The sequence below is a fragment of the Coptis chinensis genome, chromosome 3 (assembly GCF_015680905.1).
Source record: "Coptis chinensis isolate HL-2020 chromosome 3, ASM1568090v1, whole genome shotgun sequence".
Classification (NCBI taxonomy): Eukaryota; Viridiplantae; Streptophyta; class Magnoliopsida; order Ranunculales; family Ranunculaceae; genus Coptis; species Coptis chinensis.
The window spans coordinates 31782257-31854345 of NC_141458.1; the positions used below are offsets into that span (position 1 = coordinate 31782257).

Genomic DNA, 72089 nt, shown 5'->3' on the forward strand with positions numbered 1-72089 from the left:
ACACATGAGTCACTTGTGTTTCATATATTAATTTTGGATTTAACTAAACTTGAATCCTCGATTGGTACTGGACTCATAGATTGCCTATAAATCTTTTCTTTTCAGCCATTCTCTTTCAAGCATTCTTCACTATACTTCCCTCCGTAATACTTCCAAAATGGATCAACCAAGAAAAATAATGCCCGAGAAAAACTACCGATTTTTTTTAAGATGGCGGTTTTCTATTTTATTTTGACACCGAAATTGTTGAGGATGGACGCCTTTTTCTATATCATTCGAAGCTAGTTATTCCCAAAATTGGATTTATGATGTTCTACCAATTTAGCGGAACTGAAAATGGAAAATGTTATTTCAATGCCTATGAACGACGATTGGAATTGACTAGGGAAATTATCTCCGACATACTTCAAATCCCAATGAATACCCAGGTGTTCCTTTTTCCAGAGTCATCATTTGATTTTGTCAAAACTTTACTACGAGCTACCGTATCTCATAGCGAAGTCGGAAATAGACATCACGTTGTTCTTCAACGCTCTTTGAAACAGAATCAACGAGTTGTGCTCCACTGGTTTGGACACAATGTGGTAGGTACATCACACCAATCAGAAGTCACAAAGTCTCAACTTCACCTACTTTGGGTTTTGCAGACTCAAAGGGATGATTTTTGTCTAATCCAACACCTCTGGAACGCGATCACTAGGAAAACAAAAAGGTCAGCACCTCTACCTACTTTAGTCACGCAGATTATGATGCGTTGGGGTTATCCAATAATTTCTCCAAAGACACCCCTTCAAAGAGCAAATATTAGTGTACTCCAAACAGACTACTCCGTTGGTTTTGGACTCTCGATACTCGACGGATGAATAGAAACGATCCAAGCTTAAACTCGAACTTTACTTTGATGAAAATGCCTTGCTAAACATTTTAATCCCATGGAAGGCATTGATTTCTTCATCATGGCATCGCGGGGAACTTCGTCATTTAATATCATCATTACAACTCTTAAGGATTTCCAAGTCGCCAAGCAATGCATGATGTTGAGCGAGGAGGAAATCTTGGAAAATCATTCTCAATCCTTGCAAAATCACACTCTCCTAATGGAGAATCAAACTACACTCTCTCTGCCCGACCGAGGGACATTCGGATCACCTCGGACAACAAATTGAAGAACTAAACCGTGCAACGATATCGTCTCGGTAGCATCATACTAATCCATGATTTTCTTATTAAATAAAAATGGAATAATAATACTAAGTTAATAAATAAATAATCGTGATATATTATTACGTTTTTTTCGTCAGATATGAATTTTGTTGCTATCTTTTTATGTATTCTTTTGAAATGCTTGTTAGAATTGTCATCATTTACATTGTGACTAAAATAATTTTAACATGTGATTTTCAATGTCATTCTGAGGGTTTATTTTCTTCCATACTCATTTATCCATCCGTTTGCCTTTCTTATTGCCCATTTCTTTACTTCATCCACCATGGCATTTTCATCAAACATGACATCTTCATCAAACATGACACCTCAAAAACTCATTTCGAAAGCAATTTTTTTCAGTTTATGATGGATTCCAATACTTATGGTCATCTCTTCGGGTGGAATACATCACTAACATTGGGTGGTCTTCCCTAGTTCTTCAACCTGACCAAACTTATTCTCCGAGTTTGGCCGCATACTTTTATGCTAATATGGAGGACACACCAGCATTCAATCATGCACATGGCTTCTACTTAGACGGGTTCACAATCCTAGTTGGTGACACACATCATATTTTTTCTGAACAACATCTTGCCCTAATTTTGGATCTTCCATATCACGAACCGGCCGCATCATGACATTACATCTATCTTAATTCTTACCGTTCCTTTCAGTGGCAAGTTTTTCGCGAAACTTACGGTGATGGTCTTGAGATTAAACGAGAAGGAGATGTCCATGTACCATGGCGCGACATCACCATTCCTTTAGCAAGCATGACCATGAACATAGGGGAACGTGATGATGTTTTTATGCCCCGAACATCATGGAGATTGGCATTTTTCTATCGCCAATGAGGCTGCACAGAGTATTATTCAAGCACTTGGCTCAAAGTCATACATTATTTAACATCTTAGGTTGTGTTATCTTCAACTCAAACGAGCTCGCACTTTTCGGGACCGGTATATTCTTTTACCCAAGAAACGCTTGCGAATCATGAAGACATTTCCCCACGGTTTGCGGCTACTTTTCATGAAATTTGGGTCAAGGTAGATTCTATGTGCCCAGTGATAAGAGCCCAAAAATGTAGTTTTAACCCCTTAACCATCATACTTTTAGACCCGATTATGTGAGTAATAAGAAGTTAATATCGATTCGTGTTTTATGCATTTCGTGCTTCAAAGTCCATTATGTGCGTAAATGTGCCACTTTAGCGAGATAAAGGAGCAAAGGTCGGTCTAAGGAGTTCTGTGAACAAAGGCCAAGATTCAAGGAGACAAAGCCTTTGTAAAGCCTGGTCAAAAGCTGAAAAGTCAACACGAAAGCGGTAAAACATTGCACAAGTCGTGAGAACTTCCGCGTCGATCTTTGGACTCGGACTCTGGGGAGTATCTTATGTCAAAACGACCGGATCGAAAGAGATTTCCAATGGTTCAAGCCTTTAACCCAATCAGAGCAGCAGAAGTGGACGAAAAGTCTGTTGAAGCCAACTGCAGCTGAAGAGGCCTTTTGGATCGAAGAATTGGGTTTTGGGCTTGATTCTTCGCCCAAAACATGTGGCTCCAAGCCCATGCACGATTTTGGATCCTAAACATATAAAACAAAAGCTTAGCTCTTTGTTAATGGTAGATAGTTAGGTTAGAAAATAAATTAGGTTAGGATAAGAAAAGTAGCCATTAAACCTTAGTTCTAGATCTAGTTTTACATTATTTAGTTTTACATTAATTAATTAGTTTATTTCTTGAGTATTGAATCATTGTTTTTATTGTTCATTAGATTAATAAGTAGTTGTTATTCATTCAAATCATATATTGTTCTTATTGTTCTATTAGATTTATAAAGTTAATTACTTATTCCATAATGACATGTTCTTATTATTGTTTTTGTTTGGGAATGGTAGTATAGAAATTTTACATCAAATCATTACTCTCACCATTGTTCCTTTTGGGTTTGATTAGTTGAATTCAATTTAAGTCTAGACAGGTTAAGAGCCGGAACTAATCCTTACTCATTATATTGCATGATTATGTTTTGAGAGTAAGAAGAATTGATTTAAACGTAAGAACGGTAGGATTACGATTAGTGTTGTTAACATTAATATTTGGGATATCTACTATTTTTACGGTTATCACCCAAAGAAAACAAAATCATTCACTCATTAAGGTTTAGGCAATGGAAACGTCCCGCTAGGTAAACGAGGCATGTTAAGATTTGTTACTCGAAGGATGAAAATATATAAAGAAACATTTGAACAAATCCGAGACAAAGAATGGGCAGAAATTTGGTAGACTATTATCTTTTAGCATGCTAAGGAAATGCATTTCCTTATTGAGGGGGCCTTGACCTACACATCCACGCTAGATGGTAAATTTGAGCTTTCCATTGTGCATATATCTAGCTAAAAATTATGTTTAGGTGTTATTGTCTTTCATTATTTAGTGTGCTATGTTTTCGGTGTGCTATTATACATTTCATTGTTCCTTTCTGTATAATATATTATGTTCTCCAACCTTTCCGCTCCACCAATCTAGCTTTAATTTTGCTCCACGGTTCTCGTAATTTCTCTCTTCATTTATTGATACTTCAGGACTAAGCATCATTATGTTTGGGGGTGCTTTTAACTTGTAGCAAAAATTAGGCAACTTGTAGCTTGTATATATAGTTTTATTTTTCGGATTAATAATTGTACTTAGTGACAAAGTCTTGTTTCCTTTTCAATGATGAAAATTGTTTAGAAATCTCACATTAATTATCTGAATTAGGATTCGTTTTTAAGAAACTTAAGATAATCATTATGCAATAGCTTATCATCTTTTCATGAACATTCATGTCGCGAAAGTATCATCAGAATGTACATAGCAAGAAGTTTCGGAACCAACGGTTAGTTACTTAAACGATCAATCACGTGAGAATCTAACAAAAAACACCGATATGTGTGATATGTGAGTAATGACATAGAGGAGTAGTTTTCCCGACAGAGAAAATCACGATCTACTTACTTGATCACCACCCAAACCCTAAAGAGAATTTAGGCCTTCTTTGGATCGACATAGCTAAAAAAATTCTTACATGTTACAAATTTTCTTTGCTAGTCACTCCATCGAACCTTTCATCAAACCTTTCACTTTTACCAAAATTCTCTTTACCCATCTATTAAACAAAATAAAAGAACCTACCTGAGTGATAAGTATAAAAAATAGGTTGAAATGTGGAAAAATAAAGAGAAAGACTTGTCTCCAAAATAAAAGTCAGTTACTTGCTTCGGGGAAGAAAAAATAGAATCATGTTCTTAAGTTAAAAAAAAAAAAAAAAAAAATCAATATCCAAGACTTAAGAACAAGGTTGGAAAACGTATAGTTAAGAAGAAAGAAAACAAGGATTTCTCTAGTATAAATATCTTGAAGACCTATTCTCTCATACTCATAAATTTTGATTATCCATTTCCATTTTCTTCTACACCATCACCTAATCCCACAATACCTAATAAAGACTCTAGCTCATTTAGGAGTAGGAAGGTGTGATAATAAGTAGTAGGCGTGATTGATCAACCTGAAGCTTCCGTCATTGAGATGTGAGGAGGCGTGTGCCCACTACACATTGGAGTTAATGAAACTTGAGTGGAAAATTTTTGAGTGAATTTGTGTTTCGACTGCGGACACTGTGAGAACCCATTTAGGTATTTCTCCAAAGAATCGAAAGCGACCCTACTAGTACATTTTAATGAAAAGTTCACTGCATGCATGATCATATGTAGATGTTTTAATTATTGAAGCATATTAATCCTGAGTTTCAAAGAAATCAATCTCGCGTCCCTACTAAGGAGATGTATGGATATCCGAGATTAATTTAGGAAAGCGAGTTTTTGTTACCGAAGTCGTTGTATTATAAATGAAGTTTGTGAGTATCTTCTAGGAAAACTCTCAATGAAGCTATAACTCGTCCACTAGGGAATTCCTAGTGGTTTAAGAATGCTGTTGTATATAGATACAACGCTCTCGCTAAACAGAATTAGTTAGGACTACACATTTTGGCCACTTATCTATTTTAATGTCTCTTCTTTGGCTTAAGGAACGAACAAAGTCTTTTTGGGGGTAGTGTGATAAAGCACCCAAAATATTAAACCCTATCGGAGACATATAAATTTGGTTAATTATGTGTTTAATAATCATGAAATAAGTATATTTTTGTACTTTTGCGGTATTCGCATGAAACATGAAAATATAAAGCACGAAGAACGATGTATATATGAATTCTTCCAAATCAGCCATGTGAAACCCAACAAATCCCGAAGCATCAAGACTTCCGGAGCTCCTACCGCTTTGAACTAGGACTCGAATGAAACAAGCGAGCTGCTTTCGACAATCGGGGCGATGAACTCTACGTATAGGGGAAAAGTTGTAAAATTGTCGTTAATCGACCGCCACTAGATCGCAGACGTGGACCCACTATCACAGCCCGCAAGATTTGACGAGTCATCAATCATGGAGCATCTCAAGACAAAAATGCCAAATTATTGGTGCAAAGTTGACACCTTGCATTTAAATTAATTGTATTGGGTGTTAATAGTGAAAAAAAAAAAAAACAAGGTGTCACTTTGCTTTAATGTGGTGGATAAAAATGAGGTAAAATGAGGTTTGGTGTTTGAGGTGGGATGAGGGAAGAATTGAAAAAGGAAGGAAGAAAACAAACAAGGGGGGGAGACACTCCATTTACCCATGACTTCTTTTCCTTTACCATGCATTATTTTAGTTCCTTATCTCTTAGTTTTTATCGAAGTTTTTAGTTTTGTAGAAAGCTTGTAATAGTTTAATGGAGGAAACCTTGTGTTCTTCTAGTTAAAAACAAATCTAAAATGCAAGTGAGTTTATATAGATAGTTTCTTTTTGTTCTCTTTTATACCTACACTATTGTTGTATGATATAAGAAATTGTACAAATTTAGTAAGTTTCATTGTGGAGTACACTTTAAACTTAATTTTGACTAGTTTATGTTAAGTTGTATGGGTTGAGAGAAAACACAAAGATGGATTAAATTTTAAATGAAGTTTTACGGATTCTAAAATTGAATCCGTGTTCTATTTTATGAAAAACTCATTTGACTCAATTCTATCGGTTCATTATTTTAGTTTATTGAAGTTGAGCTAAATTGTATTGAGAGATCTGAGTTTTATTTTGCTCTCTTTACTTATTGTTTAAGATTTTTCTTTTAAATGACTACAATGGTTTTATGTTTACAATCACATAAAATTAATTTTAAATTGTCATATTTAATATTTATTTTATTTTTTATTTGATATATCTTTTTTTTTATTACTACGCCCTTCGATGAGGCTACTTTCAAGCCTTCCGCCCTAAGGCACAGGGAAGGTGTTGCGCCTTAGGTGCGCTTTAACGCCTTTCCTACACTGGTATTAACTAATACCAAGACTTGTATAATGCTGGATTAGATAAAATAAAACACGCACACGTACTCTGACAAAATACTACGGCACAACATCAAATGCTGTATTGAGTTATAGTTTGACTGGTCTTATTTGATGTAGTTCAATTATTTTAAATGTTCTGTAAACCTGTTTTTTAGTTCACTCTATCATTCGCGGTTACTGGATTCAACGAGACTCAAACTAAAATCTTAGGAAGAATATGCCGAGTTTTAGGTTTGAACTATCCATTGAGAAAATGTACTATAATTGAAGTACCATCTCTTTCACTATTGATGCTCCATAAATTATTCATGATTATAAATTCCGAACAAAAGCTGAGCCAATTGTTTGTTGTAGCTTCCTCTTAGTACTTTTTGTTTTACATAGTGAAAGTGTTCTAATCACAATCATACTCTTTGGTCAAATTCACAGGCGGTACCTCTATTTCTTTCGGAGATGGCTCCTTGCCAACACCGCGGTAAACTCAACAATATCTTCCAACTGATGATCACAATTGGGATTTGTTTAGCTAATTTAGTAAACTATGAAACCAACACGATTAAAGGAGGTTGGGGATGGCGTTTGAGCTTGGGTCTTGCTGTTGTCCCTGCTTGCGCTATGATCATTGGATCCATTTTCGTTCCTGACACACCGAGATCCATGATCGACCGTGGTAAGAATGATGAGGCCAAAGAAACTCTTAGACGCATTCGTGGAACTGTCGATGTTGATGCAGAATACAAGGATATGGTGGTACAATCAAAGTTTAAGGACAATGAGCAGTCCTGGAAAGCAATCTTTTCCAGGAAGTACAGGCCACAACTTGTGATGGCTTTGGCCATCCCATTCTTCCAACAATTTACAGGAATCAATGTTATTATGTTTTACGCCCCAGTCCTTTTCAGGACAATTGGTCTTGGAAAGAACGCTTCTCTCATGTCTGCTATGATTACTGGAGCTGTCAATGTTGCTGCCACATTCGTTGCAATTTTCACAGTTGATAAGTTTGGAAGAAAGCTTCTATTCAACATAGGTGGAGTCGTAATGCTCATTTGCGAGGTAACTATTCTTACCCTTGTCCTATATATTTATTCTCCTCTTTTCGTTAATGGTTATTTATTCTCTCTGTCCAAAGGTAAATTAAGTTGATAGTCGATCAGTGTATCACCATCAGTTGGTTGAAGTTTGTGTTTCCTAACTAATTCTGTGCATTTGCATTATGCAGATTGTGATCGGATCTGTAATTGCATACAAGTTTGGCTGGAATGGACTTGGAAAAATTTCAGGATGGTATTCCACCATTTTGCTATTTTTTATTTGCGTCTATGTCGGGGGCTTTGCTTTCTCATGGGGCCCTCTTGGATGGTTGGTGCCTAGTGAAATATTCCCCATTGAAGTCCGTTCGACTCTACAATGTGTTACTGTTGCTATGAATATGTTGATTACTTTCATCATCGGTCAAGCTTTCCTCTGGGCATTGTGTCACGCAAGGTTTGGATTGTTCTTCGTATTTGCGGTTTTTGTGATCGCCATGACGCTCTTTATCAACTTATTTTTGCCCGAGACAAAGGGTATTCCTATTGATTGTAGGGGAGCGATACCCTCATAGGGCATCGCACTCGCGTGGAGCATAAGCGAACTGAAGATAGCGAACTCCAAGACAGACCTGAGAACAGCGCCTCTAGCAGGCACTCATAGATTAATCCAAGGCGACCTCCAAGACCGACCTGCGAGTAGCTCGGTAGGTGGTGCGAACGAAGACATCTCGGTCGCGAACACTTCATCGAATATAGAACGCCGGATAGAAACACATCCCACAGGGGTAATGATTGCCAATATCTTAGTGGTAATCTCAACACCGGAAATAGGGACTACCGCGATCTACCCCCAATCATAACAGATCCAACCCAACACTCATCCGCGATCTCCCCCTACATTTGTACAAAAGAATACACGCGTCGAAGGATCTCCTCTCTCAAAACTCTATAAATACCACCCCATTGGAACTACGCCGGACCTGATTCTTCTCTCCCGGAAAAAGAAAAACGAGAAGAGATCGTGGGCAGATTAAGCTCCGCGGCGACCTCTGGTCACATCAAAAATCCTAACCCTTCCCGTTCATCCTAGTAGTAATTAGGAGAAAACCAAAACGCTCCTTTACATTGGCGGCCATCGGGGCCGACATTGGAGAACCACTTGAGATCATCTCTAATTCTCCACTTACGAAGCATGGTTAGCATAGAAGCACAAGTTGAACCTTGCTCACGGTTAACGAATGAGAGCATTTCCTTGCTTTCGGGGAGGAAAATGCTACCTTACGCCAAAGGTGGGTAGTTATCACTTAACAACAAGTCGGAACGAGTGAACACAAGATCAATGACGTTAATCGGCCAGCCTTAACGAAGTTGTCCCAAAGAATTGGCGGACCTCTGCGAAGAAAGACTCGTCCACAGATTGTACACAAGATGCTTAAGGCGTGATCGGCGATCTCGATTCACCGCAGAGGTCCTCCCCAAATCCTCTCCACACGACTTTATCCCCCACGCTTTCCCATGTAACGACGGCAAAGACACCGCCTCGGTCAACATGTGGCTCGCTATATTCAAAGTCCGGCACTTTACGGTTCACCCGAAGTTCGATTATCTCCCACTGCAGATTATTTCCGGCCGGCCTCGAGGATGGCCTCGATCGGTGGTTCTTTCAATCGAGGTCGATTCTATCAACAACTTCGAGCAGCTTCATCGATTTGTTCGCCCACCCCGACGCATTAACAAAGCGGAAGAAAGCGCAGATCTTGATTCTCTGTTTCAATTATCTTTCAAGGAGGGCTTAAACTATTCGTGAATTCCTAGGGCGATTCAAGGCCGAGCTGGCGGGCATGGAAAGTGGCTTGAAAGAATCTTTTCGCCATTAACGGCTTTTTCTAATGCTTGCCGAAGGAGTCTAAATGGCGACCTTGCTAGGTCGATTGATGAACGCGCCAGAGACATTTGTCCGAAGCTCTACGCTCGGCGTCGACAAGTACATCAAGTTGCGAGGAAACCTTAAAACTCCGTGGTTTAGCGAGAGCCCGCGAGGTCGCCCGAAGTCTCGATCGTTCCCGGCAAGAAGAAGCGCCAGTCAGCTTGCACCACCCAGTGCCGATCGGATAACGATGAGAGAGTTTACTGTCCTCACTCGCTCCCCCAGTCACATACTGGATAAGATCAAGCGCGCCTCATTTTTCCGGCCAACCATCAGCAACCCGCGATCGACTGGCAAAACTTTTTGTGCATTTCATAAAGCAAAGTGCCATGAAACCGATGCATCTTTGGGGCTCAAGCATTATCTCCAAGACCGGTGGAAGGCTGTTAATTCCAAAAATTCACTTGCCATTCGATGGCGCCTGCGTCATCATGCGGAGAGCTCGTCGTGTGTGCGTAGTCGATCTCCACCTCACCGTTACGCGCGGAGTAGGCACCGCTCGTCCTCCGATAGAAGGGCGTTCGCTGATCGATCTCGTCCACGAGAAGGCAAAGACTCGTCCGATCGTGACAATGCTCGCGACTATTCATGTGATTACTTTTCCGGACGATTCGCGTGACCTCATCCAGAGAAAAGACGGGTTGGCTCTTCGGAAGTCTATCATTTTACTTCCGCTCCTCCGCTCAAGCGGTTCTGGTCCAGTCGCGGCCACAGCGATATCACTTTCGGAGGCCGACTTAAGCAAAGTTTGCCTTCCTCATAATAACGCGTTATCGGGTCGTTCATGTCAAAATCGCCGACCGAACCGATCAAAGCCCGATCGACCCCGGCAGTTCTTGTGACATCCTATTTTACCACACTATGCAAGAGATGAACCTCCCCAAGTCACTTTCGTAGACCTAATCGCCCCTTTACGGGTTCAATGGCTCCGAGCCGACCCATTGGTGACATTATCTTACGATGTCGGTGGGATCTCGCGAAGATAAAATTACGTAATACTCGGTTCTGCGTTTCGACCGACAAAGAAGTCGCCATACAATGCCATCCTAGAGGCGGCTTATTTGGATTCATCGGATGCAGCCGTACCATCTACTTTACATCAAGTTCTCCGGCTTCCGGGACCTCGAGGCATGATGGAACTTGGGCAATCAACTTGAAGCGGCGTACCATTGCAACCAGTCCAATCACCGGATGCACTGCTTTCGTGAATTGCTTCCCACCATACAGAGCCCTCCGGTTTACAATGGCACGGGACTTAGTCGCAGTAAATCCAACCCAGCGCCAAGCGCGAACGGGGGCTCCTCCAGCAGAAGTTCTCTCCGCTGCCGATACCGCACTCGCACCCGAAGTCATCATCGATGCGCCGATCTGGACCTCCCACTTCAACCAACGCGTCGATACGCGGTCGATTACCTTTGTCGGTTAAAGTTTCGAGACCGCCCGGCTCATATCAAGCCGCCCACATTAATTCACCGCAGTCGCTTCCATCAATGTGCTTGCGGCCGGGGCCCCCCCGTGTCGTGGATACCCCCGGGCGGCGTTGCAGAAGAAGCTTCCACATTCGGTGACGGTCCGTCGCCCCACCGTGTGCTCGATCTCCTACGATGGCGAGTTGTTAAGCAATGTTTAAGCCATCACCGTAAAGCCTCAAATGCGAGAAAAGAAAGAGTGAATCTTGGCACCGAAGGCGACCCCAAGTTTGTGTATGTAGGGGCTAACCTCGACCCCACACTCGATCACAACTTGTAAATTTCTTATCTATGAATAAAGATGTTTTGCTTGGTCGTGATATCGATGTGTCGGAATCGATCCTAACTTCGCATGCCACAAATTAAATGTGAACCCCAATGCCGACCGGTTCGACAACGACCTCGCCGACTATCCCCGCGCTTTCAAAAGCCATCAATGACGCAGGTGAAAAACTCAAGCAAGTCGGTTTCATCGAAAGGTAGACTACCCCGAGTGGATTGCCAACATTGTCGCCGTCCCCAAAAAAATGGGTTAAACTTTTATGTGTCGATTTCACAAATGTCAATCAAAGCACTTTAAAGATAGCTTTCCTTGCCTCGCGATTGACCAACCGGGTCGTGCGACCAAACCGTGGTCACTTAACTCCTCTCCTTTATGGATGCGTACAGTGGGTACAACCAAATCCCACTCGCCGAGGAAGATCAAGAGAAAACTTCGTTCATCACGGAACAAGGGATCTATTGTTACAACGTCCTCCCGTTCGGTCTGAAGAACGCTGGAGCCACGTACCAACGCCTAGTCACGGACATGTTCAAAGACATGTTAGGCGACACCATGGAGGTCTACATTGACGACATGGTGGTCAAAAGCAAAAAAGCTGGTGATCACCTCACCCACTTAGAACAAGCGTTCTCCAGACTACGCCGTACGGGCATGAAGTTGAACCCCGAAAAATGCCTCTTTGGGGCGTCCTCCGGCAAGTTTTTAGGGTATCAGGTGTCGCAGCGTGGGATCGAAGCCAATCCTGACCAGATCCGAGCGTTCTTGGATATGCCCGATCCACGCACAAAGAAACAGATACAGAAGTTGTCAGGAATGGTCGCGGCGCTTAACCGGTTCATATCAAGGGCCTCAGATAAGTGCAGACCGTTCCTACAGCTCCTCAAAAAAGGCGAGCCGTTCTCCTGGAGCGATCAATGTCATCATGCATTCGCTACTCTCAAAGAGTATCTCACCACGCCTCCCGTCTTAGCCAAGCCAGTACATGGAGAGACACTGGGGCTTTATCTGGCCATATCCGATTTCGCCCATCAGCCTCGATTCTTTAAAAGAGAACAATTCAGAGAAGCCGATCTACTTCACGAGTAAGACACTCACGCCAGCCGAAAAGAACTACTCCTTCCTGGAACGAGCCGTACTCGCTTTGTTGTATTCCGCACGGAAATTCAGACCGTACTTTCAGGCACATCCAATCAAGGTTCTCACCGACCTTCCATTGAAGAAAGTCCTTCATAAAGAAAACAAGACTACTCGAATGGCAGTTTGGGCCGAAGAACTCGGAGAACACCACATCGAGTTCGTCCCCGCGACTTCTCGGAGAAAGGTCGTCGTTCTTTGATTTCCTCGCAGATTTCCGGTCGAAGACCCTAATTGGGAGCAAAACCGAGCTCCCAAAACACGCAATCGCGAGTCAAATCACCCGGTCTCTCTTTGTGGATGGTTCGGTAACCTCGGTGGAAGCGCATCGAGTCGTCTTAGTTTCCCCGACGGAAATATGATTGAAAAGTCGGTTAAGATTGACTTTGCCACTTCCAACAATGAAGCCGAGTAACGGAAGCACTAATTGGGGACTAAGGATGGCGGCATACCGCGGCCGGTGTCGAAGAGCTCCAAGTCTTTAGTGACTCATGAATGGTGTCGTCGCGGGGTTGCAAAAGAGTACACTACCCACGGAAGGTAACCTTTCAAAGTACCTTCAGTCGTTCATCGCTTATTGCCTTCTTTTAGCGGTACACATACATCATTTCTTGCGTGAGGAGAATCGCCCTTTGACGGTTTAGCTTTTTGGCTACCCGGACTCGAAGTTGCGTTCCGACAAGTTCTCATTGAGGTAGTCGATCGACCGCATACCAAGTCGACCATACCTTGATGATAAGCGACCTATTTCCTCTCTCCCGCCAGTCAGTTGAGCCAAACATGGATGCAACCCATCATTGATTATATCCAAAGACGCAAGACGCCCCCGAGAACGCGTACCAGGCCCGGCAGGTCTCTTATCAAGCTCGGCGTTATTGTTTAGTCCAAAACAAGCTATTCAGGAAATCCGCTGGTGGTCCGCACTTACGATGCATTACCCCGCAAGGGGTCAATTGATTTTTTGCCAAATTCACGGCGCGCTAATGTGGAAATCACGCCGCCGTGCCATTAGCCCACAAGGCCATCTCCGAGGATATTTCGCCCGGATGCGATCGATGCTAAAGCATCGTCCTCAAATGTCTCAAATGCCAAACGTTCGCCACAATATCATCCAACCCGCCATTAATCGACAAAGATAGCGAGCCCGCGGGCCATTTCACATGTGGGGCATGGACATCATGGGACCATTCATTCCACGAGAAGAAGATCGGCTTCCGCTTTGTCCTAGCCGCCACCGACTACTTCACCAAGTGGGTCGAGGCCATTCCCTCAAGACACGTCAAAGAGTCCCATGTCCGCGAACTTCATCCGGACTCATATTATCACCAGATTTGGGTTACCACATACACCGGTAATGGACAATGGGCCTCAATTCAAAGGCGAGCAGTCCAAAAAGAGTTCCTAGCCAAGTGGAAGATCATTCATCGCGTTTTCTACTCCGCGAAGCGCTTTCAGAGTAATGGTCAAGCGGAAGCCGAACAAAGCTATCTTGGAAAATTTGAAGAAAAAGATTGAGAAGAATAAGAGCCAATGGCCAAATCGGTTGAAAACATTCTATGGGCTCACCGACATTTCGCTCAAGATCGCATGAAGTCGCCATTCTCCTTATGTTATGGCGCGAAGCCGTAATTCCCAACCGAATCGACCGTCACTACAACTCGACGGAACTTGTCGAGTCGGGGCATAACGACTCCGTGTTATCACGAGGACGCCGACCTGGAAGAAAAGCGGGACTTAGCCGCCGCCGAGTCGCCTCTTTATCGACAAACTCGAAGAACTCCTACAACAAGCGAAGTTCATCCCTAGGTCTTTTCAACCCGGTGACCTAGTGCTCAAAAAAGACGCAGGGCGACTCCAAGTTAGCACCCACATGGGAAGGCCCCTACATAGTGGAACGGCGTCGTTGGCAATGGAGCATCTTTGGATAAGAACCCAAGAGGGGAAGATGTTGCCTCGACCTTGGAATACTTATCTATTGAAAAAAATTTTATCGATGGCGCCTTTCATGTTGTAAATCTTTTGTTTTCATTAATGAAAGACAAGTTTTGCGGTCGACCGATACTATCTACTCCGCTTAGTTGTATTGGTAATACCTCGCGGGCTACATAGCCTCTCCATTCTTGTAACGTCGAGGACCTATATTTCTAGGATCGACTACACGAGAACGCCTCTCAATTTTGAAAGCGCGACCTCGGGGAGCTCACAGGGCTACATAGCCTCTCCAATTCTTGTTACGCCGAGGACCTATATTTCTAGGATCGACTACACGAGAACGCCTCACCGAAAGCGATACTACCGGGGAGCTCACGGGCTACATAGCCTCTCCAATTCTTTGTTACGCCGAGGACCTATATTTCTAGGATCGACTACACGAGAACGCTCTGAAAGCACAAAATTCTCGGAGCTCACAGCTACATAGCCTCTCCAATTCTTGTTACGCCGAGGACCTATATTTCTAGGATCGACTACACGAGAACGCTCTCAGCGAGCACACAGCTCTACGGCTCTCGCTACATAGCCTCTACAATTCTTGTTACGCCGAGGGCCTATATTTTTTAGGATCGACCACACGAGAACGCCTCTATCGGCCAAGAACGCCTCCCGCTCCTCCACAGCACCATAACCCATCCGGTTCTGTCACATCAACGACCTATATTTCTAGGGTTGACTACTTAACGGGGACGATATTTCTAAGATCAAGATATTAGTTACACACAAACACACGGCAAAGATGCATACACATCCAAAACAACGTTATATGACAATACGTCATCATTAACTACGCCCACTCTTTGGGATTACCAGAAATCCGGATCGATGATCATTACAAAAATTCAACAAGTCTTGAACCGCCACTTTCGTGGAAACCGGGCCCCGAATGAAAATGTCGAATCGCAAGGGCAAGCGAAAAACGCGGCTATTGTTTGCCCCAGATAAGAGAGAGAAATGTAAACTACAATCACAACTTCAGCTTAACAGAGACAGACGATGATCACCTTATCAATTTTCAGTAATGACATGCTTGTCTTCCGGGGCTGCGCTAGTCGGCAGCGGTATGTCGAATGACCTCGACCGATGTCATACTTTTCGTCCAGGCGGCATAGCGCATCTGTGCGATATCGCCTTCTTCGCTTTCGCGCCACCGCCGACATTTCTTCGCGATAAGCCGTCACAACCGCCGGTTCCCTTTCGGCTTCGGTCACATCCGACACCAATCTGGCGTTCTCGGCCGATTCACGTTACGGTACTTGGTGGACATATCATCGATTTCTTCTTGTCCACCCCCACGCAGCATTTCAAGATCAACCCGGCCTCCACGCGGGTTACCACTAGTCTCGAGAACGCTGCCAAAGATCTTTCGACTTATCATACCTGCGGAGAAACTGGCGTGAACATAGTTAGAACACCGGACTCCCCGAAGTCGAGACTGGCAACTTTTAAGCTATCAAGAACTCACCAAACAAGCGGCCATATCCATCGTCCCGATGAGTGTCCCCATGTCCTCGTCCCTCAACTTCGCTTTATCACCATCTAGCACAATCCCGCCCGAGCGGTCGCTATGGGGCCGAGTGAAAGCTTCTGAACCGAAGCGCTTCACCATCCGCTTCTTCCCGTCTTTCCCGTGATAGTAGAATTCGCATCCCCATCGCCCTTACATGGCGGGGCGAACCCTCACCAGAATCGGGCGCTTGACTTTGTTCTTCGATTCGGCGACCGATCATTTATTTCGCTCGGCGTGGCGACATTGAAGACAATTCAAGCGTGAGGCGACTATCTCTCCTTGCTCGCTTATGACCCTTCGTTTCTCCATCAAGAACCTTCCTCTTCCCTCGACGCCATGAACATGAGGCTCAAACTCCATTTCCTCCATTGATAGGGGCGTTTCTCTCACAAACGCATACGACATCTAGCCATCTTTACCCTACAAAAAGTTGCAGCGGCAAAGTTAATACTTTACTCTAGGTATTTCTCAAACCGAATAACACGCAGAGAAGAAGTTCGACATACCCGATGAACAAGCGGCGGAAAAACAAAAAAAGAGCAGAGCAACGATGAGGAAGGAAAGCTTAGGCAAAACAATGACAAAACCTCTTGATGATACGCGGAGAAGCGGTTTATATTCCTTAGGAAACGTCTTTTCCTAAGTGCCTCATTATCACCTTGAGGCCTTAAACGCCATCGCCCCGCCATCATTATGTCCCATGAACCGCTTCGTCTCCTACACCGCGTGTCATGCACGAACGGAACATCGCGGTTGGCGCGACCGAATCCGAAAGCAATTCGACCGCATCTCGAGCGGACTCCAAAATGATCGATCTTTCACGTTGCGTCGCCTTCGCAATCTCAAGCACTCCAACAACGGGACGCCCCCATTTTACCAATCATAAGTAAGGAGGTCGTCACCCAATGGGCCTACCACGTTCTATTCTAAAGCGTATCATCCTACATCACTATGGTGGGCGACGACTTCGAACATACACAACACAACTATTTACCATCGCGATATAAACAAGGGAAGTTACGGTTTAATAGCTTTATCAGATAGCTTCGGTGTTGAGCCGAGTTCTTCGAGATTACTCGAAATCCAACCCGCCCCACACGAGTTAGCCACATTCGCTACCCGAATCGCCAAGAAACACCTACTTGTTGAATTACAAGACACCAAACATAAGAAAGGCGAAGCGCCGGGTTACCCCAGAAACCCGGTTATTGTATCCACAAAGACATAAAGGCGATAAACGGACAAAGAACAAATTTTACAACTCGTCATCCCGGCCACATTCACTACTCCTCCACGCTCAAACGCTTCATCGACCTTTCTCTCTCCCGCCCACAATGATCGCTATGCCATCCAACTCTAAGCTCATCATCGATCGGGTGCTGGCGGCCATTTCGAGCCACCCGGCACCGCGCGCACGCTTCATAGAAGAAGGCAATCGCCCAACGGCATCCCGCGAACCTCCACCGAGGGGCCGGGGCAGCGGCAAGGCGTGTTCCTCCTTCAAGAGTATTGTAGTCGATCTCGGTTCAACGGAAGTTGCGTCAGTGTCATGTCATAGGCGATTAAGCGTCCGAGCAACCTTCTTGCGGTGCAAAGGCGTAATCGTCAAACCTCCCCATTTCCGCGGTGGCGGCTCGCACATTATCTTCAACTCCTTCTAGCTTTTGCCTCGGCTTCTTCCGCTCAGGTATCTTTCAACATCTTGGCGGATTCAACGCTTCATGAGTTCTCTTCAAATCTTCCGGTTCCTCGCCCTCCATGAGGCGTCTGGACATTTTCAGCTCCTCACCCTTTTCAAAGACCATTTCCCTATCGATTACGCGAGCAGGCGATCTCTTTCAACCGGAATCCGCCACGCGGTACCGCGACGAACATACACATGGTTAGCACAACAACAATTTGCATAAGCAAGCAAAGTACCTCGGATGAAGTTATAGGCATACCACGCGATTGCGCTTTAATTTCCATTCGTTTCAAGTTGTCGGCTAACCCCCTTCTCATCTAGCTCTCTGCGGTTGCCATCGAGCTATTTGTTCTAGCAAACAACCCGCTATCTTCATGGATCCGGCGGCGCTAGCCGTTTCCGCGGTAATGCGCGCCATTCTCGTCGGATAGACAAAATGTCCTTCGGATCGTCCCGAGCGCCACCGCTTTCTGGGCCGCTTTACGTGGGGCCTTGGCCTTCTTTCACGGTGGGATCGCCCCGATCGCGTACTGCTGGACCCCACTCAAAAGTGGCCAAGTCCATGACTTTGCTGAGTCGGGCTCCACTCTGGCGTAGATACCGTGGCCCGGCCGCGCCACCATCGATCCGCCCCCGTGCTAGCACCATCTTCACGAGCATGTCGAGCTACTTTCGCTTCGCCCACCCGATCTTTTCGGAGGCATCGCGTGGCCTCCTCTCCCGACCTGCCCCTAGCACGCGGCGGTCAAAACCATCGGGCTCCAACTCTACGGGAGCCTCGATCGAACCCATTCGGGCCGACCGCCCGATCCTCCGGCTCTGCGGTTCCCCTAACAACGAGCCTTTGCCTTGCGCTCCCCTCGCCCCTCTGCCTCTCTCGTGTTATCGGATCACTTATGCGGCTTCTCCATCACCCCTCGCCGTTCGACTTAGAGCCCGCTCCTTTTGTACCTTCCTCTTCTCGGGATCGCGGCCCCTCCCCTTTTCCTCAAAGAAATGAGCAACCTCGGGCAACTTCGCTTTGTTTTTCAAAGACGAGTCACCGAGCGAATCTTTCTATCTCCCCACGATCGTTAAGCGGCTTCACGCGAGAAAACTCTGCCAAAAGCAAAACAAAGACCTGTTAGAGCGGCTATCAAACGTTCCGAAAAATAACAACGAGAAAAGTATTCCTACCCACCGGATATGTTACAAATCTAGTTTTGCGGTATACACCCGCTCACACAAGAATTGCCAACTAGCAACAACGGTCTCTTAGTCCAGGGCCTCATTGCTTACTCCATCGATCAGCTGCGAGCAGCGTCGTCATGGTTTGCAAGCTAAAGTTCATGTTCCCCGATCGACGTATCACATAGTGCTCCACTATATCGGATACACCTATGTCATATTCCCACTCGCGTTCAGCAGTCGAACACCTTAAATAATCGCGGTGTTACCCACGAACCCGACAGGGCGACTTCCAACAAAGCGCCAAGAAGTCGATACCCGGAAGCGGTATGTGCATCCAAGGCTCAACCGCCCTCACAGATTATAACTCCACCGTTCGCCGGGTTATACTCCTCACTACGAACATTTTCTTTCGACCGTGGCTCGTGATATCTCGTGTCGGGGACATTAATCCCATATTACCATTTCGGGGAAAGAGTTAGCAAAGCACGACGGTTCACTCTTCTAGGGGGCACATCGCTTGATGCCGACCTCTCCCCTCGACCTGACGTACTAGCCACGTCATCTCCTGACCGAGATCGGGCGTTACCCCCGCCCATCCTATCTTCTTCTTCTAACTCAACCCCCACGCCGACACTTGCGATTCTTCTTCCTCGTACTCTCCACAACTCAAAGATATCTCGGACCTCCTCCGGCCGAGTGTCATCGAGAATCGGACATTATAACAACCCTTTTCTATCAAAGATCCGGTTCTAAAACCTATATAGCCTTACAATAACCTACTTACTTAAAATAACGAAACCGGATGAGAGAGGAAAGCAAATGGAAATGGGAAAGAAAACGGACGGGGAGCACACCCTGAAAACCCTAGTCGGGCGTTTTTGCGGAAGAAAACAAAAGTAACTTTTTTCGTATTCCAAATCTGATTTTGTATAAACCGCCGTTCGGTTACCAAGGAGTAATCATTACATCCTACGCTATATAGCCCGACTGCGTGTTCCAAGGCTCGCCCTTGTCCTTTCCAGAGATCCCATGATAACGTTGACATCGTTTCGCTTCAATCGCTACGATTACGTCATCGCGTGCACGTAAAAGATACAACTACCTTTTTCCGCCGATTCACCGGGCCACAATATTCAAAAGTGGCGCTCCACCGGTCGGTTCATCCCTCTTTGTTCGCTCCACGCTCCCAACGCCTTCGTCCGACTCTTTTCTCAAGAAATAGCGTTTCCCTTTACACCAACACCCTACCGGTAGGGGGGGGAGGCGATACCCTCATGGGGCATCGCTTTCGCGTGGCATAAGCATTAACCGAAGATAGCGAACTCAAAGACATTCGAAGCGGCCTCTAGGGGCACTCATAGATTAATCCAAGGCGACCTCCAAGACCGACTGCGAGTAGCTCGAGTAGGTGGTGCGAACGAAACATCTCGTCATTTAACACTTCATCGAATATAGAACGCGGCGGATAGAAACACATCCCACTTTGGGGTAATGATTGCCAATATCTTAGTGGTAATCTCAACACGGAAATAGGGACTACCGCATCTACCCCCAATCATAACAGATCCAACCCAACACTCATCCGCGATCTCCACCCTACATTTGTACAAAAGAATACACGTGTCGGAAGGATCTCCTCTCTCAAAACTCTATAAATACCACCCTCTTTGGAACTACGTCGGACTGATTCTTCTCTCCCGTAAAAAGGAAAAACGAGAAGATACGTAGGCCAGATTCAGCTCCGCGGCGACCTCGGTCACATCAAAAATCCTAACCCTTCCCGTTCATCCTAGTAGTAATTAGGAGAAAACCAAAACGCTCCTTTACATTGATGAAATGTCCAAGGTGTGGAAAAATCATTGGTTCTGGAAAAGATATTTCCCTCGTGACAGAGTTGATGGGATTTGAGTGGTATTGGCAGCTTTCTGGTTATAATACTCGTAGGGGTTCTATTAGTTAGTTAAGAATACAATGTCTATGACTTGTATAGTAGCATGGACTTAGATAGCTAGGTTAAGTGGATATATATTGAGAGTCATTGTAACTGAGATATTGGTATACAGTGTCTATGGTTTTCAAGTTTTTGAACTTTAGTTTGAAGCAAACTATCTTCGTGCGAATATATCTTATGGTCAACTATGAATTAGTGTGGTGTTATTATTTGCATATTGACCTTGCGGAGTTTGCTCCTCATGGTTTAAAAAAGAGAAGTGCTTTGTTTAGCACAGTTGTTATGCCTTCGGCCCAAAAGAAGTTTTGGCAGATAACACACTTAGAAGACAGTTTAGACTTAAAAGAAAAGAAGATGAGTACCTCACTTCAGATATGTTTCTTTGATTTAATGCGTAAGATTAACTTTCTAGCAGTAATCTTCTGTGCATTCTTTAATGTTAAGTTATAACTACTTTGATTTGGAACAGATCGAGCAATTGTACACAGATTCAAGTAAGAAGATCAAACAAAGACAAACAGGTCTAAAACTGCATGAAACTCAAAAGCTAATTTTATTGGCCTTTCAAGAATGGTAATTACATACCGTATTTACAGGCAAACACCGTTATCCTCACATTTCAGATAAAATATTACTGATTTTCCTAAGCTCTTTGAGAGCTGCAACGGCTTTTACTTGCCCTTTGCCAACCAGAACGCTTTTTGACAAGTTCTCCACTGATCCAACTTGATTTCGCTCTTGCTGAAGAACAGATTCAATCACCTGTTGAGAAAAACATATCATTAATATAAGCTTCTGGATCTTCATAAGAATACCTGAATGAAAAATAGGGTAACTTAAACTAGCGGAAATCTTCGACCAGCAATAGCGAGTCAAAAACACTAAAAGGATTCAAATTGTATTTTCACTTTCTGATTCATTTTTTATCTTCCCCGAGGACAAAATATAATGAGCTGTTATGAAATGTAAAGGCAACTACAACTTAAGTGGTCCTGAAAAGTCAATACCCTAAGATAAGTGTTATTGTCTATGAACAACAAACTCTACCTGAATATTCTCGAGCATCGACTGCCCAATGTTCTTCAAAGTACCCATCACATTTCTGTCCGCTGTGTCCCCAGGCAATGTACCACAGCCATCAAGAGTTGATGAGACTGGAACAATTTTCTGACTGTTGCCTATGGATGAAGATCGTGATGCCTCTGTGTTTCCTCCTCTCTCAAAAGTCCCTTCACCACCCTTTCCAAACTTCCAAAGCCACTGAAATTTGCCCGACAGAAGCTTTCTTTCTTTTGTTCCAACTAACTGTTTCCCAATTGTATCTGCACTGCTTTTATCTGAGGTGTCACTGATGGTATCAGAGACTGGAAGATCTGGGTCTTTGTGCATCCCCACACATAGCTCCTCCTTATCGGGTTCCACATCATTTTCATCAGCAGACGAACTTGATGCAACACTACTTCTTTCCAAGTCATTCTCAAGATCATTGGCTCTACTACTAAGCATAGTTGAGGAAGATGAAGAAGTACGTGAGTTCTCTTCGCTGCCAGTATGTGCGCTAAGAGATGTCTCCCCTTACAACAGCACTAAAGTCCCTGACATTATTTTCTTTGCTTGTTTCCTCAAGTGAACCTTCTTGCACCTTAACCTCTTCACAGAAAGGATCCTTCTGAGTACCAGCCCGTAATACTCTTCCTTCTCGAAATCATCCTCTGAACCAAGCTGTCTGGATAAATCTTTTAATAGACTTAGCCTAACAGACAATCTAGAGTGTGTATCCCCACTCTTGAGCTTCAGAGGAGATGGATCTGACTCAGCTCGGCCTAGGTTCAATCTTACTCTCTCTGACAGTGTCTTTTTCCTGGGTGACGACGAGCTTTTCCTGTGCTTCCCCGCTGAACTTCTTCCTCCTTGTGCAACACTCTCCACTTCTTTTCCCAGTAACTCTCTGGTATCAAATTCAGTGGGGTTGTAGGCGAAATTGAACCAGAAGAAAGGCTATGACCTCTGGCAGTCTTGGACTTACTCCTATCAAATGCCCCAACTGGAGAAGGATCGGGACAACAGACACTTGTCTCCAGAGCAAGAGACTGCAAAGACTTAGCTTTTTCTATCAACTTCTTCACATCTGCATTTTCTGGAAAGTTCAGCAACCTCTGGAGACAAGAGGTGGCATTCTCAGTAGCCAGGAGGGATGATCTCAAATGAAGCAGCATAGAGACTGCCATTGCAGAGATGAAAGCCCCTCTGGGAGACTGCAGGACCCCAACGTTGGACTCTTCATCTTCAGCACCCAAGCTCAATTTACAATTATCCGAAGCAAATATTTCATCCCAGATAGATAAGAGGTCCTCTAGTAGGAACTCCCGTCCAAATAAGACACGAAACCAACGGAGTGCAAAGTACTGTGGTTCAACCCCAAGCTCAACAAGGTGGCTGTGGAGAGACGAATCAACAAGAGAAAGCAAATGGTACAGCGCAGATGATGCTTCAATTACAGGTGGTAATCCTGTATGGGATCCAATAGAGGGGGACGGAGTAAAAAATTCAGCCATGGCCACAGCACCAGAGGCACCACCCATTAATGCATCAAACATGCAATAAGCATCATGTTCTATAAATCTCTCAGATGGTAGGATTCCAAGTTCTCCTTCTGCTCCATAAGCATCAGTTAGCAATACAATGGTCTGTATTTCAGGACCAAGCTCATTGAGACTGCTGATTTTGGCTTCATTTCTCTGGAAACTGTTACCATCTTCAATCTCCGTAGCCACCTTCAGTGATTTGTAGTTAAGCACCAGGTCACTTTCTGGAAAGGACAAGTCATCAAAGTTGTCGTTATAATGGTGTTCATAGACCTTTCTTACTTCAGAAAGACGCCGCACGTCTACATGAAGAACATATAAAAGAGGAGCCAATAGTTCGTGCATCCCTATTAAAGAAGACAAAGAAAGATATAATTAAACTTCTTTTCATTTGGAACAATAAATACGAAATATGCACGATTTACACACATCCTAGTAAGTAAATTAAAAAGAATCCTTTAATACGAATATTCAGAGAGTAAATATATTCACAGATTAGATAGTAAAGTGAAACATTCATGGCTTTGCATATTTATAATATACTTGCCTTGTCTGTAACCATACTCTGGATGTCTAAGGCACCACAATAACAAAATTCTTCTTAAAATGCCCTGGCAAGCTGGTGTCTGAAAGTAACTGCCATGTTCCGGATATAAACGTGATAAGTCCTGGTCCACCATTTTTTCCAGTTCAGCATTGCGAAAAAACCGGCCCCACATACTATCTGAAACCGTAACAATGAGGGTAAGATAAAAGATTCCCTTGAGTGTGACTACTATAAAGGAACTCAAAACTGACTACTTTCTGCGCTTAAGAGATAGAGAGAGATGTAGCTAAACTGTCTCAATTACACCGTTCACATAATTCAAGGTCGTTCAATGCATAAAAAATAAAATGAATATTAAATAATAAAAATTAAATTATACACCCCACTTTTTCTTAATCGTAAGTAGCAACTCGAGAAGATGGTTTCGCATGAATGGCATATGGATATTAGCTATAGAGGATTTTGAAATATCCGAGCCCAGAGACGGAAAGTTTTAAACTCAAGCCATGCACGTACCTGGATTTTGTGATAGAGGATTGTCCATGACACGATCAGGAGAGTTATTTTCATCCTTCAAAAATTGGGGATCAACTAGAAGACGCCTTCTCACGCCAGCATATCTGCGGATAAATTCAAATTAGTTCCAAAAGAAATGAGAATCAACATGACACAATTAGACACATGCAAATTAATTGGCTCTTAAAATCTTAGCAAGATCTTATACGTAAAGTATCCTGGCCTCGTTTAAGACGGTAATTCCCAACTCCATCACAAAATTTTAACCAACTAGGCAACAAGCACTCAACCGTAAGTAAAGCACACTCAAACCTAAAGCAGCATGTTCACCATTAATCCCCACAAAACTACACTCTGGTCAAAGCATAATTTCATGGATGACACAATCTAGTCCAAATGTTTAACATTAAAGAAGAAAAGACTGTCTCTAGTCTCTACCAATGAATGATAAACACAACAATTCTTTAAGATCGGGCGATCAGCAATAAAACATGTTGTCAGCTTTGGTAACATAACCAAATAATTAAAATTAACAATCCTAATCAAAATAGTCACATTCACAATATGTAAACTACCTTATTCATAGTCCTAAGTCTGAACAGTGATACTACTCCAAAAATAAAATATGATCACCTCATTCATACTTAACACCAAAACAACTAAAAAGGTTCATAGCTGAAATAAAAGCAATATGAAACTCACCTTCTTCTAGCATCAGCAGTTACACGACGAAGCTCATCAACTGAAGCAGAACAAGGCAAAATCCCAAGATGAATACGCCATTGAACACCTCTAAGTTCAATAAACCTAGAATCTCCTTCTCCTTCAACCTTTAAAACCTCAACTGGAGCTGGAGAAATCATTTCTCAAACACCCAAATCCTCAAAATAATAAAAATCAAAACTTTGCAGTGTTTTGAAGTAAGATGGAAAAAATAAGGAATGGGATTTGTTTGCAGTGCAAAAAGATTGAAAGAGTGTATAGATTTATGCCAAAATGTATAAGAAAAGATATCTAATTTGGCAAAATTTGTGGGCAAATTAGAGGGAGGAAAAATGGGTAGTTTTTGGAAATTGGACAAGGAAAAGATAGAGAAATGAGAGAGAGAGATTCATGGCTCAAAAGGAAGAAGAAGAAAATATGAAATTTGTTTTTCTTTCTATGTATATCAAGTCTTTTTTAAGAGGAGAATGGTGAGCTGTCTACTTCTTTTTAGACCACAGACCAAATACAAAATTGTACCTTCGATTGGATGTGCATCATTTAGTCATCTACTGAATAAAATGAGCATATTCTATATGGAACCAAATACACACTATTCCTTTGGTCAAAAATCAGAAATGTTTGGAGTTTTGTCGTTTGCACAAACTAATATAACGAATTCTAGTGATGAGGCAGTAACTTTTTTTCCGAACTTTCCTTTCGCATTTGTGGATCATTCTTGTTGTTGTTGCTTGCATTAGGTCTTGATGTGGACAAGTGCACCTTTGGGATATACAGTGCAGGTCTTGAACTCAGTCACCTACACCAATATTGTAGGGGAGCAATATCCCCATTAAGTAACATTGCATAAGAAACGTAAACGATCTCAATACAACGACCTCCAGGACCGATCTATGAACCAGTTCTCTAAGAAACATTGCATACGCGACTTCAATGCATCGACCTCCAAGAACGACCTCCAGAATTGCATACGAACAAAGATATCTCGGTACGAGCACTTGGCTAAAGGCAGAACGCCTCGGGTAATGATCACCACCAAGGGTAATCATTACCAAAATCTTGATTGTATTTCCCACCACCGGGAAATAGGGGTAACCTCGCCAACACCCAATCAACACACGACTTATAATATAACTAGCTCAACACTCATTCGCGATCTCCACCTTACACGTGTACCATAGACACACGTGCCTTCTAGATTGACATTTCTCTAAGCCTATAAATACCACCTGATTGAACTACGTCGGGCCTAATTCCTCTCTCCCAAAAAAGAATAAAGAAAACCAACAAGAGGATCGTAGGCGGTTAAATTTTAACTTCTTCGTCCCAACAGAAAATCCAAAACACCCTTTACATTGGCGCCGCCCGTGGTTTCGATTACTTGAGAACCACCTTAAATCGGTTCATACATCACCAATTCTCAAGCCCACGAAGCATGGTCACCTCGAAGCTCAAGTCCAAAGACCTTGCCCCGGTTGGGAATAGCGAGCGAGAGCATTTCCTTGCTTTCGGGGAGGAAAATGCTACTTTACGAGCTCAAGTGGATAGTTACCGGCAACAACAAGTTGGTAATGGAGCGTAGAACGCGGCGTCAACGGCGCCAATCAACGTGATTAACGAATTATCACAAAGGATTGGTCGAAGCGCCGTAAAGAAGGATTCGACACAGTTGTGCACAAGATGCTTAAGACATATCGCGTCTCCATTCGGTAAGCAGAGGTCCTCAATAAACCCTCTCCACAAGACTTTATCCAACCACGCTTTCCCATGTATGATGGCAAAGACGCGTGCCGGTCGAGATGTGGCTCGCTACATTCGAGTTTGGCACTTTTGGCTCACCCGAAGTTTGATCATCTCCGCTGCAGATTATTTCGCCCGGTCAACCGAGGATGGCGCTCTTGATTGGTTCTTTTCATGGAACGATTCTATCAAAACCTTCGAGCGACTTCATCGATTTGTTTCGCCCACCAAGACGTCCACAACAGCGGAAGAAGGCATATCTTGATTCTTTGTTTCAATTATCATTCAAGGAAGACAAAAACTATTCGTGAGTTCCTAGGGCGGTTCAAGGTCGAATCGGTATGCATGGAAAGCGGCTTGAAAGAATCTTTTCGCCACACCTGGCCTTTTCAATGCTTGCCGAGTCGCGTAACACCAACCCTCTAGGAGTCGTTGATGAAGGAACGCCCGAGACACCGGTCCGAACTCTACGCCACAGCGTGGACAAAGTACATCAAGTTGCAGGAATCTTTGAAACTCCACGGCTTAGACGAGAACCAGGAGATGGCAACATTTTCAGATCGTACTCCACGAGCTAAGAAGCTTCATAGGCCGCTTGTACCAAAAGCCAGTACCCGGTCAGACAACAGCAGAGAGTTCGCTATCCTGACCCACTCCCCCAGTTACATTTTGGGTAAGATTAAGCGAGCCCCATTCTTCCGACCCGATGTGAGGCAACCCATGTAGATCGACTGACAAGCCATTTTGGCGATTTCTGGCGAAAATGCCATGAAACTGATGCATGCTGGGGGCTTAAACATTATCTCCAGGATCTAGTGGAAGCTGGCCATATAAAACAATACACTAGCATTCCTGACGGCGACTTGCGTCACAAACTGATGGCTCGCCGAGTCCGAAGTCGATCTCCACCTCCCCATCGCTACCAAGAGGTTCAAGCTCGTCCTCGCAGCAGAGGACACCCACGAGATCGTTCGCACCACGAGCGAAGGCAGCACTCATCCGATCGTGACAATGATCGAACTATTCACGTGATTACTTTCCCGGACGACTCCGTCACCTCATCCAGAGAGAAAAGACGTCGTGTCGGCGCTCTTCAGGAAGTCTATCATTTCACTTCACAGTAACAACTCCGCTGGCGTGGTTCAAAGTTCCGGGATTCTTGGCAAGCAGCGATATCACTTTCACGGAGGCCGACTTAAGCAAAGTCTGCCTTCCTCATAATGATGCATTGGTAGTCCATGTCAAAATTAGCGACTGGACAGTCAAGCGCGTCCTGATCGACCCCGGCAGTTCCTGTGACATCTTGTTCTACCACACCATGCAAGAGATGAATCTTCCCAAGTCCGTCCTCGTAGACCCGATCGCCCCCTTTATGGGTTCAATGGTTCGGGCGATCCCATTGGTGATATTATACTTCCGATTAATCGGTGGGATCTAGAGAGGACAAGATCACCCGCAATACCGCGGTTCTGCGTTCTCTAGACGTAGAAGTCGCCATACAATGCCATACTTTCGGGACGGCGTTGGATCCATCGGATGAAGGTGATGCGGTTAACTTTGCATCAAGTTCTCCGTTTCCCAGGACCTCGAGGAATGATGGAACTTAGAAGCAATCAACTTGAAGCGTACCATTGTAACCAGATCATGTCAACAAGTGAGACTGCCCGTGAACCGACCCCCGCCACACATGAACCCACCAGTTACACAATGGCACATGACTTAGTTGCCGAAGTCCAGCCCCGAACTGCCAAGAAGAACGCTGGGGGCTCTAGCAAGCAGATTTTCTCTCCAATGCAGATACCCGCACTCGCTCCCCGAGTCCTTACTTCGCCAGCAAAGATCTCCAGCATTGATCCACCGACAGTAACTTCGTCAGTTAAAGTATCAGAGGTCGTCTCAGCTCGTGTTAGGCCGCCACAGATGACAGCAGCAGCCACACCATCAATGTGCATGCAGCCAGGTCCCACTTCCCAGGTCGTGGGTACCTTTCGTCGGCGTTGCCGCCGCAGTCGCTTCTACCCGTGACCGGTCATGTATCAAATCCCCCACAAAGTGTTCAGACCGCCCCCGATAGCGAATCGCCAAGCGGTAACCATCACGTCGATCGCATCCTCCGGCCGCACAAAGAAAAAGTGAACCTAGGCACCAAAGACGACCCCAAGTTTGTATATGTAGGGGCTAACCTCGACCCCACAATCAGGACCCACCTTGTAAATTTCTTATCTATGAATAAATATATTTTTGCTTGGTCGTATATCGATGTGCCCGGAATAGATCCCGCGATGCGATGCCATAAATTAAATGTTAATCCCAATGCTAGACCAGTCCGACAACGACCCCGCCGCCTATCCCTGCGTTTTCAAAAAGCTATCAACGACGAGGTCGATAAACTAAAGCAAGTCGGTTTTATCAGAAAAGTAGACTATCCAGAATGGATCGCTAACATTGTGGCAGTACCCAAAAAGAACGAAACAGTTAATTTACGCGTCGATTTTTTAACGTAAATCAAGGCCACTCAAAAGACGATTTTTCCCTACCTCGCGATCGGCCCGACTTGTCGACGGACACTGGTCATGAGCTTCTCTCCTTCATGGACGCGTCGGTGGGTACAACCAAATCCCACTCGCGGAGAGGAGGATCAAGAGAAGACCTCTTTCATTCAGAGCAAGGGATCTATTGCTACTAACGTTCTCCCATTCGCCCGAAAACGCCGACAACGTATCAACGCCGTGGTCACCGACATGTTCCAAGACATGTTAGCGACACCATGGAGGCCTACATCGACGATATGGTCGTCAAAAGCAAAAAGCGGTGATCACCTCGCCCACCTTGAACAAGCGTTCTCTAGATACGCCCGAGCGGGCATGAAGCTAAATCCGGAGAAATGCCTTTTTGGGCGTCCTCGGCAAGTTTTAGGGTATCAAGTGTCTCGGTGAGGGATCGGGTTTAATCCGCACAGATCGGCGTTCTTAGACATGCCCGATCCATGCACGAAGAAACAAATACAGAAATTGTCAAGCATGGTCATTTTGACTCAACCGATTCATATCAAGGGCATCCGATAAGTGTAGACCGTTCCTGCAACTCCTTAAAAAGGCGGCAGTTCTCATGGGCGATCGGCGCCATCACGCGATTCGCCACACTCAAAAAGTACCTCACCCGCCCGTCTTAGCCAAGCCCGTAGATGGAGAGACTGCGGGGCTCTATCCGGCGATGTCCGATTTTGCCATATTTCAGTTCTCTTCAAAGAGGAAAAAACAATTCAGAAAAACCGATCTACTTCACAAGCAAGACGCCACGACAAATGGAAAAGAATTACTCCTTCCTAGAAAAAGCCCGTACTTGCTTTGTTGTATTCGCACGGAAGTTCAGCCTTACTTTGGTAGCATCAAATCAAAGTTCTTACCGACCTCCCATTGAAGAAAATCCTCCACAAAGAAAACAAGACTTTCGAATGGCGGTTTGGGCGAAGAACTAGGCTTAACACCACCGGAGTTCGTAGTACCGGATTTCTCGAGAAAGGGCGACAGTCGTCGCCCGATTTTCTAGCGGATTTCCCTGTTGATGATCCCAATTGGGAACAAGAAACCGACCTCCCGTGATTCGAAAAGAGCACATCAAATCCACGGTCTCTCTTTGTAGATGGTTCTAGCAACCACGGCGGCAAATGCATAGGGGGTTGTATTAGTTTCACCGATGGAAGCGGTGATGGAGAATCGGTCAATTCAGATCGACTTCACAACTTCTAATAACGAGGCGGAGTCTGGAGGTCGAGGGGACTTCAGATATATTGCAGCTTTCGGTGTCAAAGAGCTCAAGTCTTTAGTGACTCGCGGTTGGTTGTTAGCGGGTTGCAAAAGAGTACACTACCCATGAAGGTAATCTTTCAAAATATCTTGGTCGTTCATAAATTATTGCCTTCTTTTAAGGGTACACATACATCATTTCTTGCGATCGAAAACCATCATGCGGACGGTTTAGCTTACCTAGCAACCCGGACCGAGCCGCGCACCCCAAGACAACTACTCATAGAAGTAGTCGATCGACCGCGCACCAAGTCGAGCACACCCCGACAATAAGCGACCTATTCCTCTCTCGGCCCGGTCGGTTGAGTCAAACATGGATGCAACCTATCATCGACTATATCCAAAGACGGCGGCCCCCGCGAGGAGTGTACCAAGGCTAAGCAGATCCCCTATCAAGCACGACGTTATTGTTTGTTCCATAACAAATTGTTCAGAAATACTGGTGGCCCACACTTGCGTTGCATCACTCCAGAGCAGGGTCAGTTAGTTTTCGCAGAGATCCATGAAGGAGAATGTGGAAATCATGCCTGTGGTCGCTCTTTAGCCCATAATGCCATTTCACAAGGATATTTTTGGCCCTGTATGCAGATCGATGCTAAACTATACGTCCTCAAATGTGTCAAGTGTCAAACATTTGGCCACAATATCATCCAACCTGCTCGCGAACTGATCAGTATAGCAAGCCTATGGCCATTCCACATGTGGGGCATGGATATCATGGGACCGTTCATCCCACAGAAAAGTACGGGCTTCCGCTTTGTCTTAGCTGCAACCGACTACTTCACCAAGTGGGTCGAGGCCATTCCTTTAGCACACGTCAAAGAGTCACATGTCAGAAACTTCATCTGGACTCACATCATCACCAGATTTGGTTTGCCACATACATTAGTAATGGATAATGGGCTTCAGTTCAAAGCGTAACGGTTAAAGAGTTTCTAGCCAAGTGGAAGATCGTTCACGATTTTCTACTCCACGCGATGCCTTCGAGTAATGGTCGCGGAAGCCGATTAACAAAGCAATCTTGGAAAACTTGAAGAAAAAGATTGAAAAGAATAAGAGCCAATGGCCAAATCAATTGGAGAATATTCTATGGGCTCACCGCACCACAGCTCGATCCAGTACTGGCGAATCACCATTTTCCTTATGTTATGGCACAGAAGCCGTAATTCCCCGAGATAGATGATCACTATGACTCGATCGAACTTGTCGAAGTCCGGGACACAACGACTCCGTGTTAGCACGAGAAGTCGACCTGTTGGAAGAAAAGCGGGACTTAACTGCCATCAGAGTTGCATCTTATCAGCAAACTCTGAAGAACTCCTACAATAAGCGAGTGCATCCTAGGTCTTTTCAACCTGGCGACCTAGTGCTGAAAAAGACGCAAAACGATTCCAAGTTAGCACCCACATGGGAAGGCCCCTACATCGTGGAACGCGTCACCGGCAATGGAGCATACTGGCTAAGAACCCAAGAGGGGAAGATGTTGCCTCGACCTTGGAATACCTATCTACTGAAAAAAAATTACCAGTAGCTTTATTCATGTTGTATATCCTTTTGTTCACATTAATGAAACTTAAGTTTCTTGTGTTAACTAATACAATATAATTTATTTACTTGTATTGACAAGTCAAACAGCTTACACAGCATAGATAATCAACACGTTTACTGGGTCCGCCATCCTCAACCAAAGACGACGCATCGAACCAGAGCGAAGCGGCTCTCGCGATACGCTCTCGGAGCTTACAGGGCTCCACGCCTTTTCAAATCTTGTTACGCCGAGACCTATATTTCTAGGATCGACCCACGAGAACCTTTCCAAGCTTCTTGCTTACCTTTCCAAGGACGTCGAGGACCTATATTTCTAGGATCGACCACACGAGAACGGCTCCGCGAAAGCATCTGACTCTCGGAGCTTACAGGCTCCACAGCCTTTCCAAGTCTTGTTACGTCGAGGACCTATATTTCTAGGATCGACCACACGAGAACGGCTCTCGCATGAAAGCATCTCTCTGGAGCTTACAGGCTCCACAGCCTTTCCAAGTCTTGTTACGTCGAGGACCTATATTTCTAGGATCGACCACACGAGAACGCTCTCCGCGAGCATACAGATTTCTGGAGCTTACAGGCTCTACAGCCTTTCCAAGTCAAGTTAAGTCGAGCACCTATATTTCTAGGATCGACCACACGAGAACGCTCTCCGCGAGCATACAGCTCTCAGGAGCTTACAGGCTCTGCAGCCTCCTCAACTCTTGTTACATCGAGTACCTATATTCCTAGACTCGACCACACGAGAACGCTCTCCGCGCCCATACAACTCTCTGGAGCTTACAGGTTCCACAGTCTCTTCACTTATCACTCGTCGAACACCTATGCTATAGGGATCGACCACATGAGTACAATACTAATGGGCATTACGCTTCTATAACGCTTAACACGCCTAAGCAAGACATTCCGGCAAGCATTACTTATAAATTGAGGAGAGAATACACCTAACGAAGAACTCTTCAACCTCGAGTCATATCCTCGGGCAGCTCCTAGCACTTCTCTCTTACAAACAAGGTGACAAACGAAGCATAGTAACAGTTACATGAAAAACATTTCTGCGCGCTGAGCATTGAACTACAAACCACGCGTATAGTAAGCAGGAGAATCGATGCAAACAATCAACATTAGACATGTGTTCTAAATCCAATCCATACTAGTGTTTTGCCATAGCCATTACATTTCGTTTTACCGATCTGCTTTGGGGCTACCTACCGGAAAATCGGTCGGTGCGTATTAAACAAAACAACGAATCGCCACTTCCGCGTGGAAACCGGTTCACCGGTACCCGTAGAAGCGAATCTTTCGAGCAAGCCTAAAAAAGTACTGGCTCTATTGTTTACTCCCATATAAGAGAGGCAAAATCAACACATCATCACAAATTCCCACAAAAAAAATACGATTACATCATCAAACATCGGTTAAAACATGCTTATCTTTGGGGGTCGCGACTCATTGCTAAAGACCGCGGTAATGCAGCAGACTTCGGCATCACCCGCGATACCTTGTTCTTTGCGCTTCACCATCACCCGCTCTCTTCGGGGACATGATATTTCGTCCGTGGCATATTCGGCACAAGCCGGGGTGTATGCTTTCTTTGCCTCATGGCGACCCTTGGCATTTCTTGGCATAGCGACTTCACTTCGGCCACCTCCTTATCTAGCTCGGTCCAGTCCAGAATCAATCGGCGGCGTTCTCTGCAACAGCGTTTCGATATTTTCGTCGTCATTACTTCCGGCTTCCTTTTTTTCTCTCCCGCGGCCCGCATGCAGCCCTTCCCTCCACATGAGAGTTATCATCGGCTTTCATCGGCTTTGAATAAAGATTCTTGATCTATCATACCCCGCAAGAAACCGCACAACCAAAGTCAGCGGACCGAAAAAGACATTGAAACTAACATAAGTACCCTCTTGCATCACGAGTTTACCAGACAAGCCGCCATATCCATCGTCCCTAGAAGCGTTTCCATGCTTTCATCCTTCACCTCCGCCTTATCACCATCCAAAGACGGCCCCTTCAAAGGGCTTTTACTCACTATGGGGCGGAGTGGAAACTGATCGAACGTTTCAGCTTTGGCGTTTCTTCCCCGTTTTCCCCACATAGTAGAACTCGCTCCCCACATCCCCAGGTCGCGGGAACGAGTTCTCACCAGCACGTTGTGGCGACCTGATCACAACGCCACCAGCCGGACGACTAGCCTTTCTTTTCTCCCGGATCGCAAAGCACCTCCTTTTCCTCAAAGAAATGAGCAAATTCGGAAGCTTTCGCGACGCTTTTCTTCTCGACTCAACCGCGAACCTTTCTATCTCCCCGCGATCGGTTCGTGTCCAAGACAGAAATTCTGCAAACAAAACAAAGAGATGAACCGGTTAGAACAATCGCTCACCCATTAAAGTGCCAAAAGCAAGACAAGCCTACCCATCGGCTAGGCTACATCATCCTAGTTCGCGAACCTACATCCACTAGCAAGTGGTTGCCAACTAGCAAAGAACGGCCTCTTCGTCCGGGCCTCATTGCTTACACCATCGAGCAGCCATAACGCTGGCCGTCATGGTTTGCAAGCTAAAATTCAGATTACCGGACCGCCTCATTACGTAGTGCTCTATTATGTCGGACACCCTATGTGGTATTCACCATCGGCATTCAACAGTCGAACACCTTAAATAGTCGCCGGTGTTACCAACGAACCGGCATGGAGATTTCCACGGTGACTCAAGAAGTCACAAACCAATTTCGAGCGGTATCGCATATGCGGCTCTCGGTGACCTTCACGGATGATTATTCCACCATTCGGAGGATTGTACCTCTCACTACAAACATCTTCACTCAGCCTGGGTTCGTATATTTCCAAGTCGGGCACATTGATCCCATAAGCTGCTCGCAGCTCAAGAAACGAGCTAGCAGCACGATGCTCTACCGCCCTTAGGGGTAACTCACCTGCTGGCGTCATCTCCCCTCGACCTGACATACTAGCCACGTCATTGTCTGACCGAGATCAACTATTAACCTCCTCTACCCTAACTTCTTCATCCACCTCAGTCCCACCACCACCACCACCACCACCACTCAACGAGTCTTCATTCTCCTCTTCATACTCTCCGCAGCTCAGTGAAATCTCTCGAACCTCTTCTGAGCGAGTGTCGTCAGAATCCGACATTGTAGTATTTCCTTTTTCTCAAATTACCCAACCTTAAACCCTACAACCTAACACTGACCTACCCACTTAACAAACCCTACTGGAACGAGAAGACAGCAAAGTGAAAATGAAAAGCAAACAGCAACAGAAGCACTCACCTGCAGAGCCCTAGCTTGCGTTTTTGCGGAAGAAGAAGCCTGGAAATGCCTTTTGGTTATCCCAAATTTGATTTTACACAACCGCCTGTTCAGTTCCCAAGAAGTTATGATTACGGCCTATCATATAGCCCACACACGTGTCTAAGGACCTGTCTTTTCCTGGATTCCGAATAACGCGGCGACACAACTCCTTTCCAACTGCTAGGATTCCGTCACGTGCCACCCACGCCCTAATCTTTCTTTCCCGCCAAAACCATCATGCTACAAGATTCGAACTCAGCGCCATCTCGGTCGAAGCGATCACCATAGCTTCGCTTCATACTTCACCCAAGTGTTGATTCTTCTCTCGGATCGCTTGCAATTTAACACAACCAATCCATCGAGAGGGCGTGGTAGGGAGCAATATCCCCATTAAGGAACATTGCATCTTAAACGTAAACGATCTCAGTACAGCGACCTCCAGAACCGATCTATGAAGCAGCTCTCTAAGAAACATTGCATACGCGACTTCAATGCATCGACCTCCAAGAACGACCTCCAGAATTGCATATGAACGAAGATATCTCGGTACGAGCACTTGGCTAAAGGCAGAACGCTTCGGGTAATGATCACCACCAAGGGTAATCATTACCAAAATCTTGATTGTATTTCCCACCACTGGGAAATAGGGGTAACCTCGCCAACACCCAATCAACACACGACTTATAATATAACCAGCTCAACACTCATTCGCGATCTCCACCTTACACGTGTACCATAGACACACGTGCCTTCTAGATTGACATTTCCCTAAGCCTATAAATACCACTTGATTGAACTACGTCGGGCCTGATTCCTCTCTCCCAAAAAAGAATAAAGGAAAACCAACAAGAGGATACGTAGGCAGTTCGCTCAGAAGCGAACTCGGTCCCAACAGAAAATCCAAAACACCCCTTTACAAATATGGCAATATCCCATTTCATTGCCTTCCAGCTTTTTGGTTTTTTATGTGGAGCTCTATATATATACACCAAACATTCTGTTTTGTTATTAAAAAAAAAATGGTAAAGATAATTTCTGTTTTGTTATTCAATCATTAGATTATCTGGTTATGTGTCTTCTATTTTTGTCTTTATAACTTTTTTTTTTTTATGGCCGCAAAAACTAGAATAAACTAGAATCAGATAACTATTGGATTAGGCATGTAGAAACTTGTATAGTAACATAATTACATATAGATTTACGGCACATTAAGGACATTGACAAAAGTGTGTGTCAATTCCACGATGGCAGCAATCCGAAATACCAGTCTACTTGTGCGTTAATAAAATAATTAGAGGCCAGATCTTCTCTACCCCGGGTGTAAATCCCGCCCCTACACCTCACAAAGAAAACATGACATGTGGATACATATTTAACAGCAGGAACTTAAGGGAGAAAAAAAAAAAAAGTAGTAAGTTTTCCTTCGGGCAAAAACAAGACAGAAATGAAAACAAAACAAAACAGAAAAGGAAGGAAGCCCAAGAATAATGTTCGTGCTTTTAATCTATTAGTTTTGTCTCCAGCGACCAATCTCACTATCTCTCTTTTAATAGCGTTGAAGAAGAAGAAATCTCAGAGTTCATATAGAGTTTTATTTTTGTTCATACTTTATTTTCTCTCATCGAAACTGGATTGGGATTTCCCTTTTAATTGCAATTATGAAGTCTTTTTAGACTTTACAACAAACCTGTGCGACAAATCAAGATTATATGTAGTAGACTAATTACCTTTAATGAGACAACTTGTAGTTTTTTTGAACTACGATTAAGTAAATTAGCTATATGATTTTTGTGCTTAATTTCAATGGGAGGCAGAGCATATTGCAATCACCGGCCATTAAATGAGTTTTTTACAATGCCTTGTTCAAGATTGAAATATATTATTTCAGTAGAAACTAGAAAACAAAGAGGAGATTTAGAGAGAGAGAGTCGGATTATGGGAGGAAAGAACGATTCATTACTTTCTTATATTTTAGTGACTCCGTTTGTTTCCTATTTTTTGGGACGTTAAGTATGTATCCACATGTCATGTTTTCTCTGTAAGGTGTAGTGGGGTGGGATTTGCACCGGGCGGAGAAGATCCGGCCTCAAATAATTATTTGCATACGAAGATGACAATGTTAAAAAAGATTTCTAGATAATTGATGGAATATTCTTTCTCTAGAAAAACCTATATAAGATGGATTACTATAAATAGTAAGCGCATCAGATTTATACTATGAGCCTATGAGGTCATGTTCCTCGTGATCACAAACTTTAGTTAGACCACTTAGACATAGTACAGTCAGTCATTACGAACGATAGAAAGATCATCAACAGTACTCAGCTGAAGTCGATGCACCATCTAAATTGAAGAATTAAGAGATTATGGCATGCTAGTCACACATGAAATGATAGATGCCGTAGTGCCTTACTAGCTTAGCAACCTCCCGGGATCATTTGGGAGACACATGCCAAAAGGATCCCATACCAAAACCGATCACTTTCTACCTGGTGCATTATTGTTTTGGCTGTACATGTCAAAAGAATACCAAACCACCCCCACCCCCACCCCCACGGCCCCACCCCCCTATTTTATTCTTTCTGGTTATTTAACGCACTAGGATCCAATTCCAAATCATTGGTTTTAGTTTACTATTATCTTTGTTCTTCTCTTGTTAACTTCAGCAAGGAGAAATACTAACTCTTTGGTCTATTCTGAAGATTAGTTTATCCTGTGTACCAAATCTACATGTATAATTAAATTGTTCTCTTTAGGCACTAGTGCGGTATTGTTGCTAGGAAGTAGGAACCACTTTTTGGTTAGCATGGCTTTATGGCTAACTTTGATCCGATTCATCATTCAGCACCATCCAATTATATCGAATTTTTTATTTTCGTCAAGCTAGCCACCTTTCTTATTGCGACAACTTGTCCTTTGTTAGACTCAGACGTTTCCATTTCCTTTCATAAAGTATTGCAAACCAGAGTGCTCCTACTCTGTTTATATCTGCATTAGCTTAATTTCTCATATATATTAAACTCAGTCGTCACTTATTTAGACATTTCATTATTTATATGAATACTTTAAGGTAAATCTGTAACTGTAACACAAGGCCGGTGCTGCGGTGCATGATATTAGTACATAATAAAATTGGTATGGCCTCTGAATAGTTACAATATTTAACAAATGTACATTCTCTCATCTGATACCTGATTTAGCAACAAGTGTGTGATGTGGATTAGAGGGAAAGTGTCATGTCAATGTCAAGCTCATCATATATTATATATTATATCGGAAACTTATCTATGAGTTAGAATTTTTAAATTTCTATGACTAAAAACTAAGTGTTCTAATATAACACTCCGTGTTTTAATTTTATTTTTCCTATTACCATAATAATAATAATAATAATAATAATAGATAAAACAAAAATAGAATAGATATTAGTAAGGATAGAAAACCCCGTAGGTTAAGAGATAAACCTTCCTTCCTTGTTTTTCGCGGGGTTTTAAAACAAAAAAGAGTTTGCACGGAAAGTTTTGGAAACACAGAGAGTTTTACACAGAAAAAAAAAATGAGAGTTTTACTGATAGAAAAAAAAGAAGTTTTTCTGAAAATCTACTGATAGCTAGCTGATAGTCGGAGCGTACTACGGGTGAGTAGAGAATACATCTTTCACTTCACTGAACATGAAATTTCTTACTATTATTACTCTTACGGCTTGTTTTTGGGTTTACTGACAAAGTTATAAAGATATGAGTTTTCTGTTTTACTGCTCATTTTAAGTTTCTGTTTTTGCTCACTCTGTATGCGGCGGAATTGGAGAATACATATTGTGTTCATATAGTCGATTATACATTTAAAATTTTATGGTTTAACTACTGTTTTTCACTGGTTTGAAATTGTCTTCGGAAAACCTACCCCGATCCATTGAAACAAAACGAGTACATAAATTGATTAATGGTTACTGTAAATGTTGTGGTCGAACTAGATCATTATATATGCGTTTTTATTTTGAATTGACTATGATTGTTGGTGTAGTGAGATGTGGGCTGTCGAAGCTTTGAAGAAGCTGTTAATGGTATCGCCTGTCCTATTTAATTTGGTTTGAACTCTTGTTGTTGGGTTTTTTAAATGTGTTGATTTGAGGTTGGTATTTGATGTTTGAATGGGTGTTGGAGAGGGGGCGATTGAAGCTTGAAGAAGCATTAATGACCGCCAAAACGCGATTTTTGAGAAGGGAGGGAATCACAATTTTGTGGTATAGGCATATTGGGATTTTGTAAGGGTTAAAACCAAGTAGTTTAATAGTGGTGGCGAGTGGTGGTTGTGGTGGCTGCTGTGGTGGTGGAGGCGCTAGTGAGGGAGGAAGAAGATTACCAGTGAAATTCTTTTATTGTTGGGCTTGAGTGTTAAAATTTCAGATTTCACTTTTGGACTTAAGTTTTAGACTTGGGCCTTAGTCTTTGGGTTTATGGGTTAGATGAGTTTAGGACTGGTTGATTGCTGTTGACCAGGGTTGACTTTGACTAGTTGACCCGGATTGACTTTGACCAGTTGACCAAATTTGACCTTTGACTCGGCAAATGATTAGGTCTATTATGATAGGACTAGGGCTATTAGCATGCTTGACGTTAGGCTAAGACTTTATATATATACGTGTGTACGTGTATTAACTACTATGTGATATATCAGTCTTTTATGATATACGACACTATGCCACTTAGACATCGATATATTAATAACGCGTAAACAATAACACAAGAAATAAGATACTCCTCCGTTCTCTGAAATAATACATGCAATAAAGTTCAATAGTGTTCTCAACAAATTTACCATACCCTTTTTGAATCTCTCCACGCCTCAAGTTTTGGAAATGAGATTTTATGACTGAAGATGTCATGTGGTAGGTGGGTATTTATTGAATGTGTCATAAATGGCCCGTTAGCGTTATAACTGGGTATTCATTGACTTTGCCATGAATGACCTAGGTATTCATTGAATGTGGCGGGAATGACCTAAGGTACATAGGTACTAAAGAGTGGGTGTATAAGAAAAGTAATTAATTGATTAATAAGATAAATTGATTTGATTGTGCGGATGTGCTTAGACTTGCATTTGAATACTTATAGGATATCTACATATGTTGTTTAGAATTTCTAACTTCCGTTTACAGGAGGGTAGGACTTAATAATATTTTGTGCAGGGACGATGTCCTACCCTTATACAGAAGTAGATATCAGTAAAATTTAATTCAATTACTAAGTTATTAAGATGAGTTATTAGAATGAAAGTCTTGCTTGGGAAGAAACTATGCCGGTTGAAATGACAGAACTACCTGTCTTTCAAGCTGAGAATGATTAAGTTATGGGTACATATAAAGTGTGGTTTGGATAATTAAAGTATGGAATTGTTTTTATGTTGTTAGTCTACTCATACAAGCAAATTTCATTTTGATGACTCATGTTTGCTTTGTTTTGACAACGTGGGTGTGTTCTTGGGAACATAGGTGGAAGACAGTGGAACCACGACATTTGATTTTGATTTTTTCCTGGAGCAGTCCGTTAGTTATTTTATTAGGTCTGATTTTCTTGGGAAGTATGTAATAACGTAGTTTCATATTCAGCATGACATGAGAATACGATGTTGAAGACCTTTTATTCTTAGAGTTTTATTTTGATGATTTTTGGACGGAAGATAGTCTTTTAATAAAGTGATGGTTGAGAAATTTTGGAGATTATTTTTGTTAAGTTGATTTTTTATGATGTGGGTTTTCGGTTTTGGCATGTGTTGTATCCATCCCGTCATAGCCTGAGTTTTTAGACAATTGAACATAGTGATGTTTGAGATATTTATATTTCAAATATTCACTTTGTAATTGTTTAGAAATTCAGGGTGTGACATCTAATTAACTTTTAAGACCAGTCAAATGGTAATCTACAATTTTCGTTATCAGAAACCAGACTAACCAAGGAGCCCAATTATATTAACGTCAATAAAGTGTTTTATTACATTTTTGCAAATTTTAAAAACGGTGTATGATTCTCTTTTTTCTTCTCTGTCTTTACCGGCATTAAGCCTCTTCGTTTGAAATAAGAGGTTAGAATACCTCATTCAAAGTAATCTCCTTCTCAAAAAAATAAAAATGATCGATCTCTCTCCAACTAATTTTCCATATATAATTTAATGCAGTTCTTCAAATCTACACGTATCTGCTAACATTGTTTTTAGTTTCTACATACACGTAAATGGTAAGGTTGTTAATTGTTACCAAAATAAAATAAAAAGAGATTGGAAAAGAACTTGGCTGGAGAAGGATATTTATAGAAAATATAGTGATCGAATTTAAACCGCCTCCTCGAGTTAGTCTTACCCAACTCCCTCTAATTATTCTGGTTTTCAGTAATAAAAATTATAGATTACCATTTGACTTGTCCTTATATCACCTGGTTTTTTGTCATAGAAATTCCAAAGTTCTACCCATAGTTAATTTTCTGATATTATTGCAAGGTGACTAGCTAAATGATACTTCAATTTGAGGGAATATACTTGTAAGCATCTGGACGTTATATATATCCTTGTATTAGGGCATCTCCAATGGGGAGTGTAAACCGTATAGAGTGGAAAGTTTACACTCCAAATATCAAAAAACTCTCTCCAATGGAGGTGCTATACCGTAGGTAATAGTGTATTAGCTAATAGAGAGGGTGGGGAATTCCCCCTCTCGCTATTAATTAATAAAAAACCCGGGCAACACTCGAACTGACGTCTGAGTGAAATAATTTTCGGACGTTACTTGGAGTAACGTCCCTTTCTAATTCTAAAGTAATTTTTTAACTCGGACGTCACTTGGAGTGACGTCCGAGTTTAAATTAAAGAGGGACGTCACTTAGAGTGTGAATATTTATAAGCTATACAATACTATACAATTAGAGGTGTAAAATCCTAATGGCCACTACACCATAATAGGATATTTGCAAACACACCTTTTTTGCTTTGCAACGGTTATTTACCGTTAGTAAGTTGCCAACGCTATATAAGCGTTAGCAATGTTGTAAAGCGTTACTTTATTTTGGTGAATTTCCGAATTAATTACTAACGCTTGAAAATCGTTTGAGAAGCGTTACAAATCCAAAAAACCAAAACAACATCGAAATTTCGAAAAGAAAAGAAATCGCGCTCGGTATATAGAAAACCTCTCATTCTCTCTCACAGCCGCTAGGTTAGGGTTTTCTTATCTTTGCTGGTTCTGATCGATTCAACAAAGACTCCAGAGAGGGATTACGTACTTAAATTTTCTGCTTTGGAGATCTACAATGAAACTGTCATAGACTTGTTGAATCGAGATTCTAGCCCTCTTCGGCTTTTGGATGATCCTGAGGTATTTTGGAAGATGATTTTACTAATACGTAGTTTTAACGAGTGTTTTTTGTATAAGTCGTCTGAGTTTGAAGTTCATTTTTTGAATGCAGAAAGGGGTCATCGTAGAAAAACAAATTTAAGAAGTAGCTAAAGACTTTCAAGATTTGAGGAACTTAATTGCAATTTGTGAAGGTGACCATGTTTTTGTAGTTAATTTTATCAAGAGCTGCTCACTTCTATCATCTACGTGACTTTACCCGGCACATCCGTAGGACTCTCTGCACTTATCAACCATTCTTTGAGACATTTTTTTTGTCCAAGTAAAAAATACGAAATAGACCAATTATTGTCTTTTAATTGAAAGTGGAATGTCGTATTAGATTAGTGAGACCATTTAATTGGATCAATTGTTGTCATTATCGTATAGTAGTAGACTCATTCCATTGATGATCGATGGTTATGGTTTTTGGACGAAAGTGGAATACTTTATTAGATTAGTGAGACCATTTAATTGCATCAAATGTTGCCATTATCTTAAAGTAGTATACTCATTCCATTGATGATCGATGGTCATGTATTTTGGATTTTTTGCTACATTGCATGACAAATACACAATTGCACTCTGCTTTTGTGTGTGTGTGTGTTATTTAGCTGATGTCCTTTAATAAGTATCTACTCACATTTTGTTTTTCAATTTCCAGCTCAAAGGCAAGTGGGGGAAACTGCACAAAATCATAAATGCTCAAGGTCGCATCAGATAATTAAGCTGGTGAGTTATATTAATAAAATCTATGGATGAGGTCTGCTGCATCATGCTTCATTTGAAATCATATTTTGGTGTATGCCTCTAGTAGTCTAGTAAACCTTGACACCCTAACATCACCATATACATATATAGTTTGAGTAAGCCAACCTGAGGTTAACACTTTTTAACATCTTTGCTTTCTCCTTTGATTTCAGATCTGCAGAGAAGCGGACTCTGCGAATACTCGTGCTCTGTGAAATCTTATATAGCGGTCACGGTATTCCCTCTTCTTCTTCTCCTACGTGTTGTCTTTGTTTTGGGGTTAAAGACTTAAAGTAACCCTTTCTTTGTTTTTTCTCTGGAGTTGATTATGTCTCATCAACTATCCACGTTTTTGCAGAATCTAGTGGACCTTGCAGGAAGTGAACGTGCCTTGCAAACGAAGGTGGTTGGTATTAGGCTCATGGAAGGTTCTCATATTAACGCTAGCTTGCTAAACACCGACGACTATCATTAGGAAACTTCGAGGTCGAGTGAATGTCTAAACTTAATAGATCAAGTTGTAATATACTTTGTTTTATTAAAGGTACACTATGTCAAAACAGAATTTTTCAGAAATTTCACATTCCCCTGACTGAAGAGATCATTCAAATAAATCTTCCCGCACATTGTGCCTCTACATTTGATCAAGTTAAATTTCTTAACACTTTCAATTTGTCTCGCCCGTCTTCTCCATTTATTTCCGAGTTGGTATTTTCATACTTCCTGTGGAATCGTGTTCCAAATTTCAGTAGAAGACACGAAGCATCGCGAGGGTCTAGAGCTCCATGGTCCAAGAAGCGTGGGATCAAATCACGTTTCCTGATGGATCGATAGAGAACTAATAATTTCGATTTAATGGCATCTAAATACTTGCTGACTCATATGATGCTTGTTCTTGGAACTACTACATATCTTATATACACTCTAATATAGTGGTTAGAGTTACAACACACAACTTACTAAACCCACATTTTTACACCTCCTACATGCACAGATATAGACACGCACACTCACATACACAAAATATAGAAATGCTAACACCGTTTTCAGTGTAGAGTCACAATCCAAACTATTGTCCTCTTCATAATTCTGCAAATTGTTTGTTCATTATTATCAAGGATTATCACAAAAGTTTTAGTAGGCTCGTTAACTCGATCTTTTGAATGTCTTTTTTTTTAATCCTTTATACGTATAGCGAAGTACTGGTTCCCCTTTTGCAGTTCTGCCATTGTAAAACTTCAAATACAAACTCATTTTTTTTTTTTTGGAGGGTGTTCTAGTATCTACTGCCACCTCTTCTCTTCTATTCACCTTCTTCTTCTCATTTTACTATTAACTTATTATAATAAAAGACATGTTGCTTTGTTATCAAGTCTACATATTTCTATCCTTGTTTAGGTTTGATGGGTTTCGATCCATTACTTCAGTGAAACATTCAGCGATGTGGTTGGAAGCCCTTATTATGTTGCCCCGAAGTCTTTGCTCAAGCATTACGGTCAAGTATGTGATGTTTGGAGTGCTTTGGGGTAATCATATACATATTATTAAGTGGGGTCCCTTCATTTTGGGATGGTAAGTTTCGTGATTTGCATATCTTGCCTTACCTATTTGTATGGATTGCTAAGTTCTAACTTGTAAAATTTGGAAGCCCTATTAAGACACCGCAACTTATTTTCTTGGAGCGTTTTTCTCGTGTGCGAGAAACCGGCGAGGGGATATTTGAACAGGTTTTAAAAGGGGAGCTTGACTTTGTATCAGATCCATGGCCTAGTATCTCTGAAAGTGCAAAAGATTTGGTGAGGAAGATGCTTGTAAGAGACCCCCAAAAGCGGCTAACAGCCCATGAAGCACTCTGTAAGTGCACTTTTAGTTTTTCAAGTAACCGTTTGCGGCCATTTCTCTGCTTTATAAGCTATGAATCCATGATGGATTTCTCAAAATGCACCATATATAGTTGGATGCAGGTTCTAAAGTTAATTGTGTATGGAATGTGGTCTTTACCCAGTGTCTTGGTTTACGTGTCATGAGACCTGAATCTTTTGGATATTATTCTAGTGGGATCATATGCAAGTATATTTTAGTGACATAAAGAATTATGTGATTATAGCTGGCATATAGTTATAATTATAAATTTCTTATAGATATTGATTTATTAATAAACGAAAGAAATAAAAAAACACCTTTGGGAAAACGTCTCAGTAAGTTCAATACTTTATTTCTAAATTCCAGTATTTTTTTCTTATAAAGTTTAATGAAATTTTTCTCTTTTCAGGTATCATATTTAAGGATGAGTATGATCTTACACCTGATCGCGAAGCTGGGGTTTTACTAAAAACCAACATAGCTTGGAAAGGATGGAAATACAGACTTCGGAAGGTATATGATGCATATTCAACTAATGCCGAGCGTATAGAAAATATACCAAAGCGTATAAAGAAAGAAGATTGGGAAAGATTTATAGAAATTTGCTCGATGGATGAAGAGCAAATTAAGTGAGAAAAAGGCAAGTCTTCTAGGGAAAATATGAAGTTGCCACACATCTGGTAGACATGGATGTGCTAGGATTGAAGATGATCTGGTACTGTTTATTATTTACTAATATCTTCTAGACTTATTGCAGTAATGTTATATGCTTATGGGTTTGTTTATTCGTTTTAGATTAAGGAAAGTCCGGATGGTAAGGTCACAAGGACGCAGATATTTGTCGCTACACATACAAGCAAGGATGGTTCCTGTTTTCCAGCAGTGAAGCTTAGTCTGGTAAGGTTTAATTTATGTATTGTTCTTTATCTGTTTTCATGTTTTACTTCGGAAGGTTCCTGTTTTACTTTACACTGAAGTCATTTGCATTTAGATTATTGTATATGATTATAATTTTTGTTTATAGGATGAAATCAAGCGGCTTGTGAGTCTTGACCCTTTCTTGGGAAATAAAGATTTAGATAATGACCCTGTGGCAAAGGTATATCCTTTTAAACCTTTAGTTTTCCCTTGCATAAGTAGTGGTACATGTAAATGCACGTGGTCTGGCTTTGAATGTTTAAATGAGTCCACTGTTTGGTTTCTTTCATATGGGACCTACTTGCTGCACACTAGGTCTATGTGTTCAATTTCTATGATGCTTGTTGTTTGTATAGATTCTTTTTCCCATCACATGGTATATGTATCTTATCTATGCAGTTTAAGTGCTGCTTAATCGGTGCATAATAGCTATAAGCTACTACACCAATCTGATCAGGTAAAAAGTTAAAGGTCTGAGCGGCGCATAATAGTTATAAGCTATTACACCAATGAAATGAAGTTGGATTGAACTTGGGCAAATTCCCACTTCTATTCCCAAGAGAAATTGGTACTGGACCTTATAATCGATATTCGAAACATCAAAAGACAAATATGTTACTGATTCACGCTTAATTAAACTGCACAATATCTTATATGCAGTATTGTTAGGGTAATTCTTGTCTGAATTTGTTCATTTATTTGCTCTTTGGTTAGGTTTTAGGTCGTGATGGCAAGGGCCGAGTTCGAGGATTAGGAACTGGTGTTTCAAAGGCAGTTGTACATGCCGCAGCTCCTTACAATCGAATTATTGAAGAAGAAAAGAGAAAGCGTGAAACAACAGATGGAAACTTCAAACTAGTGATGCAACGACTTGATGAAGAGTCGAGGGCGCATAAGATTATGGAGGAAAAGTTGGAGGTTTATGCACGTGACCCACTAGAGTTTGAAAAAATATTTGCGAGGTACTTATGTAATATGTCTAGCTCTTCACTTCAAGTTCAAGAAATATGTCCATGTGCATGAGTTGGAGTTTGAATTTGGATCAAACATTTTGACATGAAGAGCTTGCCTTTTGCTAGCTTGTCTATCTGTTGTTATCAAAATTGCTCTTGGATCTTTACCAAACACTTCGATTATATACTAGGGCATGAATTAGAAACCTTGATTAACAAAAGATACATTGAAATTCTAGAGCAACAAGGATCAAGAGAAATATCCTTCAAGTTGCTTTTTGTTTTAATAAAGAAAACATATAAACTATTATGCCATGAAAGTCATGTACAAAGCTATATTACATTACTCTTTCTTGGTAACAATATATAAATGTTGTATACATATTTAAGTGTAAATGGCATTGCCAATTCATCTTGCAGGTATGAAAGGGCATTACATGACCTATAGAATGCAGATCTAAATTTTTAGGTGCAGACTTGGTGGGTTCAAACACCTGGTAATTACCCGAGACAGGTTGCTTGTATGTAGGAATGTCATTGGCATCCACATATCGACTTCTCGGGACCAAAAGATAGATCATCGTGGTAATGCGCCAATGGCAAATGCAAGTATTTAAGATCATATCTACATTGACAACTAAATTCAGTATAAATATAATCATAACTACTCTCTGAAGTGGTAGTATCTAGTAGTTGTTAATCAAGCTTACTTAGCAGTCGATCCTACTAAACTACTCGGGTTTCTATAACCGACATGAGTTGTGTTACTTTCGAACACATATATCGGATACACTCGCGTTTGGAGTTCCATGGTCGCATGCTACACATATCATCATCCCGATATATAGTACTCATATACTATATTGATTTAAATAGATAGAACATTGTTATGAAATATATAGCTTATGTGAATTGTGAAGTACGTGCATTCATGAATACTCTTATATGTTTTAGGCAAGATGTCGTTCACCCGTTGTTGATGAAGAATCAGATGTTATGCCATTCGGACGATGTCTATTAAAGAACTTCAAGGGAATCTAGCTGTTGCACTTGGAAGTGTGTCTAGTGATTTTACTTCCGCAGATTCATATAGTATCACAGTTGACGACATCTTTGATTATACTACCGAGCTGTATATTGGGGAAGGAACACTTGGCGATGTTTCAATCGTGATACAATCAAATGGCCCAAGACTTTTGTTGAGCCCATTTGATAAAGGTTGATTAACTTTTATGTGTAGCCAATTTTCTTTTGGATATTTTGTACACTTGAAGATCATATGAAGTGTAGGAAAAACTCAATGTTAAAGTTATATTCTAGAATATTTTGGTGTTTTGAAGAATGAATGGAGTGTATATTTTGAGATGTTTGTTTAAATATGGAAATGAGATGTTTGTTTCAATATAGAACAAGTAATATTAATTTTGCAGGTTAAGTGCGTCCTAATAAAATGGGGCAGGTTTAGTTGGTTGCTACAAAATATGAGATTTTTTTTTTATTTGCAATCCATCAGCAACGGTTTATAACCGTTACAAATTTAAAAACGTTGCTAAAATTTTGTACAAAACAGGGGCATAAACAAAGCGTTACAAATAATATTTTAACGCTTTAAAAACCGTTGGAAAGTTTTTCTTGCAACGGTTAATAAGTGTTGGAAATTTCAATTTGCAACGGTTAATAACCGTTGGAAATTTTTGTTTGCAACGCTTATTAACCGTTGCAAAAAATTTCCAACACTTTACCCACACCATATTTGTAACGCTTAAAAAGCGTTGCGAAAATTATTAGCAACGGTTTTTTGCCGTTGCAAATAGCCTGTTATGGTGTAGTGCCACCTACATAGAGCCTAGGTGGAGATGTAATTTTACACCCCCCATTGGAGATGCCCTTAACAATTTTTAAGAGCCGACAATACACTAAGTGGATGCATAAATGCATTTCATCATTCGTCATTTCCATGCTTATTTGGTAGTCGGTTGTGTATTATTATTCACTTTTTTTTCTTTGGTAAATGTATTATTATTTACAATTCGTTGATCTATATCAAATCTACGGGATCAATAACGCACTGTTCATCTTATCAGTCAAGCTAGGTTTAATAATGCCTTTATCAGTCACCGGCCATGTCCCACATGGTAGGGGTGGGAATATAATTTGGCCCTAACGACCCTAACCCGCCCGACCGGCCGACCACTAAGCCCCCTATAAAGCCCTCACAACTAAAGCCCTCACGAGTTTTTAGCGGGCGAACCCGCCCTAATGCTTCTTCGGGGCTGGGGGCTAAGATTCTAAAACATAGGCCGACCCTAACCAAGCCCTAACGGCCATGTTTCATACTTTCATTTATAAATACACATACCATAATTGTCAACTCTTTTGTTAAATATTTTCAATTAAAATAACATTGTCCTTTGTAATTTATCACTTACACCCAAGGGTACTTCCAATAACTTGTTTTATATAACAAAAACTTGTCAACTTAGCGATTGTGAAGAACAATGAGTATTTAGCTTTAATAAAAATAAGACTTTATTCCTTTGATCATCAAGTCAAAGTCCATAACTTATTATTCTCAATTTCTTTTCTCACTTATTTCTTATAAATTATATTTTTATTCACATCCAAGCCAAGTCTAAAACTAAAGGTTTCCTTCCACACCATTAAAGCAAAATCTGAGCGGACATTTGTAACATAGAAACCAAAAACACCCTTTGTCGGAAAAATGACATTTGTAATCTCAAACCTTTCTCCATCACTTGTTCAAAAGCCAATATTTTCATTTCCATATACAAAGCTTGAATCACTTTTAAATTAGAAGAAAAGGTAATATTATATTTGTTTGAATCTATTATAGAAATAATTTATGATATTACAAATAGTTTAACAACTTCCATGACTTTTAACCAAAACTATTATGTTTTTCTTTATATCTATTACTTCTTCCTTTAAAATGATAATATAATTATTTGTCTATGTATTTCAATGTTAAATGTAATTTTAGTGAGGTTTGAGACTGAGGAAGAACAAATTCAACTCTCGATGTACTTGAGTTCATTAGATTGTGGATGTGCATTTTAAATTTTGGACTTATACGGGATTATTACTTAGATTGGTTGGACTTTGAGTTTGTAGATTATTGTACATTTTTGTAATATAAATGAGTTTTAAAAGCCGATGTAGTAGTAAAAAAGAAAATATATAAGTCCGGGCCTAAAAAGCCGACCCTAAAGCCCTTTAAAGAGGGCTAGGGTCGTGGTCGTGGCTTGAGATTTAGACTTGATGACCCCCGACCCGACCTATATCTCGACTTTTAGGGCCAGGGCCGGCTTCTACCCCTAATATCTGAAGGGCTTTAAATGTTTAGGGCTCTAGACTAGCCCATTGCCCACCCCTACCACATGGTCATGCATGGGACCTAGAGCGAGGATCAAAATGGTTTCTTTGATCCAGTTCATCGATAAATTAAATGGCCATGGGTCGATATTCTGGTTTGGCAAAGAGTTCACCCACCCATAGTACAAAATATTTCGATATATCGCGATATTTGGGGATATCTATCCAAATTTCAAAAAAAGATATATAAATATCACGATATGTTTAGAGATATATACGACTGTAAATATCGACGATATTTAAATGATATTTGTGATATTTTGAGATATTTGGAGATATTTGGCGATATTTTGTATATATAACAATTTTATTTAATATTTACCATTATATTTCAAATAAATATAAATAATATATCAAGATATATCAAGAAATATCCACAATATATATGATATTTGTCGATATTTTGAATATATCCACGATATTTGCATGTGAAACAATATCAAATATCCTCAAAGAGAGAGATATATCCACGATACATATCCAGAAATTGAATATCGATAAATATCCATATCCTGATATTTTATACTATGCACCCACCCATCTACAATAAAACTTAAGGTACAGTGATATAGTTCTATGAGTACTCTAGTTCTATAATCAAATCATACTCAATTATTACTCATCGAGCTCATAGAGATTCCAAGGTCAGCATTTTGATGATGAGAGAGAGAGTGGTAAAGAGAGCTATCACGTACTTTCATTAGTTGTATCTAGCTATAAATAAAAATGAGTTGTTGAGTGGTGGTAGAATTGCTAGCTACCTAAGTTGGCCGGTGACTTCAAGTATCAAGTACTCGTCTAATTCAGTGTCTAGTGGGCATGCATGATGCAACTAGTGAAAGTCCACAGAAGCTCGCAAGAAGGAACGGAGCTTAGCTAGAACTTCAATTCCATGTCCATAATCAAGCCAAAAATGATGAAATATTGACCAAATCTCAGTACTTCTCTTGTCGTGCAAGTTGATAAAGTAATTCTGTCATTGTTACAAAATTGTTGCAGAGAATTGATAATTTAATCCTTAAAAGCTAGAAGGACCGGGTCTAGGGGCGACAACAGTTTTCCTACTTAGGCTTAACTTGACTGTAGTCATCTTTATCTAAATCTATTATACGTTAGCACAATTTTTAAATGGGTATACAAAGTTAATTAAAAGTCAAGACAGTATTTTTATTATTTTCGAATTAGTCCCTATTACAAATTACATCAGAAGTTGGATTTGCTCGAGATTGATTATATGTTTTCGATCCACAACATTATGAGAAAACAATTACACGCCATTTTAAAAAAAGATTCGTGATATATCTACAAATAATAAAAACAACAAAATTGATTAAAAAAAAAAAAAACCCTTCAACTCTAAAAAGTTCAAATTAAAATAGAAAACCCCAAAACTCTTCATTCACCAAAACATTTTCTTCTCCACAAAGAAACAACTCGCGTTGGATTTTAGGGTAAGCTCTTCTCCATCTATCATTAACCTAAAAAATATGAATGGAAATTAATCTTCTTCAATCTGCATCTTCTTCCTTGAAGATACTCCTCCTATTTCTTTTCATTTTTTTAATATAAACCCATTGGCAACTTATAAATCAAGTATTTTTAAAGACTTCTCACTAAAATCTCTACTTCAAAATTGAATAAGAAAACTATTAAAACACAAATATCAAAAAAAAAAAAAAAAGAACAATAATGATGAATGTGTTAAGTCTTTGATTATTTTCTATTGTTTTATACTATTATATTATCATATCCTTCTCAGACCATTCACCCCTGAAAAATTGGGTGTTAGAGGACGATTGGGCAAAAAAAAGGCTTTTGATTGTTATAAATTTGATTTTGACTTTAATTAATTATTAATTGTTTTAGTTGTTTCTTTTGGTTGATGATTAGGAAGGATTGAAGTTTTGATTACAAGGATTAAGGCGTCAGTGTTTCCGTTCGACAAGTGAACCCTCGACAGTATGTAGCTGAAATTCCACGGGTAATTTGCTGCATTGTAGTTTCTTTGAAGTCGAATGTTGTTTAGAGGGTTTTGGGAATGGTGGGCAGTGGGGCATATGATAATAATACCGCTACTTTGTAAATGTAAATGTTACAACTGGTTAATGTTGGCTACATGCTATAGAATATATGGATAAGGTTTTCAATAGATTCTTGCATACAAAACATCGAGTTGCTCTAGGTAGACCTTGGATATGTTTAGGGTTTATTAGTCAACAATCCAGGTATGAATAAGTTTATTAGTCTAAGCCCTTGAATAACAAATAATCGATATTTCACAAGGTTAATAATTCTATTATGATTATTATTATTTTTATTATTTATTTTTTTTTTTTTTTTTTTTTTTTTTTTTTTCTAATGAGTTCGCTAATAAGAAAGTTGTGGAACAAAACGAATGATAAAAATCAGTAAAAAATAAATTCCAAAAAAAAAAAAAAAAAAAATGATACACCTCACTAGATCATTGCATTATTCTATCAATTGATTTTTTTTTTCTTTCAGTGTTCTTCAGCTCATTAGAGTGCTTAACTAATTAAAGCGGATCGTTGCTTTAATTATTTTGATATTTGTTGTTATTTTAATACATTGGTATTTGCTACGAGTTCGACAACAACAAGATGGGTTACCGATTTTATTTTGATATTTGTTGCTATTTTAATACATTGGTATTTGCTAAGAGTTCAACAACAACAAGATGGGTTACCGATTTTATTTAATTTAAGTAGTTGTTCGTCATATTTAATTCGTTATTCTATTTTCCGGCTTAGATTTTGGGAACGGTTCATTTAATGGAGCAGACTTGAAGATGATTATGGCAAATGAGAAGCTACTTGGGATTGCACTAGAAAGGTGAATATATTTTTTCAACATCTATCTTCTTCGAGTAGTTGTTTGTCAGATGTTGGTGTGCCTATTGTATTGGATGTAAGGTTTCAAGGTATTTGTCACGCCTCGAGACCCATCACACATACCGAGGACGCGAAGATGAATCTCGAGGCGGTCGCTATCCTGATTCTATCGAAATTTTGGCGGAGTTTTCTTTGTTTAATCGACGTTTCGTATACAAAAAAAACCTGTCATAACACCTAGACATCGCATAATTCATCCTTCCAACAACCATATATATACAAACTAACTTTCTAAACAACAGTGATATATCTATATATCCACAAAATATTTAAGTGTAACTACTACTCAATTACATCGAGTATTTCATCAAAATGAACTAGCTCTCTATATATACAACAAAAGAATGAACTAGCCACTCTCTACAACCCAAAATGAACTTGACACTGTCCCTCGTCAAGCATAGGGAAAACCACCCAAATCCCCATAACCATCATTACTAGGGTTAGGGAAAGCCTCCTCCGCAACTGGCGTGTCTGAAATGTTAAGGTAGGATGAGCAAACAACTATGCCCAATAGAAACGCACATAGCCAATAAATAGTCTACTTATAGTAAAACATTTAAAACATGCAGGGTTTCCATAAAAGTATTCAAATATCGTGACTATATATATACATCACTAACTAGCAGAAATCATTTCGACATGCTTCATTGATATACAAAATATAGTTTTTTACAATCATCATACAACTATTGTGGCCGCTGCATCCTATTAGAATGGTGAGGGAACGCGGTAATTTTCGGCCCGATCCGCGCATATATCTGGTCAAGACTTTCCAGTGTGAACCATGCACCGTTGTTTTCCTGATTTTACCGGCAGGGAGCTGAAATGCCGTTGTTGTGTTCGTACACACAAAATCCCCAAACCTTTTAGGGATCAGGTGGGCCCTGTGACCACGACCCCCATACGGGCTTTTACCTAACTTACGGTGGTCAACCGTTCGACGACTGCAGACTGCTCAGGATCCTGACACACATCCAGGAGTGGACTAAACTCTCACTTTTCGCGTCTAAATCTCATTGAGGTAACATGTAACCTCACACAAGCTAAGCACCATACAGCGTGACACGTACAAGCATGGTTATCTAGAAAAGTAGAAAGGGAATTCCCGGACTACATCCTGTGATGCATCCCTTTAAAGGTGGCCCACCACCTCAAAAGGTGTACACCACAGTTGGAATCCAAGGGCGAACTGTCGTCTCCGGAAATGTGACAACAGTTCCTTCTTTATAGGAATTCACCAATTCTTTTCCAAATCCCCTCGTGATAAGCATAGTAATATATGTACTCGTATTACCGATTATTTCCAAATACTATAGTTACATATTTAGTTTTTCTTTTAAAACTGTTGGTTCTGTATGTGTGAGTTCCTGGATTTCCAACAATCGAGTAATGCAACCTATGACTCCCAAACGGGCCAGTCATAGTAAATGACAACCGATGATTCCCAAACGGCGAATCATCGTAAATAACAACGAACCATCCATGGAACAATCCAGAACCTCACACATAGTTACAAACAACCGGGTAATCCTTACCTGCATTTCAAAATTCATTTCTCTGTCTCCTTACTGAGACAATAGACGAGAACCCTTCCCAAAACCAAATTTTACTCTTTTAACAAAGAAAACAATCCTCGCTACCCAAATTTCGCAAAACCATTTCACACGAAAGCTATCCGTATATTTAGTTTATATCGCGGAAAAATACAAATGCAAAACATGAATGCCATATATACATCCATGGTTGATACGTAAACTATCTCTTCCAATTTAAACAACTCAAATCATGCATGAAAATAAGCAGGCTATATATTGGTATGTAGGTTCCTACCTTAGCAAGCTTCGTTTCTCCTCAATCCCAACCAATAAATAACCTTATCCAACTCCTATAAAATCATATAAGCCCAACCATAAATCTATTAGGACCTGAAGAAAACTAATTAATATTTCCTTTCAACTTAAGTCGAAAGAAATAATTAATCGTTGATTATATTAACTACTAATGTAATTACTAACGTACTACCCTTCTAGTTACCAAAAGTTTTGTTCTAGACTGCTATAGGCCACCACAAACCGCTACAGAACACTGACAGGCTGCTGCCAGGCCATCTGACGACAGGCCATTTTCAGTTCTTACATATATATTATTAGTAGCTTAAACAATTCAGATGTTTCATATACACCTTCCTCCCATCCTAACACCAATTCCATTTGTAATAAACTCCCAATCCCAGTCCAAATTTCAACACTCTCCAACCATAATAACTTCATCAATGAATGGGTGCAAATTTACTCTAATACATATAAACTCAGAATCATTGCTTTTATAATTCCCAGGCATATGAAACAAAGTATAGAACTAGAGGATATAAAAGTCTCTTACCAAATCAGTAAAAATTCTTCATTTATCTTTCTTCTCGGTTGATTTCATTAAGCCATTACCTCTCCAAATAGCTACTGTCGAATTATACAACCACCCCATTCAAATATTTTCAGTAACACATCAAATCCATTGAAATGAGTTTAAATATTTATTTGAAACGAAATTAAACTCACCTTTCGCGGGAATACGACGAAATTTCAATCAATTTTTGAATCCCCACACTCGCGTTTAGTGTTGTTAGGGATTGGGTGTTTGAATTGAGGTTTTAATCGATTGAATTTGGGCGAATTTGAATTTTCTCTCTCCTAGGTTTTCAGTGTTGGGCAAAATTGGAGAATTGGGTGCGATTTTTTGTTGTTTTGGTGCGATACGTTTTTGTTCTATTTTTGTCTTTTCTTGTTTAGTTAGTTAAGGCCCAAGCCCAATTGTCTAAATTAGGCCTAAAGCATAATTCACTCCTAACCACTAACTAATTTGACTTAGCGTCGAAATTATTTTTCGGCCCATCCAGCTTAATTTAATCTCTTACATTCTATCCCACCGCAGGCTATAACTATTACCCACTCATGCATGTAAGCTGTTAACTTCGTTGTGGAAACCCGAGCAACGAGAAAGCCGCTAACCGACATTTTGTCAAATTTTTCTCATATGATTTGCTTATCTAACGTGGCTTATAAGTTTGAGTTAAGTTTCATTAAGTTACGTAAGTTTGAAATGTAAACCCGACCGACCAATTACCTAAATGTCCCTAGGTTAAATATGAAATTTATGAAAATACCCTTAACAAGAATTTGAGTCTTTACATCTTACCCTCCTTAAAAGAAAATTTCGTCATCGAAATTAAATTATACCTTAGTTCTCGAACAATTCTGGATATTGTTGCCGCATATCCGATTCCTTCTCCCATGTTGCTTCCTTTACATTGCGATTTCTCCACAAGACCTTTACCAACGGAATGACCTTTGACCGCAATCTCTTTTCTCTCGTATCTAGAATCTGAGCTGGCCCTTCCGGATAGGTAATGTCTTCTTCTAATTCCAACGATTCCAAATCGACCACATGTAGGGGATCAGGCTCATACTTGCTTAGCATCAAAATATGGAACACGTTATGGACACGTGATAGCCTTTCCGGTAACTCCAGCCTATACGCCAACTCCGAGATCTTCTGGATAATCAGAAACGGTCCAACATATCTAGGTGCAAGTTTCATTTTCATCCCGAACCTCTGGATGCCCTTCTTCGGAGATACTTTCAAAAATACCCTGTCACCTTCATAAAATTTCAAGGGACGTCTACGCCTATCCGCATAGCTTTTCTGACGACTCTGGGCTATGAGCAACCAATTCCGTATCACTCTAATCTTCTCGGTGGTGTCACTAACCATCTCTGGCCCCAACATAATACTATCTCGGTTTCAGTCCAAAGAAAGAGGTGTTACGCAAGGTCGGCTATACAACGCTTCAAACGGAGCCATACCAATACTAGATTGGTAACTGTTATTGTAAGCAAACTCAGCCAACGCTAAATGAGTCTTCCAACTACCCCCAAAATCAAGGACGCAAGCATGAAGCATATCTTCTATGATTTGAATGACTCTTTCCGATTGCCCATCGGTTTGCGGATGAAATATTGTGCTGAATTTCAGTTTGGTCCCCAATTCCCTTTGAAGACTTCTCCAAAATGAACTGGTAAATTGAGTACCTCTATCTGAAATTATCGATAATGGTTCCCCATGCAACCTCAGTATCTCTGACATGTAGATTCTACTTAGCTTTTCAGCAGAGTAAGTAGTCTTAACAGGTATGAAATGGGCAGACTTGGTCAGCCTATCAACAATGACCCATATAGAATCCATTCCTTCACTGGTCCTCGGTAACCCGGATACAAAATCCATGGTTATATGCTCCCACTTCCATTCCGGAATCTCAAGAGGTTTAAGAAGACCAGGTGGTCTATGGTGTTCAGCTTTCACCTATTGACACGTGGCACACTTCTTAACATATTCCGTAATGTGTCGCTTCATACCTAGCCACCAAAACTGACGACGCAGATCTCTGTACATTTTGGTACTGCCCGGATGAATTATATACTTTGATTTATGTGCTTCACTCAAGATATCATTCCTCAAAGAGTGATCAAAAGGTACCCAAATTCTTCCTCTGAATCTGATACTTTCGTCTCCATGTTTTTCCCAATCGACATCCTCGGCATTCTCCACATATACTCAGTACCTAGGTCCATCCTTCGATGTATTATGGGCATTCACAATCTCCTGGACTAAGGTGTTTTCTGCCCTCATTGTCATCTGTGCTAAATAACAGCACTTCTGAGGATCTCCACTTCCCTTTCCCGTGATTTCAAAACCAGAAGAAGCAACAGACTCCAGCAATTACCACTCCTTCATCATCATCTGAGCACAAACATGTTCTCGCTTCCTACTCAATGCATCGGCAACTACATTTGCTTTACCCGGATGGTATTGCAATGAGAACGTATAGTCCTCCATGTACTCAACCCACCTCCTCTGTCTCATATTCAAATCCTTCTGTGAAAACAAGTACTTGAGACTCTTGTGATCAGAGAATATCTCAAATCTTTCACCATACACATAATGTCTCCAGATCTTTAAGGCATGAATAATCGAAGCTAACTCCAAGTCATGAGTAGGATAATTCTTCTCATGGGCATTCAATTGTCTAGACGCATACGCTATCACTTGACCTTCTTGCATTAAAACACATCCTAACCCGGTGTGAGAGGCATCAGTATAAATCACATAACTCTTCTCAGGATCTGGGATAGTCAAAACTAGCGCGGTTATCAATCAAGTTTTTAGCTCTTGGAAGGCTTTCTCACATGTCTCCGTCCATTCAAACTTCACATCCTTTTGCGTCAATTTAGTTAAGGACGACGCTATGCTAGAGAATCCTTCTACAAAGCGGCGGTAATAACTCGCCAATCCCCCAAGAAGCTTCGATTTTCCGCCGACGTCGGTCTACCGACCAATTATTCACTGCCTTTATCTTTGAACGATCAACTTTTATTCCATTCTCTGATACAACATGCCCTAAGAACTTCATTTCATTCAACCAGAACTCACATTTACTAAACTTGGCATAAAGCTGATGATCAACTAGTGTTTGGAAGACAATCCTCAAGTGTTCCTTGTGTTCAGCCCTAGTTTTGGAATAAATCAATATGTCATTTATGAATACGATAACAAATTGATCTAAGTATTTCCACATCACTCGGTGCATGAGATCCATAAATGCAGCTGGAGCATTGGTCAATCCAAATGGTAACACCAAAAACTCAAAATGGCCTAGCCATGTTCGGAAAGCTATCTTCTTTATATCTTCTTCTCGAATTCTCATCTGATGGTAGCCTATTCTGAAATCTATCTTCGAGAAATACTTGGCACCCCTTAACTGATCGAATAAGTCATTGATCCTAGGCAACGGATATTTGTTCTTGATAGTCACCTTATTCAACTTCGATAATCCACACATAACCTAAATGACCCATCCTTCTTCTTCACAAATAACACCAGTGCTCCCCAAGGTGATTGGCTTTCCCTTATAAACCCCAATCTTTTCAATTCATCTAATTGGGACTTGAGTTCTCTCATTTCAAGAGGAGCCATTCGATAAGGAATCATCGAAATAGGCGACGTTCCCGATATTAGATTTATTACAAAATCTATCTCACGCCAGGGAGGCAATCCCGGCAATGCATCTGGGAACACTACCGCAAACTCACGAACCACGGGAATAAGCTCGGAAGATTCAAACTTCAGCCCTTGGAGACTAAGACCAGCTAACAATCCATATCTATCATACTTGAAGTCAGACTTGGCCTTCACAACCCGAGATACTGTATTTCTAATCCCCTTAAACACAACCTCTCTGCCCGGCAGATTTAAAAGTCATCGTTTTTGCAAAACAATCTACATGAGCATGATACTTTCCTAACAAATCCATCCCTACTATGATATCGAAATCTTTTAGGTCTATCACCATTAGATCGACTATCATCTCCCTATCACCTATCTTTATCACACAATGGTGACAAACTTCAAAGAACATAGTTTTCTTTCCTAGAGGAGTAGATAAAATAAGCTCCCTCCCGGTATTAACTACATCCAAACCAAGGATCTCCACCATATTTTTAGAAATGAAGGAATGAGTAGCACCCGTATCAAACAAGACATGCATCTTATGTGTAAACAAACATATCATACCTTCAACCACTTGATCGGTAGCGCTGATATCGGCCCCCATCGCATTATACATTGTGGCTTCCTCTTGGACTGGATCAAGATCCACAAATTCTTCCTCTGGCACTAGATAATACACCTTGCCATGTGGTCTCTGTTCCACCCCCGAATTGGACTTGGGACAAAACCACCTGATATGCCCAGCTTCACCGCAGTTATAACAAACCACACCCTCTCATCCTAACTGTGTACCTTGCGGTATTACCGCTTGCAATCTAGCTCTCTGACCCGGAGGCCTAACATTCGGTGCTGGTGATCTGTTCTGAGAAGGAGCAGGTACCCTCGGTGCCATCTGTGATCCACTCGTCGGTCTCACAACTAGTAGACTCAGGCTGGCTAACCACATTCAAACCCGATGTACGCTGGTGCCCTCCAGTTGTGCCCTCTTTGGATGACCGCCTATACATCGTTTGCGACCGGAACCAGCGCCTTGATAAACCGCCTCTTTCTCGTATCCTGCCTACCCTGAAATGTCTGCTGCCTCACTCTTCCCGCCTCTTGCTTATTGAGCAATAATTGCTCATCAACTTTTTCAATGCCTTGAGCCCTCCTCACAGCCTCAGCATAAGAATCGATCTGAAGGACCGACATCTTGCTCTGCATATACGGTTTCAACCCGTCAATGAATTTCCTAGCCTTAGCTTTTTCTGTGGAAATCAACTCCTTCCCGTATCGTGAAAGAACAGTGAATTTCTCTTCGTACTGTCCCACGGTCATATTTCCTTGTTCCAATTTGAGAAATTTCATTCGCTTCTTAGCTCTCGCCGCCTCGGTAACATACCTCAAAAGGAAGAGTTCCTCAAATTTAGCCCAACTCATCGGAAACATCTCCACATCCTTAACACTAATCCACCAGTGTTTGGCTTCACCTCTAAGCATAAAAGGTAGCCAAAGTAACCCGTTCCACATCGGGACACATCATAGAGTCTAGCATACTCGACATGTCTAGCAACCAGTCTTCGGCTACTTTAATCTCGAAAGATCCCACAAATTCCGGTGGACGTAACCTGATGAAATTTGCAAGCAAAACCCCGATTAACTTTGCACTGGTGGCCTGAACTCCTCAACTCTCACTACGGTTGGGGATGCTACTTCGGGTGTTACACTAGACGGAATAACAACGGATGTTTGAAGAGGTTGGGGCTCGTTCGACTAGCCCTTAAAATTTCGATCTCAGCTCTCATCTCATTTTGTGCTTGAGCCATTTGGTTCATCATAGCGAGAAGCCTATCCATTCGGTCCTCCCGGCTGGGATCTGAGGTATTTTCACCACTAGTGCTTTCCGGATCCATGATAACTATTCTGCACATATACAAAGAGCCAACTTAATGTTTGATAACGAGAAAGAAAAACTTCAAAATTATACATGAGGCGCAGTCGCTCGAGGGTAAAGCTTGGGCGAAGCGGCAGTCATACGGTAGCGAAGTGGGGTTGCACTAAGATTCGGGAGATAAGCGCAGGTGCGTTCCTGCAGAGGGCAGGTCGCGCCCTCCACCTCGAAATGAAAATTCACTCCGACCTTATAGTGTCCGATTCGTCAAATTTTCCGACACGTGTTCGCGCTCTCCACTGTGACAAGACAACTACCCGTGCGACGTCTCGACATTGTTAAGCTAGTATTAACGCTTAATGTAACGTAAACACTACTTAGGGTTTTATCGGGTTCCAACTAAAACTTCTGAAACGTATCGCGACCGAGTCCCCCACTACAGCTCCCAGACGGATCTAATAGTGGACGCTCTGATACCACGTTCTGTCACGCCCCGAGACCCATCACACATCCCGAGGACGCGAAGATGAATCTCGAGGCGGTCGCTATCCTGATTCTATCAAAATTTCGGAGGAGTTTCCTTTGTTTAATCGACGTTTCGTATACAAAAAAAAACTGTCATAAAACCTATCATAACACCTGGACATCGCATAATTCATCCTTCCAACAACCATATATATACAAACCAACTTTCTGAACAACAGTGATATATCTATATATCCACAAAATGTTTAAGTATAACTGCTACTCAATTACATCGAGTATTTCATCAAAATGAACTAGCCTCTCTCTATACAACCCAAAATGAACATGACACTGTCCCTCGTCAAGCATAGGGAAAACCACCGAAATCCCCATAACCATCATCACTAAGGTTAGGGAAAGCCTCCTCCGCAACTGGCGTGTCTGAAATGTTAAGGTAGGATGAGCAAACAACTATGCCCAGTAGAAACGCACATAGCCAATAAATAGTCTACTTATAGCAAAACATTTAAAACATGCAGGGTTTCCATAAAAGTATTCAAATATCGTGACTATATATATACCTAGCAAAAATCATTTCGACATACTTCATTGATATACAAAATAGAGTTTTTCACAATCATCATACAACTATTGTAGCCGCTGCATCCTATTAGAATGGTGAGGGTACGACTGGTACTCAGCCCCAGTCACAGGCATATCATGGTTCAATACTTTCCAGTGTGAACCATGCACCGTTGTTTTCCTGATTTTACTAGCAGGGAGCTGAAATGCTGTTGTTGTGTTCGTACACACAAAATCCCCAAAGCTTTTAGGGCTCTGGTGGGCCCTGTGACCACGACCCTGGCCCATACGGGCTGTTACCTAACTTACGGTGGTCAACCGTTCAACGACTGCAGACTGCTCAGGATCCTGACACACATCCAGGAGTAGACTAAACTCTCACTCCTCGTGTCTAAACCTCATCGAGGTAACATGTAACCTCACACAAGCTAAGCACCATACAGCGTGACACGTACAAGCATGGTTATCTAGAAAAGTAGAAAGGGAATTCCCGGACTACATCCTGTGATGCATCCCTTTAAAGGTAGCCCACCACCTCAAAAGGTGTACACCACAGTTGGAATCTAGAAATAACCGCCGTCTCGAAATGCGACAACAGTTCCTTCTTTATAGAAATTCACCAATTCTTTTCCAAATCCCCTCATGATAAGCATAGTAATATATATACTCGTATTACCGATTATTTCCAAATACTATAGTTACATATTTAGTTTTTCTTTTAAAACTGTTGGTTCGTATGTGTGAGTTTTCGATTTCCAACAATCGAGTAATGCAACCTATGACTCCCTAAACGGGCGGTCATAGTAAATGACAACCGATGATTCCCAAACGGCGAATCATCGTAAATAACAACGAACCATCCATGGAACAATCCAGAACCTCACACATAGTTACAAACAACCGGGTAATCCTTACCCGCATTTCAAAATCCATCTTTCTGTCTCCTTACTGAGACAAGAGACGAGAACCCTTCCCAAAACCAAATTTTACTCTTTTAACAAAGAAAACAATCCCCGCTACCCAGATTTCGCAAAACCATTTCACATGAAAGCTATCCGTATATTTAGTTTATATCGCGGAAAAATACAAATGCAAAACATGAATACCATATATACATGCATGGTTGATACGTAAACTATCCCTTCCAATTTAAACAACTCAAATCATGCATGAAAATAAGCAGGCTATATATTGGTATGTAGGTTCCTACCTTAGCAAGCTCCGTTTCTCCTCAATCCCAACCAGCAAATAACCTTATCCAACTCCTATAAAATCATATAAGCCCAACCATAAATCTATTAGGACCCAAAGAAAACTAATGAATATTTTCTTTCAACTTAAGTCAAAAGAAATAATTAATCATTGATTATATTAACTACTAATGTAATTACTAACGTACTACCCTTCTAGTTACCAAAAGTTTTGTTCTAGACTGCTATAGGCCACCACAAACCGCTACAGAACACTGACAGGCTGCTGCCAGGCCATCTGACGACAGGCCATTTTCAGTTCTTACATATATATTATTAGTAGCTTAAACAATTCAGATGCTTCATATACACCTTCCTCCCATCCCAACACCAATTCCATTTGTAATAAACTCCCAATCCCAGTCCAAATTTCAACACTCTCCAACCATAATAACTTCATCAATGAATGGGTGTGAATTTACTCTAGTACATATAAAATTAGAATCATTGCTTTTATAATTCCCAGGCATATGAAACAAAGTATAGAACTAGAGGATATAAAAGTCTCTTACCAAATCAGTAAGAATTCTTCATTTAGCTTTCTTCTCGGTTGATTTCATTAAGCCATTACCTCTCCAAATAGCTACTGTCGAATTATACAACCACCCCATTCAAATATCTTCAGTAACACATCAAATCCATTGAAATGAGTTTAAATATTTATTTGAAAAGAAATTAAACTCACCTTTCGCGGGAATACGACAAAATTCCAATCAATTTTTGAATCCCCACACTCGCATTTAGTGTTGTTAGGGATTGGGTGTTTGAATTGAGGTTTTAATCGATTGAATTTGGGCGAATTTGAATTTTCTCTCTCCTAGGTTTTCAGTGTTGGGCGAAATTGGAGAATTAGGTGCGATTTTTTGTTGTTTTGGTGCGATACATTTTTGTTCTATTTTTGTCTTTTCTTGTTTAGTTAGTTAAGGCCCAAGCCCAATTGTCTAAATTAGGCCTAAAACATAATTCACTCTTAACCACTAACTAATTTGACTTAGCGTCGAAATTATTTTTCGGCCCATCCAGCTTAATTTAATCTCCTACATTCTATCACACCGCAGGCTATAACGATAACCCACTCATGCATGTAAGCTGTTAACTCGTGCCAGCTTCGAACGCAGAAAGCGGCTAACCAACATTTTGTCAAATTTTTCTCATATGATTTGCTTATCTAATGTGGCTTATGAGTTTGAGTTAAGTTTCATTAAGTTACGTAAGTTTGAAATGTAAACCCGATCGACCAATTACCTAAATGTCCCTAGGTTAAATATGAAATTTACGAAAATACCAAGAATTTGAGTCTTTACAGTATTAGCCGATCGTTAGTCAGCTACTCGCTCCAAGTTAAGGAATACCAAATGAGATATATATTAGAATTAGAACGTAGGGGTGTAGAGATAAGCTACCAAATTGTCTGTACAACTAACATTGTTGTGAAAACTCATACATTCTTAATTAATAGGCATGACTTAAGTCCCTAATTCGAAGTACATTATATTGATGTTTCTTGTTAGCATGGTATACATAAAAAAAAACCTTTTATCTAAGGGGATAATTGTTTGTAATGGTGATGACAATAAGGCGAGTCTTCAACCTGAACTTATTTCAGATATTTTGGCTAGGCCTCCCGTAAAGGATGTTTTGCGATTTAGGAAATTAGGAGTGTATGCAAGGGATGGTATGCCTTGACAAAGATCACGTCTTCATTCAATTGCAGTTGAAAAAAGCACTATGTTTACCACCCCACGTTATCCTTGCAGAGAAGACTAATGCTCACATATACAAAACGGATGTTTGTACTACAAGACAGTATTTTATTTGCAGAGTTCATACATCTTTCAAAATGTCCCCATTAATGGAAATAAAGTGGGTATCAATTAACAAAAAATGCTTGATTTGATAGGAGTATTCATAACTTTTATCAGCTTTCCCTTAAATTTGGCAACACCATTTCTATAGGGTTTGTTTTCTGAAGTGGTTATAATGCCGGGATAATGATGTGATTTCAGGCTATAGTCTAAGACACATTACATCTTATCAATTATTTTAGAATTGACTTTGTATATTGATTAATGTTATATATAGGGTAATGTTGTCTTATGTGATTATTGAGGATGTCTAACCTTAAACATTTAAAATATGCATTGCAACATATACATTTCGAGTGCAACATATACACTAGGCACCCTTGGGAAGTTCATTTCAAGAGTTCATGTGTTTCAGTTACGTTCAAAATCATTTCTTCTTTCATATTATGACAGCGGGATCTTGCGACCTTGATCAATGACTACTCACTCAGTGACTGCCTACTCACTATACACACTCAAAGTTTTATGCAATGGTGTAAATCAGATTAGGATGATTACATAGCTACACAAGATTTCATTCTTATATATTGTTGCAGTAGTATATTCCCGAAATGGTGGGTGCTGAATGTGGGGGTTGGTTGTGTAATGCCTAAATCTAAAACATCAAGGTGCACCAACTATATTCGTTCCCATACATTTTTGTATTAGCCATCCAAGTGGATTATATTTTTTTTTTTTTTTGTTTCTTTCACAGGTATGGATATAGGTGAACTTGGTGGTCATATGTAGGCAACAATTGATTGAGCGGCCACCTATCCAGCCGATAGGAACAATAGCTTCCAATCAGAAATAGATGAGGTGGAGACGCCATAAATTTATTTGAAAGTTAGCATGGAATCAGGTAGATATTTATATCTTCTGAACCATCTACCTGATTAAGCACTTGAAGTCACAATTGTATTTTGCAAAACAATACTGAAGTCACAATCAGTATTGTTTTGCAAAATACAATTGTGACTTCAGGTGCTTAATCAGGTAGATAGTTCAGAACATCCACATACACGTGATGACATATTGTTGATTTTATAGTATGAAGATTTGTAAGTTATTATTACCATTCATCTTCATGTTTACTTGCAAAAGTTGTTGGTAGGAAGTCATGTATTAGTTATTCAACTTCAAGCAAAATAGTATGAATCTACTTCATATTAGTTATTCATTGGGTAGGAAGGCATGTATTAGTTAATCAACTTCAACCAAAATTTATATGAGTTGTTTGAAATTTTTCTTCATGGTACTTATGCTTCAAATTTGAATCTCCACCATCATTTAAACACAGAAAGTAACAATCCCGACCATGGGCCGGCTCAATAGCTAATATATATATAATAGCAGTCCCTTTTCGGGCTCATTGGGGTTGTCCACGTAAGCAGGGGGATTAAGAAAAAATAGGAAAAAAAATAGTAAGTAAGAGTCCCAATTAATTATGTTTCCTTTATATACTAAATCTCTTTCCAAGAGTCCTAATTAATTATGTTTCATCTATACACATCCAAACAAAGAATAATAAGGATTACAGGAGAGACTCTCTTCTTTAAAAGTCCTAATTAATTATATTTCTTATTCCTAATCTATACACATCCAAACAAAGAATAATAAAGATTACAGGAGAGACTCTATTCAAATCAGGATAAAAAATTTGTTGATAAAAAACCTAGAGAAACAAGCTGCGAGAAAAAAACTAAATAGGAACTAAAAGTCCCAATTTTTTAACTTCTAAATATCCCATGTTCTCGAGTTCTTCAATTTACAACTATTGTGCTGATTTCAAAAGTCTTATTTTTACAAGTCTTCTTTCTCTACCTCCCCAGTATGTACTAATTTCAAAAGTTTTCTTTCTTTTGATTTGTGTTTACCATAAAGTTTGGAGTGTTAAGGGAGAAGATAATGCAGGTCTAACATTAGTACGTTTGACTGTGACTTCCGAGATTGACAAACCATACATTTTAGGTATATATACCACCCCTAACTATTTATCAACTTAGTCTACTTCCTCATCTAGGGAGAAGGTTAATTTATTTATTTTAGTCGTCACTATCTATATACTATCCACATATTTTAGTATGTTCCATAAGAACATTAGTAAGTGGATCTAAAACTTTAAACCTTACATGTATAGTTTCGGAGCTTTGAACTTCTCTTTCATATGAGCAATTCTTGATCAATAAATTTTTTCAAGTAACTATTTTCACTCACCTAATCCTCATCTACTAGCTGTATTTTATATAATGTGTTTAAGACTTATATTTTCCTTTTTCTGTAGTTATTAGCATGCCCCATCCATGCTAACGGATAAACTTCTTTTGACATAATAATAAGATTTCAGTGCATCCTAAAGATGTAAATGTAGTTACTTAATTATTGATAGATCTAATAACTAAGTGTTTTTTTTCCCATATTCTACATTGTTTTTATTTGTTTCAATATGTGGTTGTTATTTTTTATTCTTCACTCTTAATTTCCTAAGAGCATTTCTAGACTAATTCGTGCATGGGTAGACATTAATGACTCTATCCATAATATATTTAGAAGCTGAAGATATCCAAACTTACTTTCATGGTTGTTATTTGGTTATATTTGCATAATTTGATAAGTTCATAATCGTTGTTTAAATTTTGAATGGGGTTCTTGGTGTTAGTAGTGTACTCAAGTGGGAATGAATTATTTTGTACATGTTTAAGGTTTGTGTGTTAGTAGTTTGCATGCCGATAACATTTTAGAGTAGATAAATTTCTCAGGGAGGGAGTGTCAGTGGCGCTGCCAGAAATAGGAGATTCTTACATTGAAACACAAATAGAAGATTCTTCAACAGAAGGTGAGTTAGTAGACTAAATGAGATGTTTTTATTTTTTAGGGTATGTTTTTTAGGGTATATATATATTAGATTTGAGAGGTATATATATATATATACCTCTCAAATCTAATACGATATAACTGAGTTAGGTTGTGTTTTGTGAAGTTGTTGGACTATATATTTAAAACTTGAAACTATACTTCTAAATTTTTTGGTCGCACTAATTTTATTGTGTACATATGTTTATGTTGGAACATTTGTGTCGTTCAAACTACCATTCTTCAAATGCATACTTAAAGTAAAATTATGTAAACCTACATGATAATATAGATACTTGAGGGAAACCAAAAGGTTCCATGATCATGTACCATAATAGTTGAGTAATATGCTCATATGGATTTATTTTCTTAAAATTGAAGTTCAGGCACACAACACAATTCATATTTGATATTTCTTAAATTTTGTGGGAGTCAATTTCCCCGATTTTTCAGTTCACAAGTTAATGTTTAATGTATCTTAAAGTTAAAGCAATATGTACTGCGTTTTTCGACCCAGTTGGGTACATTTGATTGATTTTCTAACCTGATTGTTTTGTATGTTCTTAGATTCAGGTGTGCTATTAATATAATATAATGCTGATTTTCTTTCACATGTGTTGCTTTACTATATTTTTGTTAGCCTTAAACTACTTCATTGGTACTTTCGTCCCACTTACAATTACAAAAGGAATGATTTCTTAGCACTTGGTTTCTTTTGCAACAAATCGAATACGAAGAATCTAAAAAAGCATCACATTTTGGGTATTAATTTAAAAGTATTGGTTTCCCAAGTCATGGCTTAGCCCTGAAGGTTGGACGACTCATTGATTCTTATCTAGCGAAAATTGCGCCTGATCCATATATAGATCTACGGAAATTCATTACTATCATTGAAATCTTGTTTGACTATGCCCGAGTTATTGATGATAGACTCTATAGAGCAGCTGATATATATTTAAAGGCAACTTATCCAATTTTTTGTTTTTGTTAGTGTTCAGTCTGAATTCATTTCTAATATAGAATGATGCTGTGATTCAGTGTTAATTCAACTCTTTCTTATGCTTTACTTCACTTTAATTTGTGATGGAGTTCTAATTAATAGATTTCTTTCGTATAACAAAATTGAAATTTTTATCACAGGTTTGTTTTGAAATTTTCATGTTTTATCACTGACCACATTCCACATTTGTCTCTGATGGTTTTCAAATATTAAACCATGAAGAGGAGTACCTGAGTTTTTTGGAAAAAGGGTCATTGAATCAATAAACATATCAGTGCTCATGCTCTTTACGAGCTAATATGAATTAGCAAACGATGAACATTTTTATTATCTGCTTTGAGGATTGTACATAACGATAAATAGAAGTTGGTATTACTAGGGGTGTTCATCAAAAACCGGAAACCGAGAAACCGAACCGAACCGGCCCAAACCGGCTAATTTTTTCGGTTTTTTGTAGACCCGGTTCGGTTTTCGGTTTCTAAAAGTGAAAACCGAATGGGTCGGTACGGTTCTCGATTTCATGCCTCGGTTAACCGGTGCCAACCGAACCGAACCGTATTTAGTTCTTACCAAAAGTTTTGTTTTATTAGAACCGTTGGATGAGAAGCTAATCCTACAGCTCTAATATTATAACTCTAATCCTTCTCCACCAAAAAGGCTTCAGCAGTTCAGCTCACTTTCTCCATCTCCACTCTCCATCATTCCACTTATGCCAACACTCCCTATTCCGGTATTCCCTGAGAGACTCCATTATCTCTATCCAGAGACACGCTCGCGTGTATGTGATTGCAACTGGAATTGTCTAGTCAGGGAGCTCCTTATAAGCAGCCAGGATGCAGGAACAAAATCTTTCTTTTTTCAAATATGTGGAAAATTCTTTCGATTGAAAGAGTGAAGGGACACTGAATATACAAGCCTACCAAGCATCAGCCATACGTCCATATATATTTTATCAATAAGCGGCTGGAATGCTGGATGATTTCAAACATTTTATGAATTATATAGTTCTTTTGGAGTCTAATAACGTTTTTCAGCCTTCACGTTCGGTCAAAAGGAGAAAATAGAGATTGCCCGTTACTTTCTTCAATTATTGGGTGGGCGGGAGAGACTACATCCAACCAAACTCTCCTTTATGAGCAAAAGCTTGATGCTGCCATGCCAAAAGAAAAGTCAATGTATTTGACACAACCAAAGGTAGGGCCTGAAACATTGAACATGCCAGAGTAACTAATCTGCTTGACCACTAGCACGACATCTAACTATACAAGATCTTTCCAAAGGAAAGTTTACCTTGTAACACTGACCACCCAAAATCAGTGATGAATCATGGACCAATGAAAGAACCAAGCATACAAGGTTTCAAACGAGGGAAGATCTGTTTTGAGAATCTGCCAATGTTTTAAAACCTGTTGCCTTTGGATGTTGACCATTTCAGCGCAACTCTTGGGTGCATCCATTTAACCAATCAATGGATGCAGATCTAAACCTGCCCACAGAAATTATCAACCATAATTTTTTCCTCACCAATACATGAGCAGACTTCCAAATAGCGCAGACACGAATCCATGTGATTCTCCACAAGCTTGCGAGTTGCATGGAGTGGTTTTCAAATGTCTGACTCACATGCACATCTGAATTTTGAGGCTTCACTGATTTAGAACATCAAAGAAGAATTTCTAAATAACTGATCATATAGAAGTATTGGATAACTTACTGTGTATGTGAGAATTGATAGTTTGATACAGCCTGACTTCAGCGCACCAAGATGTTATAAAATCTTGAGCTGGTAAATTTATAGTCCCACATCGCCCAGACTAGAAACAATAATAACATTACAAGTCTATAAATATATGGGCTTGGTTAGTTAACAAAAGATTGGGTCCGGACTTGGGCTTGGTGCAAATCAAGCCTTTAAGCCGGTAAATAAATATTTTTGTAAAAGGGATCTAAGCATCGGTTTAAAAACCGAACCGAACCGAATTTATTGTTCGGTTTGCACCCGGTTTTTGTGATCTATCGGTTGTTGACGGTTTTGATTTTTAGGAACCGAGTATTAACGGTTCGGCTCGAAATTTTACACAAAACCTGACCGAATCGAACCGTGGACACCCCTAGGTATTACACACCAATTTTGATAATTATCAGGAAATCAGAAACTTGACACAAATGCATTGAACCAATCCCAAAAAATAATTAACGAGAAATAGGATAATAATGAGAAATTGCAAGTTGGATGCAACAACATTAACAAGAAATTGGAAAATTGATGCAGCAGTGCATTGAAAATTAATGGGTAACCGGAAAATGGATTAATGGGTAACCGGAAAATGGATGTGAGTGCATCGAACTAATCTCAAAGAATAATTAATGGAAAATTGAAAACTGGATGCAACACTGCAATGAACTAATCTCAAAGAATAATTAAAAGGTAACTAGAAA

The 72089-nt window shown here is 40.5% G+C and overlaps 1 protein-coding gene, 1 long non-coding RNA gene and 1 pseudogene across 5 annotated transcripts; 2 read left to right on the forward strand and 1 right to left on the reverse strand.

Moving 5' to 3' along the window:
• The first annotated feature begins 6641 nt into the window (after positions 1-6641).
• On the forward strand, positions 6642-20924 carry LOC147509187 (sugar transport protein 1-like). The gene is made up of 3 exons (XM_086599196.1): positions 6642-7684; positions 7851-8204; positions 20659-20924. The coding sequence occupies exons 1-3, from the start codon at positions 7082-7084 to the stop codon at positions 20737-20739; spliced, it is 1038 nt and encodes a 345-aa protein (XP_086455322.1). The 5' UTR covers positions 6642-7081; the 3' UTR covers positions 20740-20924.
• Positions 20925-21318: 394 nt separating this feature from the next.
• On the reverse strand, positions 21319-25662 carry LOC147509188 (uncharacterized; annotated as a pseudogene). The gene is made up of 5 exons (XR_015218417.1): positions 25133-25662; positions 24431-24534; positions 23915-24091; positions 21830-23714; positions 21319-21544 (listed from the first exon to the last, which is right to left on the reverse strand). The product of XR_015218417.1 is annotated as an uncharacterized LOC147509188 (transcript).
• A 26417-nt stretch (positions 25663-52079) lies between these two features.
• LOC147509189 (uncharacterized) lies at positions 52080-68673 on the forward strand. Of its 3 annotated transcripts, none has more exons than XR_015216519.1 (5): positions 52080-52265; positions 52705-52795; positions 53583-53664; positions 66513-66659; positions 68561-68673. It is a non-coding gene; the product is annotated as an uncharacterized LOC147509189 (long non-coding RNA). The 3 variants fall into 3 exon arrangements; XR_015216518.1 differs by lacking the exon at positions 68561-68673 and adding an exon at positions 66794-67055 and having other exon boundaries at positions 52081-52265; XR_015216517.1 differs by lacking the exon at positions 68561-68673 and having other exon boundaries at positions 52085-52265; positions 66513-67055.
• The last annotated feature ends 3416 nt before the right edge of the window (positions 68674-72089 follow it).

What these genes read in the sequence shown, in the direction of transcription:
- LOC147509187 (XM_086599196.1), top strand. Translation starts at nt 7,082, where the DNA reads ATGGCTCCTTGCCAACACCGCGGTAAACTCAACAATATCTTCCAACTG. An exon ending in TCGTAATGCTCATTTGCGAG is followed by an intron (nt 7,685 to 7,850) that starts GTAACTATTCTT and finishes TGCATTATGCAG; the next exon opens with ATTGTGATCGGATCTGTAAT. An exon ending in CCGAGACAAAGGGTATTCCT is followed by an intron (nt 8,205 to 20,658) that starts ATTGATTGTAGG and finishes ACGCTCCTTTAC; the next exon opens with ATTGATGAAATGTCCAAGGT.